Source organism: Lonchura striata, chromosome 14, assembly GCF_046129695.1.
Source record: "Lonchura striata isolate bLonStr1 chromosome 14, bLonStr1.mat, whole genome shotgun sequence".
Lineage (NCBI taxonomy): Eukaryota > Metazoa > Chordata > Aves > Passeriformes > Estrildidae > Lonchura > Lonchura striata.
This window is the reverse complement of record NC_134616.1, coordinates 3,623,723-3,695,811: the sequence shown is the minus strand read 5'-3', so window position 1 is coordinate 3,695,811 and position 72,089 is coordinate 3,623,723. Positions and strand designations below refer to the sequence as shown.

General features: G+C 39.5%; 1 protein-coding gene across 1 annotated transcript; it reads left to right on the top strand.

Moving 5' to 3' along the window:
* The first annotated feature begins 16,992 nt into the window (after positions 1–16,992).
* KLHL4 (kelch like family member 4) lies at positions 16,993–54,882 on the top strand. The gene is made up of 11 exons (XM_021531416.2): positions 16,993–18,163; positions 35,664–35,834; positions 36,711–36,847; positions 37,774–37,970; positions 40,728–40,940; positions 41,993–42,179; positions 45,720–45,944; positions 47,738–47,900; positions 50,488–50,700; positions 51,801–51,972; positions 53,263–54,882. The coding sequence occupies exons 1-11, from the start codon at positions 17,745–17,747 to the stop codon at positions 53,320–53,322; spliced, it is 2,157 nt and encodes a 718-aa protein (XP_021387091.2). The 5' UTR covers positions 16,993–17,744; the 3' UTR covers positions 53,323–54,882.
* Positions 54,883–72,089: the final 17,207 nt, after the last annotated feature.

Genomic DNA, 72,089 nt, shown 5'->3' with positions numbered 1-72,089 from the left:
TTTTCCATGGATTCTGGTATAGGATAATCCTGTCTAAGACAGAAAACCTCTCTCTTCAGAGAGGCTAAAGGAAGCCTTAGGAAGGCTACCTAAGAACAACTGAAGATTGTTAAGCATGAATGGTGTTTGCATCTGACCCATGGGCACACTGGTACATGATAAAGAAAAGAGTCATTGCTTGTAATAAATGATTGGAGAAAATACTAATTACACTGAAAATGACAGACCTTTCCAATTATCATACCTAATCCTACCTTACATATACCTTCATGCAAATGTGTGTGTATATGTAAATAAACAGATATATATACAAAATATGTATTTCTCACATACCTGCAAAATACATTAGTTCCAGTTATCAAAAATATGCAGAAGAAGTCAACTGATAAAAGGTCTTGAAGTGATCTGACCAAAGCCTTACCATGGATTGTTGCCCCCCCCCTTAGATCCCCAGCTGCCCAATGGAGCCAGGAGGATCCACAAACCCACCCAGCAAGCAAGCACAAACAAAAATCTCTTATGGAATAGCTTGTAGCTGGCAGGTGAGCCACTCCAGCAAATAGCATGAAAATGATCCTTAAAAAGGGGAAGAAGCAAACCAAGAAAGGCTGATGGGAGCAGTGTGATTTATAACGTGCCAGCCCTGGGCTCCTGCTTTGGCTGCTGGCCTTGGAGCCCTGCTGGGAGAGCAGGAGCTGCCCTGGCTGCTGGAGCAGCTCTGGCTCTGCTGCCCAGCCCTGGCTGGGGATCCAGGGGATGGAAGTGCTGTCCTGGAGCTCTGTGCTCTGCCTGCCCAAATCCAGACCCCTCCCAGCAGGCTCAAAACCCTGCAGCATCAGGGGAATTGGCTCCTCGCCTCAGCTCTGTGCCTTGGGGCTGTATCGAGTTCTATTTTCATGGTCTCTTCCAGAACACAATTGAAAAAACCTCCCCAGAACAAAATTTCCCCCCCCCCAGTTTTTATTTTTCTCGCCGAACAGCCTAAAACTAATTTAACTACATCGAACATATCTGCTCTTCAGTTACTCAGAGGAAATATTCCAATTTTTGCCAGGAGTGCTCACCACTAAGGTTTGTAGCCTTGATGCAGAATGAACTTTAGGTGGAATTCACATTTCATTTGTTTGAAAGTGTTTAAAAGTGTGAAATCCAACGACTTTTCCTCTCTCTTGCACTACTGCAATTCCTTCAAATCCAAAGTCAATGTTGTGTTTGAATTTCTGTTAAACAGCACCTGTAATCCAGCAGGAATTCTGCAGCAATTCCTGTTTGGGGTCTCCTCTGTCCCAGTCTCAGCTACAGAACACAGCACTCTCAGCCTGAAGCTGTAATCTTGTGCTAGGTTTGAAAGATAAATCCCCAATACTACTCCTCCACCTACAGCTCACCCACAAAGTTACTTTAAAATATGGAAATTTTTAGATATAAACTTATATAAAACTATGTATCTTATGCATAACATATTAATACACATTATATAATATACATATATATATTTCAGCTTGTTGGGGGTAGAATAGAAAATCTCATCAGAGGTGTATTTTGTTATACAACACCACATTTAGCTAGATAATGAGATAAATAACAAAGAATTTGTGTAAATACGAAGTTAACCTTGTTCATTTCACACCACCAAATGGTAAAAAGTAATTCAACTAAAAAAAAAAATATCTTTTTGCTTGTTGCCAGGAAGAAAATGTTATTGGAAGCTTTGATGCTTGTGGCAAATGGTATCAGTCATGATTAATTTGACTACAACTGTCAGTTTTGCATTATTTGACAGGCATTTCTAGATGGGGCTTATTTTCTGAGAACATTTTGACAAGTGTATCACAGCACAAGTATTTCTAACTAAAGGAAGAGTTTAGGAAGCAGTCAGAGTGATGCAGAGCAGAGAGGTGTTTGGGTGAATTTCTCAGGAGTCTGGAGAGCAAAATGCCAAAGCTGAGATGAAAATTTCCCAAGCAATGACAAACATACACACAGAAAGCTGTCCTCAAGTTTTGCATGTGAGGGTATGAGCACAAGTCATGTAATTCATTCTACATTTTTAGAGTTCTGGGTGTTTTTTTGGTTGACCAGCACTGTGCTTGTTTGTGAATAAAAAAGGAAGAATGAACAGATGATACTGAGGAGCGGAGATAACAAAAATTGGCTGGACTGAGGATGCTTCACTGCAACCAGCTGGCTGATTTTACAAACAGAACTGGGCAGAAGCAGCACTGTGGGACTCACAGAGCATCTCCCAGACCTTTGGGCACGCTGAGAGATGGGTCTGGGAAAAGGAGAGCCCTTCCAGCCCCACCAGAGCAGGCAGGAGAAGGGAAGGTGACAGCATCCTGAATGCCAAGGCTATTCCAGAACCAACTGCAATCACCATCCCTCAGACTGAAAATGTCTGTGAGCCGCCTCTGCTTCTCCAAAAAACACCCAATGGTTTAACCAGAGGGTGGAAATTCACCACCAAGGCTGACCACATTCATTCACCTCTAAAGAGAAAACTTTTCTCCCCACTTTTTCCCAGATAGCTGCTGGTGTTCTCAAGTCCCAGGCTATTTTTGGCAGGGCCTGCTGAACAGTTCCAGGACAGAACATTCAGTGGCCTCTAAGGTTGCCTTCAGCATCCAGCTGAGGGTGAACTGGCAGGAGGTTCAGGCACACAGCCTCAGATAATGGTTTGCCGTGGCAACATTCCTGCCTGCTGCCAAATTCTGGAGCTCAAGTTTAAAAGCTGATCTCAAACCAAGGTCCTTTTCCAAAAAATCTCTAAGCTCCTATTAAAAAAAAGCAAATATGCACCATATTCCTCTCAAGAAACCAACAACAACAACAAAAAAAACCAAATCCACCAAAAAAAAACCAACAACAACAACAACAACAGCAAAAAAAAAACCCAGAAAAAAAAAAAAAAGATAAAAAAATCCATCCCACATAGGAGGAAGCAGTCCTTGCTCTGCCATTTACTTGCAGAGCTGTTACCCCAGCTCTTCTGACCTCACTATTGGCTTCTCTTCTACTAAAATGCTACATTTCCTCTATGAATCTGCCTGGCTTAAAATCAAACATGCAATATTTATATACTTCTAGTCAAGCATGCAGAAGATAAGAGTGCCATTTCTGAGGCAAGCAGCAGAGTTTAAAAGGCACTTCTGTTACTGTGGGTTTTCAAAAGCACCTTTGGTCACCGCCCTGTGCCCCTGTGAACCTCAGCAGAACTCAAAGCAGAAGTTTCCCAATAATGAGATTTTTTTTCCCCCGGATGTTCTGAGCATGAGGAATAGTTGCCCTAATTTATGAAATTTAGAGCAGAGTGAAAAAACACCCTAGACCTATCAAACAGGTTTTATTAATATGGAAGGTACCTCAGAAATGAGTTAAATTTATAATGGAGCTTAAATGTCATTCACAAACTGCAGTGATGGCACAATTTTATCATTATATTCCAATTCTTAGAGCTTTTGAATTTGAGTTTCCAGTTCCCAGCTCTAAGTTCTCAATATATTTAAACTACATTACAATGAAAAAAAACCCAATAATCTATATCAACTCAAATATCCTATTACATAGGGAGAGAATGCCAGGAAATACAGAATATAAAGGGTTTTTTTCCAAAGGAATGTCAACCTCTTTCCACTCAGTCTTCAAAAAGCATCCACACCTAGAATCAGCTAAAAATGAGAGATGCAGCTGAACAATCAATGACAGTTCAGATAAGAAATATCATCAGCATCTTCAAAAGCCTCTCAGTGACGGACATTTCTGTGGATCTTTCACAGTGTTCACTGTCAAGCAAATGCAATAATCCCTATGTCAGCTGGCAGGGCACCAGCAGAGCAGAATTCTCTGCCTTGCACATCTCACTTTTCCATGAATGAACTGCCTGTGTCCCACCTTTGCACTGCTCAGCAAATCCTCCAGCACACACCAGCACCATGGCCTTGCTGGTATAAATTCAATTTAGTCACTACATGGATGGTAAAATCCCAAGAAATAGGAGGAAGTTGACTTTAGCAGTTTCATGTTGGGGTATACAAAGCTTTTCCCAAAAGTTTGAGATCACTGAGATCTGTTTGCTGTAACAGCAATACAATGGGGGGAAAATATAATGAAGTACATCAGGTCTGGCTGATTCATGCACAAGTTACAATTCAGATTGCTTGACAGAGTATTTTAAATAAGGATATTGGCAAAACACCTCATTCTAGATGGTTCATTATCCAAATAACATCAACAAAGAGCAGAATAATTGCTTTGCCTCCTCTTTTTCTGCACTCAGTGCGTGCATTATTATTGTATGCGCTTTCCTAAAGCAAACAGCCTCCTTCACTGGCTATTAAAAAGTCTTTTAAACTACCTGAATCATAAACCTCCCTGGTTCTGAGTGTGCTCTGCTTTACACAGGGGTCCTGTTTGTACTTCCTATAATTCTATGTCTGCACATCTGCAAATGTGCTTATTGCGAGCAGATTTCAGCACACACCGGGACCCTTGGGGGCAAGGTCAAGGATAAAGTTCCTCACGCACCAGCAACACAACAGAGGACTTCAAAGACACATTGTTTGCAGTGATTTAAAGAAATGGGCCTGTCTTTAAAACCTCTGTAAATGCTTTAGGCTCTCATAAATCCCAGTGACAGAGTGGTGCTCACAGGTTCCAATGGTTACAGGCAGATTTTGAGCACATGCTCAAAAAATAGGGAAAAATGTCTTTGGGATATTTGGCTTTGCCACCTGTGGCTTCCCTTCTCCATCTCTCCTCCTTTCCCCATCTGTGATGATTTTGCAGGACCTTGGGGGAAGAGTTTGTGTCTGGTTTTGCCCTGGGATGCTGAGAACCAGGGAAATATAAGATGAACAGGGCAAAGTTAGTTATTCCCACCTCTCCTTTCACAGCAAGGACACTGCTTAGAATAGTCAATATTTTCTGTCCCGGTGAATTTTCTTCTGGGTGACTCACAGAAGGACATGGATAAGGGTCAGGGCAAATTAATTATTGAGGTAATCAGCTATCTGCTCTCTGCTTTAAAGAGAGAAGGGTCACAGAGAGCATAAAGTTAATTTATATATGGCAAAGTAAAGATAGGGGAATATTGCTTTTCTAAGAAATCATTTAAAGATTTCTGAAGAGCTCCCAGAGCTTTGGATCAAAGATAATGAAAAAGTACCAAGTACATATTCTCATCATGACTTCTATACCAATACTCTGGCATTTTCTTCAGAAAAATAATCCAAATTTTTCAACAGATTGCTTTTGCTTACTGGGAATTGAATTATTTCTTATCTGTAGCTGCACACCCTCACAGACCTGATTTGGTTCAAGGAGACAAGTGAGACATCGAAATCCACCTCAAATACTTAAAAATATCAGCAAGTATCTCATTACCTTGACTTTTAAGGCTGATCAAACAGAGCAAATAGTCTGTAGTTGTTGAATACAAGCTTATTTCTCTCCACCCAAAAATCTTTTTCACAACTGTGAGTAATGAAAGCTGTGCCCAAAAGTAGCCAAGAAAGCCCTTCCAGTTCTGCAGCACAGCTTCAGTAGCACAAAAAAAAATCACCTGAACCTGGGTATTTCTGACAATTTAATTTACTACACAACATTTGCAAGCTGACAGCCTGTGCCATGTAATTAAGAAAGAGATGCCTGGCAAGATTTATGTGTCAGGGAGAACCCACTGGAACCTAATAGGTTTTTGACAGGACTGAAGAATTGAACAAACTTAATGACTCTGCTGGTGCATCATAGAATTTCCCGAATAAGGTTTTTTAAAAAAAAGTTTTAAAATTATGTTTATTTGCTTTAAAAACAAGGAATTTGGGGAATTCCAAATTTAAAATGCCATTATTTGTATTAGGTTATCAATGGAAGTTTATGGATTACATAATATAAAACAGGAATTTCCACCTGGCTCTATTCATATCCCACTGCTAAATTACAAAGGTAGAAAATGTGCCTTCAGCCTAGGGGAAAATAATATCAGAAAAATAGCAAAACTGGCTTTGAGGAAAATCAGGGAGAGAAAATAAAGAATCAAATATTAATAATAATATTAAAGCCTCGAGCTAAAGCAAAATAAAGTAAGGAAAGGCTTTAGTCATGCTATGGATTTCAGCACTGAATTCATTATAGGAATGACAGCACAACCAAGCACAGGAAAAAAAGAAGAGAGTTTAGTTTGGAGTTAAAGAAAGTGGGTCTGTTCATACAAAACTGTCTCTTTTGCAGGGAAATGGATGATCTATTTCAAGTACTTTAAAGCTTACTAAAGAGAACATCACGTAAGGACAATTTTGCACTGACCTGGACCATGTGCACAAGCTCTTCCCATTTGCAGATTATCTCATTAAATATTGAGATGGCAGCTCTGATCCATTTTACACTGCTGGCAGTAATTTAAATAGGCTCCAATAAAAACAAAAGAAGAAAAAAATTCTAACCTTCTTTTCCATTTTTCTTTTTCAAAGCGTGTTTCTTTAATCCTTGGGCTGAAAGGGTTCCAAACCTGTGCCTTGCACCTCCCTGGCAGGGCCCAGGCAGCATTTCAGGCATTTCATTCCCAGCAGGCAGAGCCTGTTTGCTTGGTGACATTTTCAGGTGCCACACAAACCACGCTCAGTGGTCTGAAAAGTCTTTATTGTGTCTTTCAAAGCCACATCCCTCCCCTGAGAGGCTCAGCTGGGATGTGCCCTGCACTGCAAAGCTCTCCATGGGTGTTGCAGGCTGATTCACAAAACCTGAGCTGGGCTGAGGACCAGCAGCTGTAGAGGAGCACCATTCATATTTGCAAAGACTAGTGAAAATCTTTTATTTTGCCTCATTCTGCCTTTACATTTCTGTACTGCTGACATAAATCAGCATCACAGGTGAATAATGTCCCCAAACAGAAGAAGGGGACACAAGGCAAAGCCTCCTTAAATCACAGCAGCACCGAGTAAAACTGTTAGTTCCTACATGCTGAGAATTCAAATGCTGTATTTGTTCTAAAACACACTTTTTTTCCCTCTTCAGACACAGCCAGGCAAGGGGGCTGCAATGCTGAGAATTCAAATGCTGTATTTGTTCTAAAACACACTTTTTTTCCTCTTCAGACACAGCCAGGCAAGGGGGCTGCACTTTGGCTTTCAGGACATCTCTGCCATTAAACCTTTGAACACGTGCAGCTTTTTGTGCCTTAGCCCTCAGTCCTGCAAAGCTGATTTGTGCAGCCAGATTAATGAGACACCTACGTGCTGGCAGTGCTACACAAAGTTTCATGCAGCATTAATCAAAATATTGACCAAAATAAGATATTTCAGGTAAAGGATTCTCTGCTTTTGAGCTAGGTGAAAAGGCGATTGGAATTTTGCAAGTTGTGTGAGAAAGAATATAGCTCCTGTAGTGGTATTAAAAAAGCCAGACAGAATAATCTTCTCTTGTTTATTAAAGCTTCTTGGACTTGACCAAGTTGATGAGAAGAAGGTTATTAAAAATTCTGATATATAAATGATGTGAAACACATGACAGATTTTTGGAATTTCAGTATTGTTTCCTTTTGGAGGTAAAAGATGTGTTATTTTCCAGAGGATTGGATGTCCTGCTAATCCAGCAATGCCTTTGCCGTGTGTAAGTGAGAGGTCTGCAAGGCAGAATGATTAGACTGTCAGCCAGAAGAACAATGAGCTGTGTTCCAGCACACAGAAAGCAATTTCAGAGGGAAAAGCCACCTCAATGGAACAGCAAGAAGCAGTTATTAAGTAAGGAGAGGCAAATAGCTTTTATTTTCCCACTGCTTTATCCCATAACATTTTCATTAGCATGACACATAAAATTATGAAATAAAGCACTAATATAATCAACTGCTGGCAGTGATTAAAAAGCAATCTCATGTCCAAGGCTTTTCTGCATGTTTCCATGGTTAGCTGAATTGAGTATTTTAGAGCAGTGGAATTTGGGAGTTATATTTTTCCTGTAATCACTAATTCCACATTAGCACCACCATATTTACAGGCATTTACATTCTTTAAAGACAACTGTATTTTACATGAAAATGGTGATGGCATCCAATACTCCTAAATGTTCAAGAAAGTGGTAAGCCATCAGGAACTCACTAACAAGTGCATTAGCAGTAACTTAATTTAGGAAATTAATGCCAGATACTCAATCCAACTGTGCCAAACAATGTAATATGTGTTCTAAAGTAAAGTTCTTTATAACCCCTGCTGTGCAAATTGAGACCTCAAAATGACTTGATGCAAACAGCTTTTTAAATTGACACTATCAGCCAAGAGCATCTCTCTCATTTGTGACATATGCTGAACTATATTAGCTAGATATTACCAATTTATTTCAGCAGAAGCTTAATTTCAGGAGGCTTGCTACCCTTAATTTCTCCTGAAACAGTTTCCTGATAGTGTACTTGCAATATGACTTAATTTATTACAGCAGAGCTGTCTTTGCTACAGAATTTCTATAGTTAATGTATGCAGCTGGAAGTATTTTCCCTAATCAAAGAGAAAAGGGCCACTTTGCCAGATCTCATCAGAGCTCAAGCACCCAGCAGTGATGGGGATTTCTGCCCTGCACTGATTTCTGCAGATCACCAGAGGACCATTCAGGAAATGGTGCCACTTGACATTAACACCCAACACCAGAAATTCCTGCTGCCAGCTCGGGGCTGGAGAGCTCCCACCTTCCAGCCACCTGCACCCCTCTGAAACACCCCAAACTGAGCTGGGAAACTGAGAATGGAGTGAGAGTTTTGTCTGCAGCTTTTACCACTGAAACTCTGTCACACCTACAGGAGCTCCTCTCACACAACTGGGGTTTGGGGCACTGCAAAGCTCAGGTACAAGGTGAAGAGATAAGGAGCTGTATCAAATAAGATTGTTGGTGAAGTTCTGAAAAAAATTCAACCAGCATAATATACTGTTGGAATCTGAGGTATTGATGATTCTGAAATTGTAAAAGTCTCTGTCTTTCTGCCCCGCTGCCAAAGCAGAAGCCAGAATTGGTCTGTGCTGGTTTCCAGGTTGTTTATTCTGTTGATCTCTCACATGTTCTGCTGCCCTGCCCAGCTCTGTCCTGCAGGGCAGCGTGTGGGGCTCTGCCCTCAGTGGGATGTGACAAACATTAAATACCAGAAACTCCCTGGGCTGCATTTACAAGAACGTGCCAATATCTGTCACCTACGTTGGACAGTGTGTCCCCAGCCTGAACCAACAGAAAAATGCCAACACCACAGTGAGACATGGAGGGCATGAAGAAGGAGAAAAAGGACAAGGCACACCCAATTTCCTGCATCTTGTCCCCTTGGGACCCCTAATCTAGAATCCTAAAATTTTACTTTTGCACCCGTGCCACACTTAATTATTAATTATATCAAAAACTCAGAGCTTGTAATTCATCCTGTAAGATTGAAAACTCTTTTCCATGGACAGAGATCACAGCCAGTGTCTCTGGGGGCTCTGTCCAGGGGGGTTCCTGACCCCTGCCAGGGTCCCAGGGCAGCCAGAGGGAAGATCTGGACTCCCACAATCTACACTAAAAAAGACGTGATATACTTGATCACACCCTTGTCCTAGGCCATAACTGGATTTTTCAGCCATTTCCTGCTAAATAGTCAGATTTAATGTTGGTTTCTGTTCTTCTGTTTGTCTTCAGCAGGCTGTGTATCTATGGCCCTTTGGGAATCTGTCATGAATAGGTTTTGTCTCAGGGCATTGTATGTTACATTCAGTGATCTGTGTTTCCTGGAGGTTTCATGCCATCCCTCTCTCCCTGAAATTTGCTATCACTTGAAAATATAATCACTATGTTGTTCAGTACCATTTTATTATTAATAAATAGATAGGAAGAGAAAACATATTCTATTTTCTTATTAATTCCCAGATTTCACCTTATGGTACAGTACTTACATGTACTTCTCTTTCTTCCCCCAGAAAACATGAAAACACTAAAAATTCCTTACACACCAAAATAGAAATGCTGAGTCTCTCTACTCTAAAAATTGCAAATGTGAAAGAACCAAAGATTTTTTTTTTTTTTTTTTTTGCACAGGAAGGATAGGACTCGAGTGTTTTAGTTTTGTATTTTTATATTCTGGGCCAGTATCACACAGTGAAAGTGCAGCCTCAAGGTGTTTTGGCAGCTGACAGCAGCTAGAGCCAGGCTTAACAACAATAATATTGTGATATGGATCTGTATGGCTTTTTGTCAAAGTAAAAATTGAGTTATTGTGTGCTTTTACAGGCCACATGAGCAAAGGAGTGGTGTCAGGATGCTGGAGACAGGTTGCTGACAAGGTTCACAGCACTTTTTCAGATGAGCTTTGACTATGATGCTTTTGAACATCTGATTTTAAAAATTATTCTGTCCCCTGCATTCTTATGGATTCACAAAGGAGAGATAAACCTCTGGGAAAATTGGTAGGAAAAGTGATGACAGCTGGGAGGGAAAGTGAAGGTTGATGGATTATTGTGTTACCAAACCCCAGCAGTAAAAGCTTCAGCTTGTAAGAAATGATACTGCTCCCTTGTTGCTGTAAAGGTAAGGCAGCTGCTGCTCCAGAATTCCTCTTTGCAGAGACAAAAACCCAGCTGGGGGAGCTGGGGTGTGTGCCTGAGCTCCAGCCAACCTGTGCACCTCCAGTCAGAGAAGCCCTTAAGGAGAAAGACACCAAACAATTGCCTCAGACCTCTCCAAAACCTGTCCCAGGCTGCTCATTTTCCCAGGAATAATCAAAGAGCTCTCCAACCCCTGAAACCAGGCATTCAGGAGAGATGCAGTGTGGCAAGCACATTTCTCTCCCTCTCAGGATTTTTTCATAGAGGTGCACAGAGAGAAATGAAAGAGAAAACAATTTCTATTTCTGCTCCTTGTTTTTCCCATGTGGAATGTGTTTGGAGAATTGTTTACCTGGGGTGATGCTTGGTTGGATTCTGGAGAGGATTGTTTGAGCCTGGTGGCCAATCCAACCCACCTGGGGCTGGGCTCAGAGAGGGGCATGAGTTGTGTTAGAGCCAGAGAAAGTAGTATGTAGTTTAGTATCCTCCTTTTATATAGCATATTAATGTATTTTAGCGCAGTTATAATAAAGAAATAATTCAGCCTTCTGAATTGAGTCAGACTTCGTCATTTCTTCCCATTGGGTTCACCTGCATTAACAATAATGCAGGACTACATATTTTAAGAGGCTTTATTGGCATACAGCACCTTTCATGAGCCTCAGAACACATTTGTGGGATTAAAACCTAAATACTCCTAAAAACCATTACATTCTACAGTGCACAGAACTACAGCTGCCTCCAGGATTCCCCTCTTCTGCAATTAAAGGTGCTATTTCTTACTTTTTAAGAGACAATGAGCAAGAGTCATATTAAAAAAAACTTCCCAGAGAAGACTGACCTTGGGCATAAGTCCTTGTTCTGCCAAGGCTTTCAGATGGCAAATGACACAGAGCTGCACTGACAAGTGTCAGCTCCACATTCTGGGCTTTGTTGAAGGTATGCCAGATCCTTTCCATACTCCTTCATACCCAACAGGAATCATTGGGGGTTAAATAGGGGTTGTTGTTATCACTGAGTGTGCAGAAAATTCAAGTATTTTCTGCATGTACCTGACTACCATGGTCCTTTTACATTTGTGGAATGTAAGCCATCATATGCTTGTTTGATACATCTGTTTCATGTAATAAATGCAAGTTGCAGCTACAATTCTGCTACTTACTGGTAGGTACTAGTAATTTGCTAGTGGTTACTAGGTAAGGAGAGTCACCTTTAATAAATACTGCCAGATTTCACAGCCCTGCCCCACCAGCACAATAAAGATGTTGGTAAACTGAAGAGACTTCACAGGAATAAAACTCAGTACAAATAATTTTTATACACCTTTGCATCCATCCACATTTTTTCCATTCTTTTATATCTTGTTCTTGACCTGTGACAGGTGTTTCAAGTCTGAGTTTGAGCTTTTTTTTGTGCTGCATTGGTGGCATCACTTTCAAGCCCTTGTCCATGGGAGACCCTTCTGGATATTTGCTGTTTCTTATTTCACTCCAATATTCTGGTTCCATTTTGAGGATGACAACACTGCCACTGTTTATCAAGATCTTAATCAGACTTACTCATACCAGGCTCATGTCTCACATGCTTTTTCCTTGGATCTTGCAGGAATGCTGTGATATTTTTTTTTCCAATTCTGGCTCAGGGCTTTGTAGGTGGGTTGCAATCTGTAGGACAGTTCCCAGTTATTTGAGGAAGCAATTGCGTTTAAATGTGTCAACACCTTCCTTAAAGTGGATCATCTCTCCTGCCTCCTTTAGTGGGGAGCATGGCAAGTCACTGATTTTCTTAAACTGATTTGTGGCTGTGATATTCAAAGTTTTCTTTGAAAAGAAAGCAGGAGCTTTCCTGCAGATTTTAAATAGAGCTATTTGTTTTGGGTTTCGTCCTGCTCCCTTCCCCTTAGCTCAGACTCCTGCAATGCTGCTGCTGTGCTATGCAGATGTTTCCTGGCCTATCTCTTGCACAAAGGATGGACTAATGGGAGTTCTTTTTAGCATTATTTTTCAAAACAGGGTAATAAAACATTCAGCTTCTTGTTCTCTGTGTCTGGCCTGCAGTGGAAGGGCACGGGCTGAGCACACAAAGTGTGCAGACCCTGTGGAACACAGCTTGGGCACAGAGGGAACAGTTTTTAAACAGGGCTTGGTTCAGGTAGCAACAATCTGTGCACATGTGAATCTTATTATCCTGTTCCCCCACAGTGCAAACTCTGTAGAGTAAACAATATTGATATGAGTAATTAACTTGACTTTCTAAATAATGCAATATCATGACAGACAAAAAATGTCTTCAAAAATATGAGAAAGAGTTCTTCACTTTTTGTGCTTTTTGTTTGTCTCATTCAGGCTGTGCAGATTTTTCCCTATTTGACTCAGTTACCTGGCACTGAAGAACTCTGCTCCAAAGTTTTCCTTTCCTTTGATAAAAAATTCAATTATTTTTATGGTCTGTCTCATAGCAAAGCAAAGAACTACTTTATCAGCTCTTGCTACCAGCCTAGTCCTTGCAATACTCCTGGCTTCAGACTCCACATGTGGTATTTTCTGGGATTATTTTACAAGAAAGGTGGATGATTCCTCTTTTTATTACTCTTGTCTAGGTTTGTTGGAACAGAGAGATATTTTTCTAACAGGCTCTCCATGCATGCACTGTACTACCAGGCTCAGGGCAAAAAGAAGAAGAAAAAAAAATAATTTTCTATTGAGAAGAGAATAAACATTACATAACTGCATGGATATATTCCACTTGCTTCAATTTTCAAAGAAATTACTGAGTTGTTAACTGAAAAATTCAGACATTTTGAAACACATTACAAAACTCCTTTCTGTTAGGTGCTTTGGTGGCAGACAAACTTGGGAGGCAGCTGTAGCTAAATGTCATTTTGGAAGCCTATTTAGAACATGATTTGTGACAAAATTATCAATTACTTCTTATAGGTCAATTATGACCAAAGTACTTTGATAATTTCCTAGATCAAGCAGTGCATCAGGTATTCACACATGTAATCTTAAAATGATTACCAAAACCTATTTAGGCTCTTAATATATATCATTGCAATTACCTGCAAGTTCAATGTGTTTATACAAAGCTTTTCAAGTCATTCCCATTTTCCTGCTGGGTGCCAGTCTACCATCAAATTTCATGTATTTTCCTGATGGCAGCAAAGATTTTTCTCCAAGCCTTGTATGGTTTGGATGGGATGGAAGGGTTTTTTTGGATAAAGACTTCTTTTTTCATTAAAGTCCTGGCAAGGGATGAGGCCACGCTCCACCCTGCAGGCAGTGATGCTTTGCTGCAGGACTGCAGGGGAGATTTTGGAGATGTGCTTGTTCCCCACAGCTGGCAAACACATGAATTTTACTTGGCTCCACCACAGCCATGAGATAAAGATATCAAAGAGTCCCACGGGCACAGAAGAGCTCAGGAGGGACCTCTGGAGCTCACCCAGCCTGATCTCCCATCAAAGCAAGGCCAGTGAGGGCAGTGACACAGATCCACCCGGGATCACAGAATCCCATGCTGCTTCGGCTTGGAGGGACCTCAAAGCCCATCCAGTGCCACCCCTGCCATGGCAGGGACACTTCCACTGTCCCAGGCTGCTCCCAGCCCTGTCCAGCCTGGCCTTGGGCACTGCCAGGGATCCAGGGGCAGCCACAGCTTTTTTCTGTGCCAGGACCTCCCCACCCTCAGTGGGTCTCACGTTCCTTAGGGAAGGAGATGCCACAGCCTCTCTTGGGAGCCTCCTCCCAACCTCCCTGATCACCCTCACAGGCAGAAAGTTTTTCTCACATCTCTTCAGCTTTTGGCATGGCCCAAGACATGCCTGCTGTCCATGGCTCCTCTGGAGCAGCCTGATTCTGTCTCTGCTCTCCCATCAGGTACCACGAAAATGCCTCCGAGCCTTTTCTTTGTAAGGTTGAACAAATCCTGCTGCAGCTGCCTCCCCTCATCCATCATATGCTCCACCTGCCTGACCCTCTTGGTGGCCCTGGCTGGACCTGCTGTGGTCCCAGGAAATCCTGTTCTTTGGACATTTCCAGCCATGAGGGGAAAAAAAAATAATGCTGTTACACTGTTATTCACCTAAATGAGACCAAAGACCTTAAATTAGGGCTAGTAATAACAGAAAAATCTTATATCTTGTCTCTTTTCTCATTTAAAAGGTTGAATCCAGTCAGAGATACACCTACAAGTATGTGAGAACTTCACCCAGAAGTAAACACTTATTGCATTCAGGTTGAAGAGATCTAATTTTCTGACTAGAAGCTAAATGTAAATGGTGAAAAGCAGGTACATGGCATAAAGTTCCTCCAGGGTTATACATATATATGCCACACTTGCAATAGTTTCAGGCCTGAAATTTCAGATTATCAAATCACTTATGTTGACCTGGTACAGCACACTGAAATTTTAGCCAGAACTCTAACAAGCTCTGTAAAAAATAATCTCCTTATGCCCCACCTGAAACATATCCTGTGCTGACTCAAGCTAACTTTCTCAGCAAGGTGGTCTCTTCAGCAAATGTCCAGTTTGACTATTTTAATTTTAGCTAAATTCACTACATCTGCTGAAACCTGTACTGAGTTGGCAGGAACAGGAGTGCTGCTTGTACAATCCCCAGTAAAATGCAAGGAATATGCTTTTGATGATATCTCAGAGCAAAGGATGACTTCAGCAAAAGAGATTTAAGAGAAGAAAACCGACAGAAGCTTTGTGACATGGTGGAAAAATATGGATTAAATGCATCAGAGCTGTTGCTAAGAGGAGCTGACAGAGCTGCTGAGATAGCTCAATGACCTGATTAAAGAGTAGTGAGAAACTGTGTACTCTGTCCACCTCTACAAGATTTCATCATAAATTATTTCATTAACTTGGTATATAGAGACTCCCTCCCTAAAATAGATGTCAAATTGCCATGTAGGCAATCCTCAGGACTATACAGAGATACCACTGAGTCTCATTACTTGTGTGAAATTGAAAAGAAAAACATCCTTAGGTGTGCAGGCTGAAACTGAGAAGTAAAGAAACATTATATTGAATATTATATACTTGTAATGCAAGAAAAAATTCCTGAAACACTTGGGTCTTCAGAAAGTTTTAGACTGCTGTAAAAGGTCATCATTAAAGTGTGAAAACATCTTATATTGACTTCTGGATATACAGTAATCTCTCTTGCTCAATGCCCAGCCTTTTTACTGATCCGCTCAGTGTTTATAAATCTTTTAATATCCCTGAAGTTTGGTAGCAGCTTCTTTACTAACTCATATCCTCAACAAGCTTGACTTGGACCCCCTTATTAAATGCACTTGAAGGCTTTTATACACCTTCTTCTTAACATGACTTACTGGAAGTTGAATAAGTTTTCTAGCTTCTCTCTACTCCTAGAACATCTGAAAGGAAATCTTTTTAATGTACATTTAATTGCAACAGCTCAGCCTCAATGTTCTCTATAGCAACAAATATGCATTGGCTACGTCTGTCAAATCTTCCCTCAGCTCCTTCCTTTCTGCCTTTTATGGCCAAGCCTTTCACACAGGTTTTCTTTTGTACAAAGTCTTTCCCTCTATGGATCTAGATGAGAAAAGATCTTCCAATTATTTTGATGAGTTCTTCACTCATCCTGTAATTTCTCTCACATTCATCCAGCCCATGATGCTGCATTTCCTTTGCTTGAATACCATGAATAGGACAGGGGCAGGAGAGCCCAGCATAAAAACTGGCAATTCCTCAGTCCTATACTATCATTTTTCTTTTTATTTAGTTTTTTTTTTTTTTTTTAACTTTACTTCACATTTTCTTGCTTGTATTATATGCATTCCAAAAGAATAAAAAGCAGATTTTATTTGAAGGGTCAGTGTCCCATCACAGAATTTAGGTTAAACAAAAAAGAAGAAAAACTCACAGAAAAGACAGAGAAAAAGGAAATTAATGTCAGAAGGTCTGAGAGGAGAGGTTTTTTAGTGATGGGTCCACTCTGAATCATGTCCTATTGACTTTGTGTTACAGCTTTTCTATTTCTGCACACTGCTTACAGTTGGATAGACCATCAGTAGCCAGACTGGAAGAATATAAGATAAAAAAAAAAAAAAAAATCGGTCTATTCATTTATTTTCAATTTGCACATGAAAACATTCTGTGTACATTATTTCAAACCACACAGGGAGCAGTTCTCACAGCCCTGCCTGGTAACCAAGGGATGGGAATGAAAACCTCTCCCCTATTAAATTTGCTGGAAACGCGATAGAGTGCCACCATCAAAAAAAAAAAAAAAAAAAAAAAAAAAAAAAAAGAAAGGTGTTTTCAAAAACAAAAAAACCCCAAAAAACCCACGAGTGTTTCACTGTCCGTGAGAAATCCAGAGCAGGATGGGAAAGGCTGTTTACACAGGCACTTAGCCAGGAAACTGTGCTTTGCACAGACCCAGTCATTCCGGGGGCACATCTCGGATTTTTCCTGAGCTCCCTCCCTCTCTTCTCCTACCTAGCCCTGCAGCTGTATGGAGAAATCCATCCCTAGGTGCGAAAACACCTCCAGAGCTGTGCATGCTCAAAGGCCGCCTCTCCTTTAGGTGAGTGCCCCCACACCGAGGCCATTTGTAGGAATTCGACACAGCAAGACAAACCAATGCACACCCTTGAGGACACGCGGGGGCTGCGGGAGAGTTTCGCAGCGAATCGCCACCAAAGAGCCCGAGAGCATCCTCTTCAATCTCCCCTGGAAAGCAGCATTGCTGATCAGCAGGCTTGCTGGAAGCGCCGGGAGATAGACAGAAAGTCTTGTCACTTTATTTGTGCATGCCTGCCTGCATCTTAAACCGCAGCTCCCGGAGGATCATGTGAGGCTGGGTTATATATTGGGAGCCGCGCCACGGAGCTGGGAGTGTGTCAGCCCGGCAGCTGGGGAGTGTTATGGTTGCTGCTTTCCTGTGCTAAGCTGATTTACTTGTTTAAGGTCTGACCTCATCATCCTGTCAGTATGGATTCCCACCTATACAGCTAACAGCAGCTCGGCATCGCTCGCCGTGCATTAATCAGGAGAGAGGAGGGAGAGAGCTGCCGGTGTTTGTTCTTCTGTTGCCTTTTCTTGAGAAGAGGAGTTGAAACAGAAGAGATAACAAAGAATCCATTTCCTTCCTGAAAGAATAGGCTTTTTTTTTTGTTGTTGTTGTTTTCTTTTTTTTTTTTTTCTGAATAAAACACCATGTCAGTCTCTGGAAAGAAGGAGTTTGATGTGAAGCAGATCCTGAGGCTCCGCTGGAGGTGGTTCAGCCACCCCTCGCAGGGCTCCGCCGGCTCCGGGGGCTGCCACCAGCAGGAAGGCTACGAGCACAGGGGCACTCCGGTGCAGAGCAGGCTGAAGAGCCACTCTCGGGACAGAAATGGGCTGAAGAAGAACAGCAGCCCTGTCCACCACAACATCCTGGCCCCGGTGCCGGGGCCGACCCCCGTGCACCACCGCTCCATCCACAGCTGGCACCAGCAGAGCCTCATCGAGCAGCTGCGCTCCAGCGAGGACAGCCCCAAAGGCACCGAGGAGAACTCTGGCAAAGAAGACTCAAGTAAAGCCACACAGGAGCTGCAGATGGTCACAGAGCAAAATGCAGAGGAATCTGCGGAGAGGTAGGAGTTTTAAAGTCTGCACTTGGAAAGCCAGACTTGCTTCCGAGTTATTCCCTAAAACTGTCTTTGTTTTTAGCCAGAGTTCCTTACTGCATTCATCTCACCTTGTATCTGTGCACACCCACACTCAGAGGAGAAGGAACACCAGAAAAATGAACAGAAACATTGTCATGAAATTTTGATCTTTGCTTAAGGTACATCATTCCATAACTCTTCCATATGCATACAATCTGCCAGTTTGTCAAATTTGCTCTATCAACATTCACAGCGTATCAATTTCTTCTCTTGATTTATTGTGTATGAGTGCAATGAAAAAAGGAGCCTCCTGACATCCTGTCCTCATTCTGACTTTATCAATGGGTGCAACTTTGACAAATGGGAGCTGCTGGAGGTGCATGGGCTCTGTGGTTGCCATTGATCTCTCACATTGTTCACTGATTTTCTTTTACTGTCTTCCTGGCAAGTAAAATTAACCTTGAACTAAGTGGAAAGGAATAATCATTCTTTGCTTTTTAAAAGGTTTGTTTGAAATCCTGGTACTTTCACAGCTTATTTTGTAGGCTAAGACAAATATTTTCTGCAAGGTCAGGTGAAAAATCATTACAGCTATGAGGTGTTAAAGGTGTAAGCACAAAGGAAGAGCTATTTTTAAGTTGTGAATAACAAAGAATGCAATGTTAATACCACTTATTTAATTAAGGTTTTTTTATGTTTTCTTTTTTAAAACTCATGTCAGTATTTTTAGCCTATCCAGCAACATTTTTACCCCACCTTTCCCCACCTTGGATTCAAATCAAAGATTTATGATATGATTATTTTCACCACTTGATGAGATTGGTATCAGTCTTTGTACATAATTTAAACATATTACATTGCATTTAAATACAAATTTATCTCACTTGAAGTTACAGTTCTCTCAGTAAAAACCAAGCTGACAGCTTGCATATTTTTAGCAGTTATTATTTTTCAAGTTGTGCATCTGCTGTGGGGAACATCTGCAGATGGAAGAGCAAAAACTGCATTCCAAAATGTCACTTGGAAACCAGTCCCAGTAGTCAATAGGTACCAGATAAAATCATGACAGAATAAAAGCACTGAGGAAGGACTGTGGGAGTTCTGTGTGTTTCCAAGGGCACTGCTTTGGAATGGGGAAGCAGCAGATCCTTAGCACAACATTTCAAATGATAGTAAAGATTTCCTGAAAAGAAAAGGGGTGATTTTAGACACACTTTAGTAGGAAAACTGATTTAATTTGAAGAAAAATAAGGAACACTTCTTCATCTCTATAAGATTCTACACCATGTGAAGAAGGAAGTAAAAAAAAGCCTAATCAGTTCAGTTTGAGAGGTAATAAACCACTGCCTTCTAAAATAAGATGTGACATTTTCTCCAGCTATATATAAAGTTTCTGCTAAGACCTCCTGAAGTTTTGTACCTTCACATCCATTCCAATTTAAGTTCTGCTTTTGAGCTGTTGGAAGTTGCAGCTTTTAGGATAGTTTCGGAAATGCATATATCAAACATTCTTACAGTCAAATAAGTGGGTTTCTCTGAGATATCAGTAAAAGCCATCATTGCATGTTGTAGATTAAAATCTATTTTAACATACATATTATAAAGCAGAATTGGTAATTGATTATTTATAAACTGATTCATGGCTATGAGTTTCTCTATAATTAAAATTTATGTCAAGAAAAAAAACTAACCATTAAGGACAACACAGCTCAAATTTCTTAAATATGTATCAACAGAAATCATTAAGTAAAACAATGTTCCCTTCCCCTACAGCATCCAGCACAGGCAACACATTAATTAATACATTAATTGGCTGGGTAGAAATGAGATACTGAGAAGAAATAAGGAGAAGTAGCCTTATAACCTAAGTCTAGGATGTAGATATCAATGTGTGGATATATTTTCACCTCTTCAAAACAATGTCTCATCTCTGAAATCGTGCCTTTACATCATTCCAGGTCTCCTTTCCCTTTAGAAGTTCCAGATAGTCCCAATCAATGTAATCAAGGGGCTCTGCTGGTGATTAAGCTGTAAAAATCAGATTTTTGTGCAGGATCCCCTGAGCCCACGTTCTCACACTGCCAAAGCCACCACAGCAGGAGCTGTGCAGGTATTGCAGGTAAATCTCACACCCACACCTGAGGACACCAAAGGCAAATTTGCTTTTTAGACCACAAAAGCTCCATACCTTCAAAGCAGCTCTCTCTCAACCAGTGGCTTTTCCTCTCCCCGGAGAAGTCCCATTTTTAGGTGGATCTAAAGCAGGACTCTGTTGAGTGTCACATGGACATCCTAAATAGTAGAAAAGGAAAGACAATCTGTCCAATACCTCAACTCTTAGCAGAATATGAAAGCAGTTTCTACTAAAAGTTTAATGCTTCCCATGGAAAACTTTGGAAATGTAAACACAATATTCTGGATTTCTTCAGAAAAATGTGAGCTGTCTTTCTGTCAAAGCTCGGGACTGAATGCTGTCAGTGATGGACAGAGAGCACCCTGGAGTTTGATGAAATAAGGGTTGGTTATTGAGGAGGAAAGTTAAATAATAAAGTTCCAAACAACAGTTCCATTTGGAATACACAATCATCAATATACTTATTTCTGCTTTCTTCAACCCATTTTGATATTCCTGTCCCCAAATTAATAGTGCAAGACTTAAAGAAACCCTTCTGGTCCACGGGTTTGCTCCTGAATCATATCCCATGACAAGTGACAAAGTAAAGGAGGCTCAAGTGATTAAAACTCGTTAGTTTTGTCCTAATTAACCAGTTAATATGTGAACAGCCAATACATTTGGAGCCATAAATAAATGGTTTATTGGCACAAGGGTAAGGAAAGCCTCTCAGCATCCTGGGAACTGTCTGGTCCAGTGCTGCTCAGGGAATCTGCTCAGACAGCTTCTAGGAGCATCTACAGCAATGGGCCTTGACCTGCTGCTCTAAGATCCTTATGGAAGTTACATCTGTAGTTTGGAAAAAAGAGAAACAGCAGACAACCTTTATTTACTGACCTCATCTCATTCTCACCAATCTGCCCTTGAATGGGGACTGGGACCTCTGCATGGGTGAAAAAGAGAGAAACCAGCTAAAATCTGCATAGCCAACAAGTTATTTCGTTTGTAAAGTGCATTTCCCAGTGTAGCATTTTCTGATATTACTGGGGTGATCAGCAAGATAAGCCATGCCAAGGAGGGACAAACACCTTCAGAGATTTCAGGTTTGGCTTAAAGAGGGAGCTGAAGTGAGCTCTGTCAGAGCCCGTGGGAAATAACCTGGGGCTGGCTCAGCTGGGAGCTGAGCACTCGAGCTCTCTGATCTGACATCTCTGATCTATCCTGCTGCCATCTGGTGAGGTTCAGGCTCCTCTGCCAGGGGGACCAGGAAGAATTTCCATTTCTTTCAAAGAAAGTGGTGTGGAAGCGATCCAGAGACAGCAGCACACACTGGGAGGATTTAATTGTTAGATTTTTGACAGTTGACAGAAACTTTTTGTGTATGAACACGTGTGTGCACACACAGGCTGACAAAGCACTGAAGCCTCCTAAAAAGAAGAATTTTGATATTGAATTACGTTAATTAGTTCCCTTAGTAATTTCTGGGCTCACAGATATTGACTTCTCCTTGAGCACACTGTGCCCAGCATTAACATTCTGCCACATCCATCCCTGCATGCCTGCCAGGTTTGTGATTCCACAAGTGTGCAATTGCAGACCATGTGTGCTGGTTAAGTATTTCCTAGCTGCCCAAGGGCATTTAGATTTCAAGAGTAAATGTAGCATCCATTCATCATTTTTCTCTTCTGCATTTTTTTTTTTTTTATAATTATGTGGCTGAAAAATTGCTGACAAACTCTAGCTTGGGACAAATTCTAGGACAAATGTTTTCTAATTTCCCACATGAGGCAAAATATATTTCTAATTAATTTTAATAGTATCTTTTGATGTCATAATGCAAATAGTCATTACTGATGCACATGGGAAGAGATACTTGGGAGGTACATCCTCCCAAAGGCAATCCTTTTCCATGGTGGCTATTTTTGATGTACATCTATTTTGATAGTTCATGCTAAAACTTGAAAATTCACTTTTTTTGGTTTTGGCAGAGATATGGAAATAACCATCAGGCTATTTTCATTACTGTCTCTGACATACATGCAAACACACGTGTACATGACTATTTCAGATGTTGTCTCCTATCTGAGGGTTTTCTCTCGAGTTCTGCTTTTAGCTCCAGTAGCAGGCAACAGCATTGGCTCCTACTCCAGTGTGAAATAAAGAAAATCTAAACAAGTGACAATTTTCCTGGTGAAAATGGGAGACATGAATTATTGTGTGAAACCACTGGTCAGACCAGATTGGGAGGGCTTTTGGCACTCTGAATGAAGTTCTGGGCAGCCAAATAAAGAGTGGAGCACAGGGATGACTGCTCATGCATCCCAAGGCAGCAGTGGAAGGGAGCACTGAGATGTGCCCTGTGCAGAAAGGTGCTAAAGGGGGGAACATCACCACACTGCTTCCCTGCTGTGCTAAGAACTCAGTTCCACCACCAATCTCTGATGCCCAAGGCAAAGTTTGGAAACGACAATTCCTAATCTCACATCATAGCAGTCATTATTTTTTCAACCAACCTACTCCAATTTTATTTTCATGGAACCGCCAGCATTTTGAAAAAAGTTTCAAAAAATCTTAAATTTAACAAATAAGTATTTCAGAAGCATGATAAAGAATGCTGGACATGTGGTCAGACAGCATTGCAATCCTTCTGGGACAAAGCTGGACCAACTAGGTTTAGGTGCTTCCTTGCTTGTCTACAGTACAATTTAAGCTCACTAATGCCTTGGTCTTTCCCTATCAGTAAATAAATAAATAAATAAATAAATAAATATGGTATATAGTATATAGTATATAGTATATACTATATACTATATAGTATATAGTATATAGTATATCGTATATCATATATCATATATCGTATATATACATACATATATATACACACATATCATATATATATTATATGTATATATAATATATAATTAATCATATATATATTATATGTATATATAATATATAATTATATGTATAATATAATATGTGTGGCAAATAATAAGGAGAAAAAATATATATTATTATATATTATACATATAATAATATATATTTTTTCTCCTTATTATTTGCCACACTTTCCTTCTTGACACCCTTTGCTTATGTTTGAAAATTGCAAGTCTAAAGAGCTGCAGTTCCTGCAGTCTGGCCCCAGAATTGCTGTCCTGCCAGCTCTGCTATTTCACTGCTGTCCTGCAGCTCTGCTGCACTTGCAGCTCCGTGGGCAGCCCTGGATGTGTTCCTGTTGGAGTCTGGCAGCTCTGGGGGAGAGCTGGATTCCTTCTGTGCCATCCTGGCTCAAATCTGTTTGAATGTCCTCAGAAGTTGTTTTTCTTTTACCAACAATGTGGTAAAAGCTGTTGCTCATGCCTGCCTCGTGATTCATGTGAAACTCCTGCCTCTGTACCACAGACCTGTTCCCAAGCCATCTGTACATTTTTGTAGTTATTTGTTCCTAAAACTTTGCACAGATAAATTCCATCTTGTGTTTATCAGATCATGTCCCCAGTTGGCCGAGCTAGTATTCAGTTCTGATTTTATAACCCTGATTTAGTGATTTAATATTCAGTTCTGATTTAATACCCCGCCATACATGCAGCTCTTCTCAGCTTGATCTCCAATTGTAATATATAATACCAAAGATTTATCTTTATTTTTTCAATTAATTTAGAAAATTTATGAGAAGTTATAAAGGAACTTCAGTGCTAAATTCCTTAGGAACCCAGTTTGATTTACCTTTCTATTCGTCAGTGAACCATGGATAATTTAATAACCTGATTTCAAACCAGTTTCACACTTGCTCCAAAATGGGTTTCTCCAGACAGTCCTTGAGGCCTGAACTTTGCAGTGTCTGATATAAAACACTGAAAAACAATATTTTTATGTTCAAGGTATACATGACAAGTCCTTTCTGTTCTCCATAATTTCCAGTAAAAGCTGTTAATGAGGCATTTCAGTTTACTTTGGCATGTTATTCTTGGCAAATTCTTGCTGACTTAAGTTTTATTTCTAAGTGCTTAGAAATAATAATTATATGAATTTTACACTGTATAATTTGGCAAGAAGTAGAGACAAGGAAAAGAAATTATGTTTGTATCTTGTGGAGAATTTCTCAGTTTCTATAGAATTTATAACAATTTAATATCAATTCCAGCAGTAAGTTTTAAAAAAATGATTTTCTGCAAGTCTGCAATGGATAACCAAAATGCTCCCTTGTTACCTCAGGGACAAGCAAAACCTAATTTTCTTCTAACAATGATCTTTAGCTAAAGGTCGAAATATGAGTTTGGAATTGGATTGTTTAAGATGTTTGTAGCTGATTTGAGAGGGGTCAGAAGTGACAGCATTTTATGGAAATTCACTCACAACTGGTTGAAATAGGGTAGCTGGGGGTATCCAAGAAAATTTCATATCTAATGTTTGCTAAGTGTGGAAAATCTAAAAAGTTATAGTAAGTGGTGTCTGACGCAAGATTAAAATCTAAGAGGAAAATCAACTTTTTTTTTTCCCAGCAGCTGATAATTCACAAAGAGGAAAAGGCCTTTTGAGGCCAAGTGAAAATGCACTGAACAGTGACCAATGAATTAATTCTGACTAAACGAATGCTGTGAGCTCATACAGGAGCTCTTGGTACAGAAATTAGAATCACAATGTCTCAAATGCATCCTTGGGATGTATTCCTACTCTCACTTCTATTATGACATCTTCTGAAGAGCTTGAAGAGCAAAAAAATGGGTATTGGAGTGGGTTGAAACAGTTATTAAAGATGAAAGGAATGAGTAGAATTGTATTTTGAATTTAATTTTGTATTCACCCTGTGGAAAGACTGGATATTTATTAAATTTTTTTCGTAGCTAGATAAATAGACTCATAGGAAAATTTAAGCTGAAAAGGGGCTCTGGATGTCATCAAGTCTAACCCTGTCTACCCACCAAGAAGTCTATAATGAGAAATAATCTGACTTACTAGAAAACACACAATATTTTACAGGCCTACATTTAGCAAGCTTAGCTTTCAAAGATGAATTATTACAGGCAAGGGAAAAAATACCATTTAATAGTAATTTAACAATCTAGGACAATTCCAGTCATTTCAAAACAATTTTTTTATGATTCAATTATCTTCTCATTTTCACTCCACAGAGCTCGCTCTCAGCAATGACAGCTGTTAAATGGCTTTTTAAAGAGTTGTTACTGTTCTTAAAATCACTTCTTAATGTCTTCAGAAAAAGTTAGGGAGATGATTAAACACATGTGCCCAATGCAGAGCAGTTTTTACAGACCCACTGAGATTAGGCAAGTGAAAGATCAACAAGAAATGAGATGGTTGGTGAAATATTCTGGGAAAAGGGGGAAGGTTTTGCTTGGTTTCAAAGTTAGAGCCAGACAGGATCCTTACAGAAAGAAACTATTTCTTTTCACCCTTGGTTTGTGGCTGAATTGTTTACTTTGGAATATTGTACTGAGGGAAACTACTAAAATCCTACACATTTGAAAAACAAAGGGATTTTTTTTGTTATAATCAAGCAGCTAAATTTGCCCAACTAAACGACTGTGGCTTACTTGTGCACCTGTTGATGTGCAGGGTAAAAGAATTACAAAATGAAGTTGAAGTACTGTTGGGATTCCCAGAAAGACCTGAAGATAAATATAAGCCATAAACATAAAGAAAATAAACTTTAAAACAAAGTTATAACCAAATTTGACCTCTGTGACATCAGATTCCCCCTCAGTGACAGAAACACCAGCACTGGAAATTCCCACCCTGCTGTGACAGCAAATCTGCTCCCAGAACACCTCCTTCCCTCCTTTTCCAAGTAAATGTTCAACAGTCAAAACTCAATTCAGAGCAAATTAAAATAGCTGGAACAAGGAGCCTGGCTCTTTACAGAACTTCTGCCCATCCAAGAATTCTTAGCTTAAAACATCTTTGATTTCATTGTAGGAACTGCTTCCATCCTATGGGACAAGTCAGGATATTTCACTAAAACCTGGCTGCTGCTCCCAGGGAACACGAGTACAACTAAAAGTATTTAAAGGAACGTCCTGCCTTCATTTCAGGTTTAAATATATGCTAGAGCATCTAAAATAATACAGTTTCAAAGTGTTTTGTTAGGAAATAGGCACTGTATTCTCATGCTGGATAAAAAACTTGCCTCATCACATTCTCCACTAAAGCCCATTTATGCCCAAGAACCATTTTTAGTGGAAAGGAAAGCAATGGCTGATACCTGGTCCTTCCTTCTGTTTTGTTGCACATATTTTGAAAACCTTGGAACAAGAATCTAGATTTCTTACCTGCATATTGCCATTTGATTTAATCAAATTCAAGTGCTCTTAGCCTACATTTTTATCTTCATGACCAGGATCTGAAAATCAATATATGGGTTATGTCTCAGATTTGTTGCCTGCTTGTTTTTATTACCTCAGACCCATCACCCATCCTCTTGCTATCACAGTTCACTCATGTAAAACATAATTCTCCTGGGGACACAACAGGAACTAAGCAGGGTTTTCAAACATCCAGATTTGCCTGCACACAGCTTTGCAAAGCAAAGTGGAATCCCTGTACACTGTGATTGATTCATTATATTTCACAGTTGCACTGTTTATCTTCTCCTTATACTGACATCACAGAAATCAAAGTCTGCTGGGACTTCCCATTACAATAAGTAGAGACCAATATTCTTCCAGTAAAATGTTTTGAACAGCAAACAAGGGCAACACATTTGAGGAGGTGGACAGCCACTGTCACCCTTTGCCATGCTTCAGTTTACCTTATAAGTTACAAGTCAAGAGGAAGGGAGGCATTCTGGCAAGAAATGAGCATTTTCAAACCCTATTCATTTTAATAGAACTTGAGAAGATGAAGAACCTTTTTGAATGGGGCCAATATACCTTTATTTAAATGGAAATTGTGAACAAACCACTAAGAAATCCTTAGAGCTGGAGAGAAGCTATTTTAAGCTATTACATATGGTTTGAGTTGCTAGGGAAACCTCTTTTCCAGTGTTCATTTAGCACAGATGCTCAGGAAAGCTCTGTCTCCATGTCAGACCTTTGCAGAACATTGCAGAATGTGAGGAAATAGAGATGCACACACGCACACATGCAGGCAAAAATACCTCAGCAATTTCACCTTAGTCATGTTCCACGTCTTTGGGAGCAGCTCCTCCTTTTCCTCTCTGCCAGGACCACCAGACCAAAAGCTCTGATTCCAGAGTGAGAATATTTGTTCAAACATTGCTTTCAGTTTTGATCCATTGGGGTTCATGTTTTAGACATTCACCTTTGTAGAGCAGGAGCTTTGCCTTTATCTTTTACTCAGTGAAAAGGCAAAGGAGAGGCTGGCTCTGATGCCACCATTACTGGCCACCCTTTTGAGCAGGGAGATAAAAATATATACTATATATATATAAATAATATTTTGAGCAGAGAATAAATATGTACTCTGAACAAAGACTGGGGTGCTCTATCATGTTTATAATGATCATTAAAAGATGAAAATGCTGTTTCTGGGTCATGACTAATCTCTGTCTCACAAAGTCTCTCACAAAATATTCTCTCCAGCTCATCATTCAGTTTATGGAAAACTACACCTAAAGGCAGAAATCCCCTCCTGTGCCCTTCCTTACCCCCAGCCTGCTCTGTGTGCTGGTGCAGTGCCTTAGGATGGGCTTTTGACCTTTCTGGCTGAGATGCCTGACCCAGTGAAATCCCCCAGCAGTGCAGCCAGCACAGCCCCTGGTGCTGTCACAGGGGATTTAGGAGCAGAGCAAACAGAAGTTCCAGCCTGGTGATCCTGCAGGAGCCAGCTCTCCAACCAGAGCACAATTTGCTGCTGAGATCAGCACATAAAAGACAAGGCTGTAAGTCAGGAGCAATATCTTTTGCCTTAATTTGTTTCATTCACTTAAAGGATCCCAATTTCTGCTGAAAAAGGGATGTAGAGTGGCTTGGTGGTACAAAATGCCAGTAAAGCTGGTTGGGAGGAAGATCCCATGGGGTGCCCCAAAGCAGGAGAGCTCTAATGTTCCTCTCCCTCCCTCTTTCAAGCAGACCCAAATTACTCCTCAGCTGTTTAAAGTTTCCTTATACTTTTTCACTTAAAGTGAATCCAAACCTGACTTTAACACAATTAATAAAGCAACAAAGTCAGGACTGGGAGGACAATATTTTATGAATAAATGCAGTAAAATTGCTGTGTTATTTTTTGTATAACCCATTACAATGTACATTTTTTTGTATAACCCATTACAATGTACATTTGTACATTCTATTGACACTCCAGGAGAAAAACTTATCATAATAATAATGATATAAGCAATATTTTTCACAGTTCATATCAGTTACACACTTTTAGCCTTTCTTTGTTTTTCTTTCAATTTAATGTGCTACATTTATTTAGATTTTGTGTTTTTATTCCTATTCAATTACAGTGAGTGAGGCTGACACAAACCCTGGCTTGTTGGAGCATGTTATCACTATTATCTGTCCAGATAAATGCCAAGTCACTAATGGCATCGAGAGAACAGGTTTTATTAAGCCAGGTTGTCAGAACCACTGGTAAATACACTTGATACTGTCAAATTAAAGCAGCCCTAATGTTCTGTCTGTAAAGGTTGTAAAGACAATTCTCTCTCTGTCTTCCAGAGGTGCTGTGGGCTCAGGAGTAGAGGTTTCCTCACTAAGGAATTCCTGTAAGGAATTAAAACAACACTCTTCTTTTCTGAGCTAGCACAGGAGATGGTCAGTGACTATTATTTCTGACATTAGCAATGATGTACATAATAATAAATAGTTCTCAGGTGTTAAAAAGTGCAAGTCAGTGACCCAAGGTAAAAACAGGAGCTAAAGTACAACAGTCTACCTAATTTATAATCAAAATTGTCTCCAGTGAATATGGAAGGGCATCCACAATGTGCTGGTTTGGTTGTTCTGACTTGAAAGAAAATGCCCCCAGTTGAGCCAGAAATGAATACTGCAGGTTAAGTTATTTGAATTCCTTTCCAGACCTAGGCTTGAGTTATATTTTCTGACACAGAATCTCAGAAGATAACAACTGGCTGGAGAGTACTTTGGTAGCAGCATATCTGTACCTAGGGACACACAGAAATATTTGGCTTTAACACAGGGAAACTCTCTCAGGGTGTAATTGCACAATTAAGAGAAGGAGAGAATTGATCACAGATAAATTTATGTGGCTTACAAAACCTTCAAGCAGCATAGAAAACTTCAGGCTACTTCTCATCTGTGATTTCTGCCTGTGAGGCTGCCCAGACCTTTACACACATCCTCTCTCCCTCATTTCTAATAAATCTGTAATTATGACAGGGAACTTTTCTAACTTTTAAATAGGTTAAAAATCACACTTTTTCTCCCCAGTGCAGCAGTGTTTAGCTTTCAATGAGGTATCCAGCAGATCAGCTGAATCAGGTCAGGAGATATTTTGGAACAAGCCTGGAGATTTTTATATGACTGGGGGTGTCTCATATAGCAAAATGAAATTTGAAGTGGTGCTTTCATCTAGGGGATCATGTTTCACTTGAATGGGAAAACGTGATAAGCCTTGTTATTGGTTAGTTAGAAACCAGATAAATGCAGGAAAAGAAAAATGTGAAAAATGAAATGGCCATGAGAAGCGCAAGGAGAGTGTTCCTTTGCCTTTGATGAAAAACAAAAAAGAGGTGAGAAGCATGTATGAAGGTATTACAGTAGTGGTTTGAGGTTTAATAAATCGAGATCTCTGAAAAAATCTCCCAGCAGGATCCATGTCTGATGAGCTGCAAGGCTCAGATTGGCAGGGGCAGGATAATTGCTATTGAGACTGTTACTCTGCCTTTCCAAAGCTCTGCTCACTGGAGGCACAACCACTTCACATCTCATTTTTTCTTAGACTTGGATCTCCCTTTGCTCCTCTCTGCTCCACTTTTCCCAATAAAAGGGACAGCATAAAGCAGGGCCTTCTTCCCCTCATGCTCTCCCATCAGGAGCCTTTCTGAAAAGTCCTTAATGAAGGAACAAACATGGAGTTAATTAGTTTCATCTGGCAGTAGCTTTGCTTGGAGTGAAAACCAGTTCTTCGTGCCATTGGCCTGTATTTTGTTTTCTATGTCCTCTGAAGAAAAATGCCACAGGCTCAGATCCAGCGTTAAGCCATTATTTTTCATTTTCTCCATTCTGACAGCTCAAAATCTTGCTATATCATGCCTTCTGGTCACATAATTTTCTGTTTTTTAGAAAGATTATCATTTGCTCCCAGGAAGTTGAGCAGGAAGCACTCAGCCTCCTCATGTTTCTCCTTCATTTTTAATTTCCCTCCAACACAATCATGTAATACAAATGTGAGTTTGGAATTCATGCATTGCAGTGACTTGGCATTATCAGAACAAAAGATAATTTTAAGCTGATAATATATAAAATGCTCCTATTCTTTTACCTGCAAGGTTTCACTCAGTTATTCTTTATTATATAATGTAAATGAACACAGTGTTAATTCTTCTGGAGGATAATGTTCTTGAATGGTGATTTAAACTGGCATTAATTGAAATTATTTGTCTGACACTCACTTCATCCCTGAATATAGACACATTTCTGTTAAATAAAACACTCAGGCTGTGCAGGCAGTGTTTCTCCTGGCTGGTTGGATATTGCTACAGCTCCAATTTCTATGCCACAGAAATCAATGATTTTAAGTCATACATTAGAATGTTTATAGTAAAGTTTGGTGTTCAGATTAGTTCTGTACCAGGAAGAGAACCATTAGAAACTCCTTTCTTTGTATCAATTTCATAATCATCTGCATAAAACAAACAGTGAGCATAAAACCCTTCTGTAGACACAAGACCTTTCAACAGTAAGAAAAGCAGAAAAAGGTCAACAATTAAGAGAGTTCACACACTCATCTGCAGAGACTGGAAAATAATTTTGCAATTCCTCTGTTAAAAATAATAAATGTACAATTTCCAAAGGGAAAGAGCTTCCTGAGTGTTTGGATTGACTCATCTTTGTACCTCAAGAGCACGGTGTGGAAGCTGAGAGAAGGCACAAAGGGCTCAGGGCTCTGCAGTTTATCATATATAATGTTTCTATTTTCCAGTGGAATTACCCCAACAAATCCCTGATTTCTATTTCTAGGAGCATTCAAAATATCCTAACCCAAATTCATCCTGCTATGAATCACGATGACATCTGTCTGTACCTTGTCGTGTCTGGGGGAAGAACAAAACTCAAAGCTGAAGTGGTTTGCAGTTAATGATATGCACATTTACACTTGTAATCCCAAATGGGAAAAGTTATTTTAACTAACACCAGCTGAGGGAAGTGGCAGGTTTATTGCTAGCCTTGGCAATAAAAAATTGCTAAAACCAGGCAGTTTCAAGAGCTCCAAGCTCCAAAGGAAATGTCAGAGCTTTCAATTTAGTTGGGAAGTCAGGAATTTCCCCGTTAACTGAAAAAAATTATAAATTTTAATAACTTTTCTTCATTTGCTACATCATTTTAGATCATTATTACAACCCTATGTTAATGTTACAACCTCAGCAGTCATCAACAATTTCCCATACTCTTTTAGGACAAATCTTTTCACCCATAACTTAAAAGCACCACAATAAAGAATAAAAATGAAGAAGATGACTGCAGCAGAAATTTCAAGGCAGAGGCTGGGACAGTTACCAATGTGCTACAATTTTATCAGCATCAATTAATACAATTAATAAAATTTTATCATTATTTTTAAATTAGTTTTCATGCAATATTATGTTTCTAAGCTTCCTTATCATCAGATTTGCCTTCTAATTTTGGCCACAGACACACTGCATGAGGTTTAACAAAACACTGAATTTTAAAAAGGACGTGGCAAATAAATGGCAGTTATGTGTTATTGCATTCTAATTAAATAATGAGGAAATCTGGATTTATCCTTCATACACTGATTAAGGGAGAGTGCTCTGTTGATTAGTGTGAAGAGTTCTCCATTATGACAGAAAATAAATTTAACATAACTCGGAAATTTAAACAATTGTAGGCCTGGAATGAATCACAAAACTTATGCCATCAATTCTGATTACAGAAAAGATTAAATTCTACCTCCACACACCATTTTTATGTCCTGACTTACTTAGGACCTAGAAAAATCTTGCTGTTGCTTGTCATTTCCTCCCTGTGTTTCATTCAGGTATTTATTTGAACAGAGGTGTAAGCAGCTCTTTGAAAAGTAAAATTTCCCCAAAGTTTAATGAGAAAAGGGCAAAGATGCCTCTCTGAAATTAAGCTTGGTTCCCAAAAAACTTTGCGTCTTGCTATGATATACCCATTATAATAATAATTAAATATTAATAGCAATTAAACCTTCTCCCTGCATGATTTTCTGTAATAAATTCATGGAGCAGCAGCAGGAGCAGGATTTGCCTGGAATTCTCTCAGCACCTCGTCTACCTTTGGATTGAATCCCTGACAGATTTCAAGCATGGCTAAACAAGTTATTCATATCTCTTGTATTAATTTCACTTAAAACCTGCCATCCCAGCTCGATTTTGAAAATGTCATGTGAAATAGTGTCAGAAGTCATCCAGAGGCGAGATGACTTCTGACAATTCATGTTTTTCTCCCAGTGAGCTTTGGTGCCTTGGAAAGAAAAGAATAAAATACAATTTTCTGACATGATTCATTCTGACCAGCCATGCTGGCTGGTATTTATGTCCTTCTTATCATCCAGACACTTAATGCTTTTTGATTATTTCTTCAAGTTTTCAGTTTATATGGTCTGTTTCAAAATTCCATGTTTCTTTTAAAATATGGGACCATATTTTGACTATCCACAAATCCTTTCAGGAAAACTCTGGAAAGATTTCACTTGGTTCTCCACCTAAATGCAATTCATGCAACTCAGTGACTTTAGAATAATTGAAATATAGATTTATCTCTCCAGGCTAATACACATTTTAAGCCATTATGAAGAATGCTAATTACAGCTCCCCATCCCAGTGAACACCAGCACAAAAATAACATGAAACTATTTGGGTTCCTGATTTTTCAGACCAAATCATTGGTATTTTTCCTCCCTGACTGATGCACTTTTGGAAACTTTCATCCCTGAATACTCAGCTTTTGTTTGTCCAACCTTGTGCACATTTTATACAATACAATACATACAATGCAATAAATCTTTATCTGTGCCACACCCTCAGCATCCTCTGCCAGAATTCCACATCAGACTCCAGGGGGCTTTTCCTGACTTCTTCCTTTTGGATATTTTAATCCCTAACTTTAGTTCATCACTACCCAGCACTGAAGGTCAATATTTGAGTCTGACAGTCATGCACTTAGGAAAATATAGAAATATTTGTCTTTGAATTCGATTTTCCCCCTCCATAATATATCTACCATTTCGAATCAGCTGCTGAAGATAAAACAGAAATTATATTATTAATTTTAATGAAGAAATTGCTTTTGCTTCCAGTATTTTTCAGTCTCTGAAGACATTTGCCTTTGAAATAATTAATTATATTAGTGGTATTTATGGTGTAGTTAAATGTGACTCCACTAAACTTCTGAAAAAAGTAACCAGGACTAAATGAAATAATTAGAATTTCACTCTCTTGGAAATTATTCTCTAACCACGAGTAAATATATGCTATGGGGAATTATTTATTTCCCAAAACAGTACTGTCTATTTACAATTGGGATGGCTGAGTATTATTTGAGGTTTTTTCTGCAAACATCAAGGCTAAGTGCAATCTGCTGAGGTACAACATTTAGAGTGTTGTGTCTTAGATATACTGAATCTGAAAAAAATAATTTTTTCAGTAAAGAATTTTCTGAAAAACATTAAAGGACGCTTAAGTGGTAAATAACAAAACATTCCAGAGTATGAATTTGGCATCCAGGCGCTGATACAAAACTAATGAGCAGATAATCCAATTTTGCAGCTTTGTCATTGTCTGTGAAACATTGAAAGAAAACAAATAAGAAAATGGAGTCATTAAACACACTGAGACAAATTCATTTTTGTAAGTCAAAAATGACAAAGAAAACACATTAGAGGTGAACTTGGTTTTCCCCTTTTTCTTTAAAACTTAACTAAACCAAGATAAAATGGATTTGAAATTGTAATAAAGACAGAAAGGTTTTGCAGAGGGGATGGAAAACTGCTATGTCTCGATTCAATATTACATTATAATTTGATTTTTAATTATTTCCCTTGACTTCTATGAGCTATATAATGAGGTATGATCTTTGAAAATGAATAGTCTAACATCTCTATTTTCTGAAACTACCAATTCAACCCAACTTGCCCTTTTTTATTTCTCTGTTTTCTGAACTAGATGTTAAATTGTGGATGTAATTCAATATTCTGCTAAATTTAATACGCTAATTTTGTGAAGAGACCTTATCTCTCCTAATCACTTATGCATTTGCATTAATAATATCAAAGACAACCAGGAAATTTAGTCAACAAGCTGTCATTATTTCCCAGTTGGGCTTGGAAATTTAAAAAACCAGGTGCTATATATTCTAAAAAAGTATTATATTAATCTGAGAAAATGTTTTTCTAAATAATCTTTAGCTAAAGTATTGTTAAATATTGCAGCATTTTCGAGCTCTATGATATATATTTATATCAACAAATGCATTATTATTATTAAAATGGATGAAGAAACAAAGAAAGATTTTTCTAATGGTCAGGAAGGTGTTCCAATCTACATCAAGATCCATATTTGAAGGCTGTAAGAAATGTTTTGAAAAAACAATTTGGGTTTTCTATAAGTGGAAAAGCTTACAGAATTCTGCAGTGGGAGGAATATATTTATATTGTACATTTCCAGGAAAGGCAGAGAAATTAATTTGTCTCCATTATTTGCATTCAGATTCTAAAGGCCACGTACAGGTTCAATGAGCTCTTAAATTGGAAATTTCTCTAGAATTATATGGTGCTCATTAAATTGTCTTCAGAATCATTACTATTGAGTTAAGTAATTTAATTGACAAAGTAAGAAGAAATCAGAAATAAGACCTAAAGATGTAACATCCAACATTTCATACCAAGAGGTATTTTAGCTATCAGTATCACAGGAAAATAGGGTTTTTTAAGGATTTGCATTTATCTCGTCAGTGCTCTGCAATCCACTCAAAACATGGAAGCAGACAAATCAGTAACACCCCCTACTACACATACTTGCAGTAAACTACAGTTTATGTGCTGGTTTATGAATTAAAACTTCCAGATACCAAAGAGAAAAAGCTGGGAGAAGGCACGGTAAGACCAGGATTATGGGACGATTATAATTTAAAAATTTCTGTGCTGCCTTTTAAATAAAAATCCAGCATCATCAGCGTTTATAACACATTTCTCACGCTGTGCTCATCACTCTGTCCCTGGCAGGCTGTCCACCACCAGCAGCTCTCTGGGGATGAGCACCAATGGCTCTGACGAGTATTTCCAGTCCACGAACCACGCGGAGCAGACCTTCCGCAAGATGGAGAATTACCTGCAGCAGAAGCAGCTCTGCGACGTGCTCCTGATCGCTGGCGACCAAAAGATCCCAGCCCACAGGTACAGCTCCCAAAATGGAATTTCTGCCTGAAGTTCCCAAAAAGCTGCCTCGATTTAGGAATAGCCTGGTTAGTTATGAATGGAGTTACTCTAATTAGGACTCTAGCTAATCATGTGATCAACCTTTCTGATATATCTATTATTTTAAACACAATGAAATTCCAATGCAAACCGCTGGCGCTGTCCACCCTCTCTTCTTGCTGCTGTCAAACTACAGCAAGATCAGCAGAGAAAAGCTGCCCAGATAAGCACTCTGGGAGATAATTAGATTACTAATTACTCTTTTAACTTCACTGCTCACTGCTGCAGGACTTGACTCCTGTGCTAATTACTAATCGTTTCCGTTGTACATGCAATTCATGACATAATAATGCCTGGATTTTCTGGGGATGATGAGGTAATTTGTTGTCCTGCTGATGCCTTGTGAAGGCTGCCCTAGAACAGAGGCTGGATGGAGCTAAAGTAGGGATTTATTAGGAGGCCTCAATGGATGCACCTTGGGCAGCACAAGAGCCCAGCCAGGGCTGCACCCAAGATGAACCAAAATGGCCCAAAATGTATGACCGCTCACGGGGTCTCTCACTTTTAGAAGTTTTGGTCCATTTGCATATTGGAGTGAATTGTCCAATTCCAGCTTTAGCCCAGGCAGTCCCATCCTGCTTGTTTTTCTCTCTTCAGTTGTTTATAATCTTGGGCTGAGATTTGGATTATGTGTCCTTGGTGCCCAGCTGGAGAAAGAATTGTTTTGTCTCCCTGCTCTGTGCAGAGAGCTCACCATCCCCTCATATGAAGCTTGGACACTAAGGCAACACAAAATCTGAAAAACATAAAAGCAAAAACCTCGAGGCATCTCTGCTAACACTGCCTCCCCTGCAGGCTGGTTCTGAGTGCAGTCTCTGATTACTTTGCTGCCATGTTCACCAACGACGTGCGGGAGGCGAAGCAGGAGGAGATCAAGATGGAGGGAGTAGATCCCGAGGCGCTGAAGGCGCTGGTGCGCTACGCCTACACAGGTGACCTGCTTCTGGAAATTTATATCTAGTTTTGTACATTGATATATGAATTTTCACACTAAAGTTCTGTTTATAGAAATTTACATCTATTTTTTATTCATTAATATATGAATTTTCATACTAAAGTTACGTTTATAGAAATTTATATCTATTTTTGTTCTTTAATATATGAATTTTCACACTAAAATTCTGTTTATAGAAATTTATATCTTTTTTTTCATTAATATATGGATTGTGATGCTAAAGTTATCTTTATAGAAATTTATATGTTTTTTGTTCATTATTATATGAATTTTCATACTAAAGTTCTGTTCATAGAAATTTATATCTATTTTTGTTCATAAATATATGAGTTTTCATACTAAAGTTCTGTTTATAGAAATTGATATATATATTCATTCATCAATATATGAATTTTCACACTAAAGTTATGGTTATAGAAATTTATATATTTTTTGTTCATTAATATATGAATTTTTATACTAAAATTCAGTTCACAGAAATTTATCTGGTTTTTTGTTCACTAATATATTAATTTTCATACTCTGGTTTGGAAGGGAGTTTAAAAAATCTACCCCTGACACCTTCCACAAGACCAGGTTACTCAGAGCTCCGTTTTGGGGCATGTTTTTCCTTAAACAGAATTTTCTTTTTTTTTCTTTTTTTTACCAATCCAGATCAGATCTAAAGCTGTTAAAGTTCCAATGAAAATGTCACAATAATTGTATTCAAAATCCACCAAATCCTGTAAGTTAAAATATCAGTTTAAAGAATCCTTCAGTGAGAAAGGAAAATGAATTTGTGGTGAACCACAGGACATCTCAGAGAAAAGCCAAAGAGCAACAAGGATTAAAATAATGAAAATACAAAGGAAATTACTTTAAATTTTCTTTTTTTTTTTTTTGGCCTAAATGACAACTCCTCAGGTATCCTGGAGTTAAAGGAAGACACCATAGAGAGTTTGCTGGCTGCTGCCTGTCTCCTGCAGCTCTCCCAGGTCATTGAGGTGTGCTGCAACTTCCTGATGAAGCAGCTCCACCCTTCCAACTGCCTGGGGATCCGCTCCTTCGGGGATGCCCAGGGCTGCACCGAGCTCCTGAAGGTGGCCCACACCTACACCATGGTAAGGGGAACAGCTGGCAGCTTTGCAGTCACAATTACATACAGAAATATCACTTCTGCTGTTCCCCACTTCAGAGTTTTGCCCTGTAGAAAGGCAGCCTCAGTGAACTTAAATTTGCGGTACGAGCGGTACCTGCTCCTGCCAAAAATTGTAACAGAGCCTTAGCACGGCTCACGTCCAGAGACAAACAGTAATGGGCCACCCTCATGCCTTTGATTCCACACACAGAAAACCCTAAAGCTGATTTTAAGGTGAGACACGCATAAAAAGAGTCAAAATAAAGAATGTATTGGAAAGATTCCGAATGCTAAAAAGAAGCACGTCCCTGACTGGAACATAATCCTCCTCTGGCTCAAAGCAAGAAATGAATATTCAGAGCATGGGAAACAGAGAAGTGAGATAACTTGCTATGAAACCAAATGGAGGGATAAATATTCAGGGCAACAAGATGTGCTATCACAGCTTAAAACACACAAAAAGAATGGCAACTGCTACAGCTAAATAGATATAAAAAGAGCTACTTGCTAGGAGACCCATGGCAGCTTTCTGCTTGAAATGTGAGGGAGAAGTCAGAGGTGGTTTAGAGGCTCCACGATGCTGAGAGCCCTGCAGCAGGGGATGCTGCACCTGCTGGAGGAGGCCCTGTCACAGCAATGAAAGCTTTGTTTAGCAGCAGTCACACCCCCTTTGCATTCCCAAATTTGAAATGGGGCATTTAAGATAGAGGTTTGCCCAGCCTGTGTAAAATAGTGTTGTCCTTGCTGCTCCAAACCTTTTTACACTCATCCAAAATCAGGAAATCCCCCTCTGCTGTTGCTTCTTTCCTCCCACCAGTGTGAGAATGTGGGGGGCAGCTTCAGGAATTTAAAATTATGGTTCAGATTTCTGCAAAACTGAAATAAAATCATAGGGTTGGATTGATGATTTTATGACAGTAAGAGATGTTGAGACAATAAACAACAAAGAGATTATGACAATAATTTTTGTCTATAGTTTTTAAAACATTTGAATCCTCCAATCTTTCCCACAAGTTAAACCTCTATTTTTTTTTTGAAACCCTGTGTCACAGATTTGAGAGTTAAGTCATTAAGAACCTCCTAAAATGAAAGATCATGATGACTCTGTGACACTCAGCAGCACTGGACATAAGTTTGATATTATTTTCCTTGAAAACAATTTCTACCACCTCCTGTCCTTGCATGGAACAGACTGAAAATGCTGAACCACATTTGCTACTGACAGCTTAGAAAGAGAGGAGGAAACTGCACCTCTGAAATAAAAATCTATTTCAAACCCTTGCAGTGATATTACAAAAATACTTTGGAGAACAGGAGATCCTAACAGTGCACAAACACATGAACATTGTGAAGGGGGATAAATAAAACTTTCAGGTTTGTTTCATGTTGGTGAAAACATGGAATTAGGGGAAAGGCTAGAAAGTTGTCCTGTAAATATAGAGCCCATTGCCTTTTCTCCTGTAAACACCAGATCCATTCAATAAAACCAGACACAATGGGGACCTTCCCCTGCAATATTTTGGCCACTGAGGCAGAGTATTAACAATTTCCTGCCTGGTATCTTTTCGTGCAGATAGAGCTCGTTCTGATAAACAACTTGGGCTATATTTGTAACTAGAAGTGGACTGGCCTTCCTGTCCCTGTTCCCTGAATGTCACAAATATTAAAGCAGGATATGCATAACAGACCAAAGTTGACATCTCCTTTAATCACTGATACTTCTGTGTTTGCATCCTGGCTACACTTGAAAAGAGTTACAGAAAGTGAAGAAACTGCTGGAAACAAAAAATAAAGTATCAGTTACTAAAATTTCTTCAACTGCCCTATTTCAACCTGGTTCCTAAAGAAGATATATTAATTATAGGAAATACAGAAATAGAAATTCTATTTCAAATTCAGTCATGAATTTCTACATGGAAGTAACATAACCCCCTCTCTCTCTTCATCAAATTTCTTTTTTCCTTTGGAATTTGATAAGGAAAGAGATAGTATATATATTTATATCCTATATATTGATATCAACACTGATATTGTTGTAACTCAATTGTACAATATATTTTTAAAATGAAAAATAATTCTATGAAAGACCCTAGGTATTTAACACATGTGGTCACTTCTGGAGTTGGGGAGTTTTATCACAGCAGTAGCTAAAAGGCTGAGAACCCTTCCTTGGGATTTATCCAACTTTGTATTGCCCAAACAGTGCTGTTGGAAAAGTGAGCTGAGTTTCCTTTGCTGGATTTTCTTGCCCTAAGAGCACAGTCACACAGCCAACAGCTGGCACAGCTCATTGCAAAAGGATTGGAAGGTTTTGGTTTATTTGGCTGAAAACCTTTGAATCTGCAACAGAAGGGACACATTTTATTTGAGTGCCCACTTGGCATTTCTAAAATGCACATTTTATCTTCAAATAGTATTTCTTTCAAGCCACAGAGCTAAGATCACACTGATGAACGAAAGTGCCAGTGGCAAATCCCTAAGCCAGGACAAAGACATCTGCAGCAGGATGGTGTGAGAATGAGCATTATTCCTCAGTTCTGCAAGAATAGGGCAGCAAAAAGCAACAAAAATTTCCTTTAAATGGTAGAAGGACATTCAGTGGTCTTTAGAGCATCCACAGCATTTCTCCATCTTGTGGAAGGAACAGGACTGAAATATTCACAAAGCCTACATTATCTAAGAAAAACTTATTTCTACCTGTGAAAATCACCAGTGCATTCGAATCTTCTTTTATTTTTAGGAACACTTCATAGAAGTAATAAAAAACCAGGAATTTCTTTTGCTCCCAGCTAATGAAATTGCCAAGCTCTTGTCTAGCGACGACATCAACGTGCCGGACGAGGAGGCGATTTTCCAGGCCCTGATGATGTGGGTGAGGCACGACCTGCAGAACCGCCAGCGGGACCTGGGGATGCTCCTGTCCTACATCAGACTGCCCCTGCTGCCACCCCAGGTAGGAATATGAAGGGTTAACTCTGCCAGCTGAAATGCCTCTCTTGGGCATCCTGTAGGCAGAGAGGAGAGCTTTGTGGAAAGGGTCTGGCTGGGACTGGAGATAATTGGTATTTTTTCACCCTTTTAAATTTTATTGATGATATAGGATATATATCTTCATTGTTTTTAAGCACAGATGAAAATAAATCCTCCAGTGCCAGTGTGATTATCAGGCTCAGAATTACCTCTAAAAAATGCCAGTCTATTCCAAAAGCCAAGTGTTCCTTCCTTGGGTTGTAATAATTCTCCTCTAACAGAACAGCAATTTAGATAACATGCAAAGATAATTCTTCAGATTTATCAAACTGCAGGACAGATAAGCCACAATGCTTCTTTCTTTATTACCATAAAAAGCAGACAAATATAAAAGGGCCTAAATTATTGCTGACAGTTCTGAGCACTGACATTACTTGTCCCTTAATTCTGAAAAAGACAATTCATCCATCAAGTTCCAGAGCTGGACAGTCTGTTTTACAGAAAGGTGACACTGCTGTGTCTGTGCCATAGAGGAATCTTTATATTTCCTCAAAACTGCATATAGAATATTGAGACTGTCAGTCAGGACACTTTATGAATCTGCATGACTGATGCTGCAAATATTCTACCTTGAATAACATATAAAAGTACCATACACACTTAATTTTAAATACATTTAGTATCTTCTAATATTCACAGAGATGTCCAGTACTCTGTGGTAGATTTATTTACTCATGTGAGTTTTGTATAGAGGAGTATACAGTATATGCAATACTACAAATTTCTGATTTGAGCCTTTTCTAAGAGTTAAAAGAAAGAGGTAGGAAAAAATTAATCAAAGCCATCACACTCACAGACTTTTCCCCTGCACCTTTATATAGTTTTGCTTGCATCAAAGCAGAATTCCCAGCAAAGCACAAGAGAGTGGTGAACTTAAAATGAGTATTTGTAGCTACAAATACTTTAATTATTCAAGTACATGCAATTTTAATGATTTAGCTGTATATCAAGATGCTTTTCTCTCCTATTTCTTAGCTACTGGCTGATCTAGAAAACAGCCCAATGTTTGCAGATGACCTTGAGTGTCAGAAACTTCTGATGGAGGCCATGAAGTACCACCTGCTGCCAGAGAGACGCTCCATGATGCAGAGCCCTCGAACCAAGCCCAGAAAATCCACAGTGGGTGCCCTTTATGCTGTGGGAGGCATGGATGCCACCAAAGGTAAGCCCACAAGTTAATTTGATTGGATTAATTAATTGTATTACAGACACCTAGGGAATATATGACATTTAGTTAAATATTTCCCATAGGAAAACATCAATTTAGGGGTAAAAAAGAAGAAAATAATCACATAACAGAGTCCTACCTGTCAGGAATGCTTTCATCTTGCAAGAATCACATTTGTAAACAATTAACTCATATTTAGGTGCAGACTAAAGAAGTTGGAATCATATGGTGATTTTTAAGATTAAACTTGGTATGAATTTTTGCAAAAAATAGTTGAAATTACAAATCAGAAGGAAAATTAAATATTTAAAATGTTTCAAGATTTGTTTAATATTGAACCTTGTGGTCTATATTCTGACAAATTAAGAAACTTTGATTTCAAAGAAGCAGAAAAATAAAACCAAAAGCTTCACTGAACTACAGAGAACTCTTACCTAATGCTTATAAATCCTTATTAGAACATTTCAGGTGGAAAGATTTATATTTTTCATGAATGCAGCTTTTTCAGGATTTCAAACACAGTTGTTTTTTTTTTTTTTCCAGGTTTGTAGTCGAAAGTTAATTATTATAAATATATTCCAGTTTCTATTATTTGATTTTCACAGCTGCAATCGGGTTACAGCTTTAAACATTGCACTATTCTATTTAGGAGGCAGAATATCAATTTTCTCCAGGAACCTGAACTTCAAACCCACAGCTTGGAGCCAGAGAACTCTAATTAGTTTAAAGTCTAGCAACTTGCAGCACAGAATTACTTTTAGCTGTGTGAGTTCACTTTTAATAGCATCACAAAGAGGATAATCCATTTCATGGTTTACAAAAAGCTGCTGACGACTGATTTTTCCTCACATGAGAGACCTTGCAGAGCTACCTCCCTATCTCTGCAATCAAATCAAGTGCAGAATACACATTCATCCAGCACAACACGAAAACATTCATTCCTAGGACAATTTAGCAAATTGGAGTTAATCTGCTGCAATTAAGCAGATTCATTAGTGATACTGAGTATTTATGAATTATATCAGACAATCAGGTAGTCTTTAAAGTATCTTCTCCTAAAATAAAACCACAATTTTCCAATAATTTTTTTCCTAGCAAAGAAGGGGCTATTTCAGTCAACATCTGCACTTCCTCTTGGTGCTTACTCTTACTTCTTGCCTTGGAGTGAAGCCAATTGTTTGCACTTTTGCCTTTTGATGGGTCAGAAGAGCAGCACTTCCTCTCCTCCTGCTGTCCTGCACAGCTCTGGCTCAGATTTGGGGTCTGGGAGATAAAGGAACAGCAGAGAGAGACCAGGATGCCCTGGAGGAGCAGCTCTGAGCAGGGAGCATCTCCCACCCCTGGCAAGAACACACTGCCTGTGATAAAGGCAGACACCAGGCAGTGCCAGCTTTGCCTTTGTGCTTATCTCAGGTGCAATACCAAGACAAATCTCAAATTCCAACGATCAAAAGAAGATCAAAGAGGTACTTTTGGACCGGAATTTTGAAGAATGGGGAAGTGCCTAAACCGCGTTAGATTTTGTGACTTTCAAATCATGGAGCCTCTGTAAAAATTACAGCCCACAGGGTATGGCTGAACACACTTAAACCTGACTGCATTTTCCCCGTGCTGTAGTTAGTGTGAGAGATTTCCTTTGAAGTGGAGAACTTTGGGGCACTCACATATTAACATAGAATAAATGAGGAAGAATCAAAGCAAAGAGCAGCAAACAGAATGACAAGATGGAAAGAACAGGCAAAGAAACCCAGCTGCGCTGAATAAAGGGGGGAAAACAGAATTTCTGTCTTTTATTGCAGATGGGGCTGGTAGTTTCTTTCTCAACCTATGCCTGTGGAAAAACTTATAGATAAGAGAAAAGACAGCATGAGATAAACTCTTATTTCACTGAATTTTTGGAGTGCATCAGGTGATCTATACCAGCACTCTAAACCAAATCCTACATTTCTTTTTTGCTTTATTGCATGGTTGTTTTCCTGTTGTAAAAATAATTTCTTAGCCACAAACTGCCTGTTGTTATCTCCAAAACACCACTTGTCTGGTCTCAAATCCCAGTCAAGGAACAAGAAATCAGCTGTATTTTCCTCATCTGGATGCCTTTGATTGAGCTGAATTTGAGCTCCAGGGTGCAGTGGCAATTCTGCCTCAGATCTTACTGAGCCGTGGCCTCGCTGTGCTCAGCAGCTCTCAGAGGAGCAATTATGGCTCCTGAGTGATGGTGGGAGCCAGCGTGTGGAGAAGTGTCAGTCTGAATGGCAGAGAGCTCCTGCCTTAGGAAGGGATTCAGGAAAATCTTACTGCAGGACCAGTGACCTGAAAGAAATGGAAAATTTGGCAGGCAGCTGCTGCAGGGCTGCTGCACAGGTGAGCCTCAGGGGAGATACCTGTGGGAAGCAGGTGTGCACTCACACACAGCCCTGCCTCCTGCCTGACTCCATCCTCAAAGGGAAAAGAGCCACGGGACTGCTGAAGGTGCTTCTCCAGTTCCTCAGACAGATACAGGGTGGTTTTAATATCTCTGACACTTCAGGCCCAAACGTGGTTAAAGAGTAGATTGTTGTGAGGCACTGTATTCATACAGAATATAAAGAAACCCCAAAGCAAACCCACAAACCCCCTACTCTCATGGTATTTAAGCAACAGATTTAACTCGCCTCCAAAATCTGCAGTGCTACAAAAAGTGACACAATTTAATTCTCCATTTCTTGCCACCAGTATATTCTCATAGACTTGCCAACCATGTATGCAATTAATGCAGTTTTCTCATTAGCTCTCACATGAGAACAGAAGTGTGGGAGTCCACTTGGTTCAAAAAACGGAGGGGGAGATGTGGGAGTCCAGGGCATCCCTCTGGCTGCCCTGGCAGGTCTGGGACCCTGGCAGGGGTCAGGAACCCCCTGGACAGAGACCCCAGAGACACTGGCTGTGATCTCTGGCCATGGAAAAGAGTTTGCAATCTTACAGGATGAATTACCAGCTCTGAGTGTTTGATATAGGTAATAATTAAGTGTGGCATGGGTGCAAAAGTAAAATTTTAGGATTCTATATAAGGGGTCAAAAGGGGTCAAGATGGAGGAAATTGGGTGTGCCTTGTCCTTTTTCTCCTTCTTCATGCCCTCCATGTCTCACTGTGGTGTTGGCATTTTTCTGTTGGTTCAGGCTGGGGACACACTGGCCAACATAGGTGACAGATATTGGCACGTTATTGTAAATCCAGCCCAGGGAGTTTCTGGTATTTAATGTTTGCAACATCCCACTGAGGGCAGACCTGCTGCAGGTCAGACAGAACATGTTATAGATAAGCAAGAATAAACAACCTTGAAAACCATCACAGATGATTTACAACTTCTTTGGCAGTGGGGCTGAAAGAGACTTTCTATAATCTCGGAATCATCAATACCACAGATTCTGACACAGAAGTTCCCAGCAACACCTCATGCACAAAATTTCAATATTTTATAATTGACTCGTGTTTTGAGCTGGCTGCTGCCTGCTGGGCACTGCTCCCTGCATGTCTGTATCTGTTTTTCACAGGCACCACCACAATTGAGAAATACGACCTCAGGACCAACAGCTGGATCCAGATTGGGACCATGAATGGCCGGCGGCTGCAGTTTGGGGTTGCAGTGATTGACAACAAGCTCTACATCGTGGGGGGCAGGGATGGGCTCAAAACCTCCAACATCGTTGAGTGCTTCAACCCTGTCACCAAGGCCTGGACCGTGATGCCCCCGATGTCAACGCACAGGCACGGCCTGGGTAAGAGGGGCTGTGCCTCTGCAAATGCCTCCCTGCACACACAGCGGGGTTTGGTTGACCCCAACACTGCTGAGAAAACTTCTAACAGCATTCAGTGACACGCAGCAATGTTTGCAGGGGATGTTTCTCAAAGAGAGATTTGCCCATTGCCATAATTTTATGGTTTTATTCAGTATTCACCTAACTAGCACTGGTCTTCCAGGGTTAATTTTGCTGATAGGAAATTCCAAAATATAAGCTATAGTGAAAATAACTTCACATGATTTAATGGTCAAAGGATACGTTTATAATACAATAACAACCTGATTTTATTTTATTTTTTTTTAATTATGAATTAAGCCCAGAGGTATCAACCACCTCTGTAACTCAGAGCAGGGCATTACCCACACTGAAGAAAACAGTGTATGGAAATAAATACAACTTCACCAGTTCTAATGTTGTAATTACAAGATGTTTTACAAAGTTCTGCCATGGCTTAATATCTATGGGTTTTTTACTGCATATGAAATCTAGAATTTATTTCTAGAACTATAAAAAATAAGGCTAAGTTTACAGATTGTAACAGAAGGAATATGATGATTTCTGAACAATTTATATATCCCAGGCCTTATGAAAAAACTGGCTTCTCTGAAGTTACAGAAACAGGTATTGCTTAAAATCATCAGTAATTTCAAATGCCATCGAATATTTTTATTTTTATGGAAAATAGAGGAAGATTGATCCAGAATTTTTTGGCAAACCATTGTGGCCCATGTCACCTTCTCCACTGCTTGACAGAGAAAGGGTTGTGTAGGGTTCTTACTAGCTGGAGCAGAAAATTTATGAAACCAAATACTAGTAGGTGGCAAAGGGGAAGAAGACCAAACAGATGAAATAATTTGCATTGAAATCTGTATAATTCCTGACTGCAGGGGCATAATTCTCCCCAGCAAGTAGGTCACAGCCATAAATTGGAGTGCCCAAAGTTTGGCTTCAATCTGTGCCTGGCTTACAAAGCTGCCTCACACTTACAGTCCCCATTACCTTCAGGGAGATTCTGTGGAGCTTTTGAAGAAATCAGGCCATGTATATTTAGGCCTGAAAGACAGATTTAGAGAACTTTTAAGCTGCTGGATTGAAATATTTGCCTCACCTAACAAAGGGAGCAAAGAGCAGCAGCTCCCAAAGGGAAGGCACCAAAGCCCTTCTCTGGAGAAGCACAATGGCCCAGGATTTGTCCACACAGAGGTTTGCAGTGGCAGCCAAGCTGGCTCTCCTGTGCCTCAAGGACAGCAGATAGGAGCCAGCTGTTATCCAAAAGGCATTAAAATGTTGTGGTGCTTTAGCTGGTGAGGACAGCCAGCTACCCACCCATCCAGGCTTCGTGCTGGCAGCACTACAGAGCTTCAGCTGGCTCAGAATTGGGAGAGGCTGTTGGTTTGGGCATATTTTTCATTGCCTGACTCGAGTTTTGCCTTTTTGTAGGAGAATAACATCATTTCCCAGTTAGGGACTCAAATGTGTTTCAGAGCAAGGTCACCAGAAGTGAAAGAGATAAAAGTCCAAGACGAGAACATCAGAACTAAAGCAGCTTTCCTATAATCTTTTGGCAAAAGATAATGGTTATTTAGAAGAGCACTGTATATGAAGTGCTTGTTTATCTCTGTTTATTCTTCCAAATGAAAAGGCAGCTTTCAGATCGCTTAATACCAGCCGAAATTGCTTATCTGCACAAAGGGAATTAACGTGCGGAATGAGCTCACCGCTGGTCACTGAAACCAAGAGATAATTTGTCCCTAATTCTGTCTCCCAAGGAGTAGCAATGCTTGAAGGACCAATGTATGCAGTTGGTGGCCACGATGGCTGGAGCTACCTGAACACGGTGGAGCGCTGGGACCCGCAGGCGCGGCAGTGGAATTACGTGGCCAGCATGTCCACCCCACGGAGCACCGTCGGGGTGGCGGCGCTCAACAGCAAGTAAGGCAACAGGAAAACCTCTCTCTGGGCTTTCCTTTGCTTCCTTCCCTGCAAACGCAGCTCCTCACATTTTATTCTCAGGCTCATGGTTATTAATGGCCTCAAGGAAACAAGGAGAAAAATGTAATGCGTAGAAATAAGAAAGGAAAGCCTTTCCTCTGCTGTGTGGTAAATTGATTGCGGGCTTGCAGTCAGGTTGTAAATCATTTCAGCCCTTTTAAATCGTAGCAATGTGAAAACGTTATCACATGCACATCAGAATTTTACCTAGAATATAACATATGGGGATATAAAATCAGCTACTTAAATAAATAGTCTAATTTTATGTTAATATTTTAAAATCATTGTGTCTAAATAGACAATGTTTATGGAAACAAAGTTTTTCCTTTGTCATACAAATTCACAGCCAATTTTTAAAACCTTGAAGTTGCATGGTGTGTTTAGTAGAAAGAAGATGAGTTTATGAATTATGTTTGACTTTATTAGATGAGTTTATTAATTAGGCATTAGCCTCTTATAAATCTTATCCTATCCAGATTTGCTGCACCCTCCATCTCTTGCTTAAACACACAAAATCAAGTGTTAATGTATTTAAACATTCTGTTAAGATGCTAAAGCCACTCAAGCCCTTTTACATGGGAGCAGACAACTCTGTGCATCTTAAAAAAAACCTTGTAAAAAGCCTCAGGTTATGGAAGATATGGTTTGAGCCAACATTTCTTATTTAACCCTGTGGGAAGCTCTTAGCAGTCTGTAGGGGCTGGGAACGCTCAGTTACAGACAGACAACTGCATTTACCTGGAACCTTTTGCCACTGGCTTCCCTGAGCACTTTGGAAATTCCCAGAAAGAGAAGGATAAAAAGCAGAAACAATGATGTCAGCAAAGGGGTATTTGCAAATGGAAGCTGGGGGTTTGCATTCATACAAGGCAGGATTCAAATCACAGCTCAGAAGTCCAAGAGAGGCAGAAGTGCCTCTCCAGGTCCCTGCTGTACCTCAGAGGAAAGGTTCTCAGCAGAAACTCCACCAGAAACTCCTCCTGGTGCCTTCCACAGCAACAACATGCAGGAAACCACTTGGTCAAAGAGGAAATCAGCCTGATCCCGACTCTGTTCTCAATCATTGCTGATACAAACTGTCTCCAGCAGGGCTTAAATCACGTCTGTTAGTCTGCTGATGTAATTTCTGGCACACCAGGAGATCAAATGTCCATCACTCAGTGCTACTGCTGCGCTCCAACCAAGAGAATGCTTCTCCTTTTCCTGTTTCCCTGAACCAAAGCATATTTTTTCCTGTTTAACCACACCAGAAAAGCCTTTACATATCTGTGGAGCAACGCTTTTGGACCAATAAATTGTCCATTGAAAGTATCAGTCAATAATGCTGTATTTGGTCTTTTCCTTGGAGAATGGGAAACACCACTGTGTTTGTAGACATGTTGTGGAAAACAAAGGATCCCAACCAATCACTCTGTATATACAGAGATTTCCTTGCCCTGTGAAAGCTGTGTAAACAAGCAGGCTGTATCAATGGCATGATGTGAAAAGAAAAGAAATCAAAGCCTCAAGTTTTGTATGAATCAGACAATAGACTGCACAACCAAACTCAATTTTATCAAGAGAACAAATATTAGGAGAGAGAGAGCTGGGGATTTTTTATTATTCTAATGGTGAATAAAAGAATCTTCTAGTTAAAATATGCATCAGAGAAGTCTGAAAGCTTTTTAAGTCTCTGGAATAAAACAGGCACTTCTAAAGGAAAATTCAGCTGATCTAGTTTATGTGATTTACTCTGGGCAAGACATTTCCCTAGGTCTCTAATAAGCTGCACTAAATAAATTCAATTTCATGGCAGAAAACAATGACAAGGGTCTGAAAGGGAGCAGAAAAGCCAGCACATTTAAGACCTGAACACACCTTCTATTACATTCCATCTTATTCCAGCAGCATCCCAGTTAGCTTGAGACTGGAAAGAAGTTCAGGCTTTGGAAAATTCATTGACAAAAAGCCAAAACCCCTGATGTTTTTTAGCAGGGATTACCACAATTTATTCCTAAAAATTGCCCCGACATCAGTTGTTTAAATCTCTGTTTGCTAAGTGCCTTTGGGATGAGCAGATATGATGACACAAAATGTTACCTTCTGTCCAGCAGATTTTCTTGAATACAGACTCAGAGGAAAATATATTTACAATATGTTTTATATATGTTTTTGATATATATTCAAGTTACTAAAATTAACTACACAGGAAAAAACTTTTAGTGTAATGTCAAATGTTCTGTAACCCTGTCCCAGAGAATGCTTCCATATGTTTCAAACATATGCAGCATCTTTCAATTCAACTCTTACTATTGGCTCACATTTAGAGAACCTGACATGAATTTTTAAGCTTCATTTTCATACGTGGCTGCTTGAAGTGAAGAATGTAACTTCATCTAACATGTTTGCCTTTGAGCAAAGGAAGTTCCAGGGCGCAGCAAACAATGACAATTTTGAAGTGGTCTGAGTGAAGTCAGCCAGACAAAGTTCTTATTAGTGGGAGAATAAAGACTGAAATAGTTTCTGTGTTTGTGGGTTGCTCTCCCAGGCTGTACGCAGTTGGTGGGCGAGACGGGAGCTCCTGCCTGAAATCCATGGAGTGTTTTGATCCTCACACAAACAAGTGGAGTTTATGTGCCTCCATGTCCAAGAGGAGAGGTGGTGTTGGTGTGGCCACCTACAATGGGTTTTTGTACGCCGTGGGAGGCCACGATGCTCCTGCTTCCAACCACTGCTCCCGCCTCTCCGACTGCGTAGAGAGGTAAGAAATTATTTTGCTTTTTTCCTTTTCTGCTTACTTCCTGGGAAGGGATTCTAGAATAAATTCTCTTCACAATTGGAATGTTGTGTTTGTAAAATATATTATGCCTTTTTTAAATAATATTTTGAGCAAGAATAACTGATTTCCAATACTTTTGTGATAACAGAAGTATTAAACCTCAGCAGCAAATTCCTCCCTTCTACCTGAGCTTCCTAAGAGCCAGGTAAAAACAACTGAAGTAGTGAGACAAATTCAACATGTGTCCTTTCTATTTCTCAAATGCCAGAACTCAGGTTTAGGCTGCTTTTGCCATGTGCTGTAGGAATGAAACACTTTTCGGTTGTTCTTCCAGTAATTTGACTGATACTGATAAAAGTTGTAAAAATATAAGAAATATCACAGAGTCTTGTCATTTGGGGTAAAGAAAGGAAAACTTATCAGGTGTTAAACCCTGCTGTGAACAGCAATGGCCAAATTTTGTTCTCAGTTAGATGGGGTACAGCAGGAATTACCTGGAATTCACTGCAATTTATATTGGAATAGATCAGAAGTAAAATCAATATTAATGTAAGATGTTGCCACAAATTTCACACATTTCTCATTTCATGTGAGAAACTTAGAGCTACTACACAAGATATTTGACTTCTTTTATAGTAAATATCTCTGAAAACGTTAATTCTGACAATAAACAAAAAACCAAAAGCTTTATGGAGGAAGAAAATGATAAACTATTGAAATTAACTTTGCTGAGTCAACTGGTGGCCATACTATCATTTCCTCAGGTCCCATTTGTGCTTAAAATATATTCATGGCTTAATGTAATTGAAATGGAGAGATTGTAGTCAAAAAGTGAAAACAGGGGTATTTTCTGTGTGCTTGAAGGCCCCTCTAGTGGCTAAATCAAAAACTGAATCACATCTCAGTTGTACTCATACAACAACGAGTACAACTGAGATGTGATTCAGTTTTTGATTTAGTCACTAGAGAAAACAAATGAAATCAGCAGGATATTCGTGAGAAAACAAGCGAATATCAGCAGTTTAAACCTGAATCGTGTCTCTACCATGCATTATTCTGATTTTGATCCCCACACTTCCTAGGTACGACCCCAAAACAGATGCTTGGACCACCGTGGCCCCTCTGAGCGTGCCCCGGGACGCGGTTGGGATCTGTCCCCTGGGGGACAGGCTCTACGCAGTGGGGGGCTACGATGGCCACTCCTACCTGGACACCGTGGAGTCCTACGATGCTCAGAACAACGAGTGGACAGAGGTAATGGGAACACAGGGGATGTGATCCTCAGAAAGGACAGGGGCTCTTCCCGTGCCAGAGTCCAGCACATCCCTCTGGCTGCCCTGACTGGCTCCAGACCCTGGCGGGGGGCTCAGAGACCTTAGCAAGAAGTCAACAACACCTGTGGCTTTGATTTTAGCCCATGGAAAAAACTGTCAACTTGGTATGAGGAATTACAAACCACAAGGGTTTGACTAATATAATAGTTGAGTTAACACAGGGTGTAAAAGTAGAATTTTGGAGCTTTTAGACTACAATTCAGGGAGGTCAAGATGGAGAGATTTTGACGTGTCCTGGCCTTCTTCTCCTTCCTGTCCTCCATGTCTTGCTCTCATGGTGACACTTTTCTATTGGTTTAAGGTAGAGACGCACTGTCCAACATAAGTGATAGATATTGGCACAATATTGTAAACATAGTACACGTAATTTTTTATATAAGATGTAAATGCCACCTGAGGCAGCATGGAGAATGCCATGACCTTCTTGCTAGATGGAGCTCAGCAGGTCAGAGAAAGAATGTTCTAGATAAGGGAAAATAAACAACCTTGAGAAGCCCACCCTACGCATTTCAGACTCCTTCTTTGGCTGCAGGGTAGGAAACGAGGACTTTTAGACTCTTGGGGTCATCCTGACACCACAGACCCTGAGATTCCTGCAGCTAGGAATAATTCCACCTAAATAACCGCGAAATTATCGCCAGTTTGGTGAAAAGCGACACATCGGGATGCAGCAGTACTGTAGGTGGGCTTAAATAAAATATCAGTTCCCTCTCCTGAAAGATAACCACGTAAAACCTTTCAGACTGAGGGGTGGAGGGAATGCATGAGCAAGCAAACCAGCTTGCACAAATCACTGGGTTTTAAGTGCTTAAATTCAGTGTTGGTAGATCTTGTGTGTTTGTCAGCCATACCCTCCTCTGGAGGCACCTCCAGACTTTGATATTTATGGCCCCCCACACTGAGGCCAAGAGGAAATCCCTGCACTGCTAAGATCCTTTTGCAGCCACACAGTCCCTGGTTTTGGAATACTGGATGAGAAGATCTTTTGAACATGTGAAGGGGACAACTCCACACTGCACCTTGAATTTTGCCAAAAAGCTCAGATTGTGTTTTCACAGCTTAGTTAAACTTAATTTTTTTAGCATTACATCAGTTTGAATAAACAAATTGCTCTCCTGTTAATCTGAAAGTAATTTCTTCTCATCCTATCCATGGATGCTACTAAAAATGTTTCCTCCTTTTCCTTTTTCCTTTTTCTTTTCCTTTCTAGGAAGTTCCTGTCAACATTGGCAGGGCTGGAGCATGTGTTGTTGTTGTGAAGTTGCCCTGAGGACTGTAAATTTTTATGAAACTGAACTGAGTGGAGTCTCAGAAGTCAAGAAACATTTCCAGGACAGTACAGACTGCACACACCTGAGCAGCCCTCCCTTACAGACAATATTTATCCCTGAGCCATCACACCATTACAGCACAGAAGTGTCTTCCTGCATCACAAAAATGAGAAAACTTTGCAGAAGTGAATTACTTTGTTATGCCGTTATGCCTAATATGTAAAATCCAGTAAAATGGTTTAAATGTTTGAATGGTTCAGGTTTGTTACAAAAGTGTATCTATTATTTATAATTTGCAGCAGTGAGAGATGTGCATAAGATTTCAAAAACTTTTTTCCTTTCTATGTTATCAAGAATGCTACAGTTTATAAAAACAGCTTTTATATTTTAAGTACATGAAAATTACTATGAAACACCTTTACCAGGGAGCTGCACAAAAAGAAATATTTGCTCCTAAATATTACTGTCAACAGAATATTCTCTGCAGAAGTAACTTAATTTCTATAATCAGAAATTAATCAAAATCAAATTAGAGAGTCAGATAATTTGTTTGTTCTTTACCATCCAGCACTGCTAGAACTGTGGCAGAATATCCATTTTAAGCAGTGCATTGAATAGAGTAGTAGGGTTAAGGTACCTTTATCCTATTGTGTGCCAACAGAAAGAAATCTCTCTTGTCAAAACATAATGCAAATATAATTTGCAATAATTTTCAGTGCATAGATTTGTGATATTTTAATGCTGCTCTGTGTGTCAGGTTACTCATGGATTTCTCTTTGCCCACGAACCATCTGTCAGTATGTGTTAAACTCATCTGACTATTCTTGGGATAATAACCATGCATCAAATTTTAAAACAATCACACAATTACATTCCTTGGATATAACTTACAAAATGAAATTTTTATATCATATTGATATGACAATCTTTGACCTCAGCTGAAGATTACCAGCTTTCTCTCATGTACAGTAGAAAAATGGTAAGGAAAAAACCACTCCCACTGTGTAACACTGGATACCATCTCTGTAAACATGCTTATGTTCTACCTGGAATTTGTGGAATGATAAAAATCAAGAACAAACAGGGAAAGGATCACCTGAAAACAGCACATAGTATTCCACATGCATGATATCTTCTTTTTGCGTGCCAATTTCTACTGTTTTGCTTTAATTAAATTTTTTATAATTTCAAATGCTGAAAGTGTATTCTAGAAAAAAAGAATGTATGTAAGATATTCTATGCTGTAAAGCACAATATTTGGTCAATATCCACCTCAGTGTTTGTTATGTTGTTGTTTTGTCAGTATCAGAAAATTCAGGACAGAGACAAGGATCTCTGAATGTGTAGGCCAACTTTCTTGATAGAATACTGTGGTTTCAGATTTTAGCAATATGCTATTTTAAAACAAATTTATAGTATTAAACCTATTGAATGCCTCTAAAGAAAAAAATATCATAAGCATATTTATAAAAAGAAGAACATTTTTAACTTTAAAAATCAATTATGTTTATATATAGCATGCTACATTCAAATAAACTTTACTTTCTCTGCTAAGAAAATTTGGATTATATTTTAACAACTCTGCGGTTTTAATTTGCATCCTTTCAAAACCAGAAGATGCAGAAGCAGCAATCTCATTTTTGTACTCTAAAATAACAAAATATTCACAAAGACCTCCCTGACAAGTAAATGGGGAATGAACCCTAAATGGGCTCATGGGTTCCAGAAGTAACATCAGAAGAAGGAAATATTTTAATTTCCCAGCAGATCAAGACTGAAGCAAACACAGGGGGCCAAGCACGGACAGAGATTCTGCCCAGTGGCGCTGGGGAGGGGAGGTGGGTGCTGTTCCTCTCCCTGTCCACAGGGAATCTGTCTGTCCACCTACCCAGAACATCTTCTTGCAGCAAACACTAACTTTTAAACATGAATAATAACAATTCCAACATTTCCCCCCATTCTTTGCCATCCTCCTTTGGTCCTGCAGCAGCCATGTACAATCTTTTATATGAATAAGGATTTGTGTGGATGCAGGGTGAGGGTCACTGATGCTTTTCACTCAGGCTCTAAATCATGGTTTTCTTCTAAACCAGCACATCTCTGCTGCCAGCAGCCACCACAGCCCCATGTGTTTGGAGAACACTGGTACTGAATGCTCATTTTAAAAATTCTAATATAAAAATTATACAAACAATGTGCAATTGATGCCAACATCAGGACAGACTGACAATGCCAATGGGCCTGACCCACTGAGCCTTGGCAGCGAATTTGAAGTTTTCTTGGGAAAAAGAAGTCAGAAGCCTCAAGTGAGAGAAAGCAGCCATGGCTCCTGAGCCAATTGAGATATCTATAAATAAAAATCCATCTCCAAAAACCTGTTAAAGTCTATAGTACCTTAATCCAAACACAGAATATTTGAGAGAAGACACAGAACTCCCCTACAGAACACCCCTGCCTTTGTCCCCTCCTCAGCTTGCAAGTTTTATTAAATGCTCTATCAGTAAACAAGACATGAAACACTTAGGGAAAACACTTAGATATAAACAATCCCCTTAAATATCTCTCGAAACACACCCTGCCATTTCTGTAATTTAATAAAGGCTCAGAAGGAGTATTAGAACACTTCTTGCATTTCTTTACAGCTCTCTAAAGAAATCGTGTCATGAGGTTTGCTTATGTAAAAAATAACACAAGGCAGAAAAAATATGTCACACTTCTAGCTTGCAGAAAGCAGCTCCATTTATCAGTTTAATAAATTCAGTAGCTCTTCCTAGCATGAGCCACAATCTCTGAGGCAGAGCATGTGAATATTTGCATGTTTGTGTCTCATTTCTGTGGCTAGGCTGCAGCAACAAGTGTACTTCAATTTTAACTTTAAGGCTGCATCTTGTTATAGAAACAACACCAAGATAAATACAGGTAGGGGGAAAAGGGAAAGGATGGAAAGGATATGGTGGGTTTAGTACTGAACTTTAAGGGTTTTGTTTTGTTTTTTTCCATATTATTTGTACAGCAGTGAAAAACCATGTGAAAGGAAACCAGCACTCCACAAAAGGAAATTTGTCTCGTAACAGGAAGGTGGAAGGAAGGAAAGCAAGAGAATTTGAATGTTTGGGTGATAACTCTACATGTTAACCCTGTTTCTGTCTAGTGGGAGATCTTCACGCCAAGAACATAAGCCCAGAAAAGTCCTTCCCACAACTTACCAGTGATACTTGGAGAAAAGCAGTATTAGAGTTATTTACAGCTGTTACAATAAAAATAGATTATTTTCCTGATAGAATATAACTTTTAATTTCTTGCATAACACAGCTACACTAAGCCACAACCTCAATTGATCATTTCTGGGTGTCTTCAAATTGTACAAACCAAGGAGTGAAGAGCCTACATTCAGAGTTTATAGGAATTTAATAAGGATTTACTCAATCCAGGCAGCAACATGAGATTTTTTTCCCTGACAGGGTCACACATACTACATTTTCCACATGGGATATTCCAGTGTGGATTTCCTTAGAGCTGACTGATGTTTGCCCATTAATTTTTCCCTAAGGGCACACATGAAACTCTTAGATCCATCTCTTAATAATGAGTCCTCTTCCTCAGCACATTGAATAAGACTTTTCTCATGCCCCAGCCCTGAGCACTGGGGGTTTGAGCGAGACTCCGGCTCAGCTCAGGCTCGGTTTGCCATTCAGGCTCTGCTCAGAAGATGGTGCTATGTGACAATTTTTGGAGAATCCTGGCTCTTTGTAAGAGAACACGAGGTTACCTTGTAGTAATATTTATCCTCGATATATAAATCCACTCTTTAACACTCTCAAGAGCCTCCTCCATTTGTTAGTGGAGCTGCCTTATGGATCTGCTGCACACACAGACACTGCTGAGCTCCTCAGGAAAGTTTGGAATCAAAGTTACCGAGGCACACAAAGCCCCTGCTGTAAATATTCCCACAGCCCTGCTGCCTGTCCTGCCTTTTGGCACATGGAAATCTGTCACTACAGGACACGTGAAAGCACGACGTGAGCCACCTGCTATTTGCAAGGTAAAGAAGGAGGTTTATTTTCTGACTCCAACTTTTATACTTTTCCAAAGGTGACAGTGGATTGGAGAGTGAACGTGCCACCTCTCCAATGACATTGGACAAACCACCAGTACATCAACTTCCTCCACCCCCATGAAGGAATGCAAAACAATATGTTGTTTATAGAAATTGTGTGGGAAAGTTTTCTAAGAGAATGTAAACTCAGAAAGCTTTAGAAAATCTTAAGGATCAGGGCAACAGAAATCAAAAGCTGTTCGTGTTTGATTTTGCCGAGCTCAAATCATGGAACCCATTTCTCTGGCCGCAAAGGTCGGGATGCAGAGCCAGCGATGTGGGCAGGTGGATGAAGAGAAGGGTTTGTTTTGGTCCATTAGCCCATCGAGCAGTCAGGCAGCCCCCAGCACCCACCCCTGACTTCATCCAGACGTTTTCAAGCTGCAGTTCCTGATGTGGGGTAAAACTGCACAGCTCTGCCATTTACAAATGCACCCGACACGTCCATAGGTCTTAAAAACATCAATAAAATAGATTAGAAATAGAATAGAAAAAGGTTTTTGCCCTGTTTGCCCTTTTTCCATACTAGGATAGTCATGAAACAGAGCCAGAGGTGAATACAAGTGTGTTTTACATGAAAGATAGGGAAACTTCATACAGTCCTGACAATTCTTTTTTTAGGGGATAAAGCTTCATCCTTCCACAGGAGCAGGGAACAGGGAATATTCCCAGATACTGAACACAACTTTTCCAGGATTCAGCAGTCTCACATAACCTCTCTGTAAACACAGAGCTACAGCTTGCTTTTATATGTATTTCACCCTGTCACCTCCAATTTATAAATGGTTCAATGATACTACTTCCAGAATTCAGAAAGACGTTCTGAAGGAAAACATTAAAAAGTCCAGTTTATGAATTATTCCTTACAGAAAAGAAAGACTAATTTACAACCAGCTTTATACCATTTATAAGACAGCTCTAAATAAAAACAATAAATGAAAAAATGTCGGGGAAAGTGAAGTGTTAGAGCACTTGAAACTGACCTTTTCCTCTGCTATACTTTAATTAAAGGTGCAACTATTCCTCACTGACTTCTGTCATCTCAAGGTAAATCCGAGCTCAGAGACATTTGACTATGCTCTGTAGAGAAGTTAAGACACCACAAATATATTAATGATCTGCTGGGAACCACCACCATTACATGGCAAAGTTTGCTTTTGCTTTTTCAGGACACCTACCCCCCACCAAAGATATTTCCTCAGTAATTACAACTGTGGGGCAAAATAAACTCCATAAGAAAACATCTTTATTTCTGTGACACAAGCAGCACAGATGGAAAAAAAAAGACAAAAATTCAAATTTGTTGCTTCAGCTTCCCAAACTCCTCAGTGTCCAACTGGTCCCTTTTAAAAGCCAGAGCTAATATTTGGATGCAGCTGTTTACATAACAAATCTCAGTGGCTCTTTCCCTGCCTCCCCCTCCTCACTAAACAGGAGCTTTCTTCCAAAAACCTTGGAAATACCATTTCCTTAGAGGCTCCTCTAAGCATTACCTCCCTCCTATTCTCACAAAAACCATCTCCTATTCTCTTAAAAACAAACATCCTGCCCCCAAATCCTCCAAACCTCTTTGTGCCAGAGGTTTCCTGCCTGTGAGAAACTCCTCCCAAAGCTCAGCGTTTATCTGACAGTGCTCACACGTAAATTCAGGCAGGAGGAAATAATGCCAATTGTCACCAAACCAGTCCAAGTGGGAACAGTTTTAATTTCAAGCATTCAAATGTAGGCTAATCTTTCTTAAAATAAAGATAAAATCAGCACTTCTAGATGAAAAAAAAAAATAAAAGCCCATGTACAGCTACTGAACAACTGATGATAATTGAAAAACCCCATTCTGCCCAAGGCATCTCTGATAAGAATTGATTATCAAAGACCTCATTAGTTTCTTTCACTCTACACTGTTTGTGCTGAACAATAGTAAATAAAAAGTCTTGTGATGATTGTGCCTTTACAACCTTAAGTATTTCAGAAAAAACATGTGCTTGTCTGATTCACTTGGGAAAAACAGTGTGCCATATAAAGAAAAATTCATTTTAATCACACTCAGTAATCAGATTCTTTTGTGGGAAAAGGGGCCCGCAGCTGCTAGATGGAATCAAACATGCTGCAAGAATAAAGAAAAATCACTATGGCATGTTCTTCCCCAGCAACATTGTACACACTTCATTAACAATGTCCTGTCAAACTGGGAGGGATTGGAGAGAAGAGGTCAGGAGTGAAAAGAGCCACTACGGAGTAGGAAAAAAAAAACAAACCCAAAAAGTAATTCCTCTGAGGAACCTGTCAAACTTAATTTGATCCTTAAAACACAATAAAATACATTATGAAAATCTCATTTGATGCTTTACTACAAGAAGTAAAAAGGGCCATGAAACAAAGCAGGAGCAACGAGGCTCTGAGTGAATACAGGAACATTTTTTACAGACTTCTTTCCTGCTTTCTTCCCTCCAACAACAGAACTGTCACATCCAAAAGCAACATTTTATTTGGAATCTGTTTCACTCTATGCTTAGTTACTTAGAGATGAAAATGGTATATAAATTCACATTTCAATTATCTAACATGCAGACATAGCAATGGAGTTAAAATTCATGGTGATTAAATGCCAAGAGGTTTTTATTTCCTTTAGCATTAAAGAGCTGAAGAGAGTTTAAAAAAGGTTAAAAGCCAACAAGATCTAAAATGTAATGTAATTTTCTTAAGTTTTAACAATCAACCTCTGTGAACTTCACTTTACTTTTTTTTTTTTTTTGGTATCTCCTTGTATTTCTTCTCTTTTTTCCTGGTCAAACCTTTTTTACTTAATTTTATTTTTGTATTTTCTCCACTAGGTTGCCGTCATAAAACCCTTATAATTCTCTTATAACTTTTGAGTTTATTCAGCCCTTCAGAGACAGATATAATGCAAGGTCCTCAATGTTGGCATCTTCTCATAAAAGTATTGTAGCTGCTGATGAAGGTAAACTTTTGCTAAAGTTATTTCAAGAATATTGTTTGGAAATCAATTTGATAATTCTCATTATCCTGAATGGTTTATAGTCCCCTAATTTATTTACATAGGTCATTGTTGTTATTATTTAAAATGCAGAGCTACATGTTTTACTCTCAAATTCTCATGTTTAAACAGAATTTTGTAGAATTGTGTTTGGATATTAATTGATAATTGCAAGCAACAAGCTCTTGAGCATGCAAATTGCTCCTTTTTCAGCTAAAACCATTTTTTATACTTTCATATTGACAGAGTCAGGACTTTGAGGGACACTACAAGAATCTAAAAGTGATCTGCAAATTAAAATATAATTTCTGTGCAGTGCATTTAAAGTTTCTTTTCTCCACTGTTAAAAGCTCATTTGCTCTTCTGTCAAATAAACTGTCAAATAAACTGAGTTCAAGCTGTTCTATCAAATACATCAGGGCATTCCTCACCCTTATGGTAAACAGACTTTGTTTTCTATGTTTCATGACCTCTGAAAAGCAGAGATGCACTTCACAAAAAAATAATTCATTTTAAAATGAAGCAGACACCTATTCTAACGTGGTCCCATTCCTGGAGTGTTAAATAAGGAATGCTGAGATTATTTATTTCTCAGTTTTTCAGAGCACAACCCACGAAGGAGAGGGAGCCAAAGGAGCTTTGTGGGCAGGTGAGGGTCAATGTCTTCTCTCAAATAAGAACTGAGAGGATAAGAGGAAGAGAAAACTGAAACTCAGGCTCCCACTGTGAAGGAGCAAACAAGAACCAACCAGCAAACAAATGATTTGAGGAGGATCCAAAACCAAAGGGTGACATTCACATTATATCTGTAAAACCCTGAACCTCCTGCGTGTCTCAAATTTCAGTACAGACAGATTTTATTTTCAGTCTGCCCCAGGGGATAGCTCAGAAAGTCACCCAGTCTAGCCAGGACAGCTGTAATGGCACTCCAAGCTATTTTTACAAAGCAAATCAATTTTTATATATGGTATTGAGTTACAATATCACTAATTTAATTTTGACTTGAAAAAAAAAAAAATACCCCAAAGAGCAGACTGCTTGGCTGATAGCTCAAAGGAAGGGAAAGCAAGAAACTGCATTTCAACCCCAGAGAAATTAATGTTTACGTTGGATAGAAAATGCAAAATAGAACTGAAGAAAAGGAAAGAAAAGGAAAGGAAAGGAAAGGAAAGGAAAGAAAAGGAAAGAAAAGGAAAGAAAAGGAAAGAAAAGGAAAGAAAAGGAAAGAAAAGGAAAGAAAAGGAAAGAAAAGGAAAGAAAAGGAAAGAAAAGGAAAGAAAAGGAAAGAAAAGGAAAGAAAAATATGTGGTGTATCTCTGACTAGATATCCATTACTTTTATGGTATTTTTAAGGTTTAAAAGCTTGGTATGTATCTCAGGAGTGACAGATGTAACAGAAAATTTTATTAATGGAAAAAAAATTATGCATACAGCTCTTACAAAAGGAAAGTGCTGTCTTTGGGGGATGGAAGGTGTGACCATTTACTCCAAAACTAACACTAACATTAAATCTGAACATACTAATTAGGATACTGTAATGCATAACATTTTTAAGAAAAAGTGGATCTTTCTATATTCAATTTTTTGGACTGACAGCAACTTGACATAACTGTTTCAATTCAAACTGTCATCCCCTCTGCCAGGTTTACTAAATAAAATTAATATTTTCAGTCGCCTGCTAATAGAGAAGTATTGCTATGACACAGGCATTATATTTATTTATTTTAATACATGTTCAGGGCTGGAATGGCCATTAGACCTCAGTAGCCTTTCATTTTGGAAAGAGAAGAGAATAAATATTAATGCCACAAGGCAGTAGGAACTGCAGGGCTTCTAAACCCTCAAATTTTGGGGAAATTCTTTAGTTGGCTTCATCACCACCATGCTTGCGCATTGTGCAGTGCAAGCATGGACTTTTTGTGTTCTTAAAGGAAAAGAAGGGGCAAAAGGAGAAATTTCCATGACTTCTACATGAGGAGGGGAAGCAAAACAATGAATCAAATGGGGAATGAGCCATGGTTGTTCTGCACTATTTATCAACAACTGAGGTGAAGGTTTTGCACCATTTAATAAACGTGAAATTTTTAAAACTCAAACCAATAAATTGTTTCCAGCATGACCACGAGTTTTAGACATCCTTAGAATAAATCCTTCCATCAAATGACTTTATCAATCAACATACCAGTCATCTGAGAAAAACTGATGAATCCATGGTCTTGTTCTAAAATTCTTCTGCAAGGTGAGATTTGGAAAGGTCAGATGCTGCTGGGGATTATTTTTACAGCCACCAGTGGGGGTTTGCTCTGCACTGCTGATTGCCCAGGCTGAGTGTGGCTCCCAACACTGCAGACCTGGTGCAAATGGCTCTTACCAAGGGTGAGCAAAGCACTGAGCTCTCACACTATTTCAGAGGATTTTAATTCACACCAAAAATTTATAAATAATTAAAAGAAAATTATCTTTTAAATAATTTTCACACTCCACCCAACGTTTCTTTGGTCTTGGCCAGCACTAAAAATGTTACAGCTTGGGAGGAAAGGAAATCTCCCAGCTCAGTGATGTCACATCTTGATCACAATCACCAGAAAGTGCCAATAAACTGCACCATTATTTACAGTAAAATCAGTAGGATCTGAGTGTGTAAGTGCCCATACACAACTGGACACAAAGACTGGAGCAAAAGCAGTAGTTAACTCTTAGTTAACTACTAAGTTATCAACTCCTTTCATTTTGGAAAGAGAAAATAATAAATATCAGTCCACAAGGCAGTAGGAACTGCAGGGCTTCTAAATCCTCTAATTATAGGGAGATTCTTTAGTTGGTTTCATCACCACCATGCTTGTGCAGTGCAACTCCTCATTCTCTGTGCTAGGATTACTCTTTTGTACACAATAATAACAACAAAACATCTTTAAATAAACCTATAATTTATTCTTTAGTACATTAAATTCTTGTAGATTCTCAAGTTTGTCTTCATAAGGAAGGAAAAGCCATTTTTTTGCAGTCCCATAAAGGTTGTAGCACGTGTAGCCTTGCAGGGAGGTTGCTGAAGCATTACACATGTGATTTGTATCAGTTCTTTCTCTCTGTGCCCATTGCACAGAAAAATAATTGTAGCTTAATAGACTTCTTCTGAATAGTATAATTTATATAGAGTATAACTTTTAATGTAGACTGAGGTTACTTTAAGAGGAAAGGTAAATTAAACATTTTAAAGAGTAAAGATTGTAAGCAAATGGACACATAATTCAAAGCTGGAGAAGAATTATGCTACTTGTTGGAAACTGAAAAGTACTAATTTGCATTTCTGTAATCATTAATAGGGGTTATGAGGTGTCAATTATGTTCCACGTGTGACCTTTCTAGTTTCTAGGTAATGTACCTCAATTAATTGTCTGTGGCATCATAAAGCACCTTTTTCACTGCACCATGACTGTGAAAAGCAATAAAATTCTGCCTCTGCAGCTGAGTATGAAATGCACAGCTGACCTTAGCACCCAGCAGTAGCTCACTGCTGCTAATGCAGCTCTGCCTTTGGCATAAATTCCAGTTCTCACTGAGCTCAGAGCCCAGCTGATGCTTTCCCAGCTCAGGGGGGATTTTTGTGAAGTCACAGGAATGGCCACGCTTTGAAATTCCAGTTTCAGTTCTCAGCTGAGCTGCATGCTGAGAATTCTGCTGGAACAAAACTCAATCAACTGCTCTAAATTTCAGTGCAGAAATTGCTATGAAGGGCAAAACTATGATCCAGCCACACTGTTCCTCTCTCAGGAATATAAATTAACCAAAAATCTTGATATTGACAGGCATTCTGAACAACACTGATGAACAAAATCAGAACAAAACCATACAATATTTTCTACCCAAGAGCCCTACACTGTAAATACAAAGTGTAAATATAATCTGTGAATTAAAAGATGTCATTAACTCATTAAGTACTTTAGAAATATTCAGATGAATATTCAGTCATAAGATAATTAATTTTTTTTTTAAACCTCAATGACCATAAATTAAAATTTTGAAGCAAGGAAATCAATATGATTCTCAGCTTTCAAAGTAATTCACTTGCAAAATCATACAGAAGGAAGAAGAGAAAAAAAATGAGCTCTGGTCATTAAACAGTAAGGTAATTCAGTAGAAAAATATAACCCAAAATGGCAGTTGAATCACTATTTTAAGAAGGAGAACATGGTGAGAAAATTAATGTTAAAAAAACCCCTTTAACCTTCTTCTCTCTGCTCCCCAACAATGTACTACAGAACTGAAAATCTAATCAACAAACAGAAAGCAAATGAAATCCAACAGGATAGTTCATCTTTCTCAGCTTTCTAAATCTTCAAATAAATGTCATATGTAAATATATTTTCCAACCTGCCAATACCAAGGTGTAAAAATCCTCTTGGGTTCATGCAAATGTTTTTTACTGCTCACAAAGACTTTATGAATCAACTGTGAGATATCTATTGAAGTTTATATTTATCCTGTAGTTTAAGTTTATATTTATATTTATTGCCAAGATTGCTTCTCAAAAGCCACCTGTCAGTAGCAGTTTTGTTTTCATTAATTATTGCTCACATGTCCCTACACAGAGACAGACTAGCAGAGGATTTTTCTCAAGTTCATAATAACAAGGCTGCTCAGTAATCTCATGAAGTATGCACTGATACAAAGTTGGCATTACTGAAACTTTTAAAAGAATAAAAATATTTGAAGTTGAAGTGCAAATATAATTTCAGAAAAGCTTCAAGGAGTTCTATGAAAACTAGGACATAATAAATGGGATCAGTATGCAACCAGATCAAAACAGACCTTCCCCAAAACACCTTCCTTCTATTATATCCTGACATTTTTACCTTAAGAAATTAAACTTAAAAGTTTTAAAAAATTTAAACTTAGAAAGTTGAAAGTGGAGATGATTTCAGTTTTAAAATACTCTGAATGTCTGGTATTAGGAGCAAGGAAATGTATTCAGGTTCTTTGTCAAACTCTGAGCCCTCAGCCCATGCAGTCTGTGTGAAACCAGAATATCCTCATTAGATGGGAGAATATTCTCATGTAAAACCATTTTATAGCTCTGAGGAAATGCAGACATCTGAAAGTCAGAATTTTGGCTTTCCTTCCCACATAACGCTATTCTATCAGCTACACTAAAAATAGGGAATTCTAGTTAGGAGCACACCTCAAGCACACTCAGAACTGCTTGGTGCCTACCACACTACAGCTGCAACAGGAGTGACAGTGCCTTAAGACTTTTCCTATTAAAAGAAGATTTAACAGACACAAAAATCTACTTCATGTACTCAAAAACTTCCTGGCAGATCCATGAACTCATTTTGCCTCACTGGTTCTCTGTGAGCTCTTCCTCACCGGTACATTTTTCTTTGTGTAAAAAAATTATTTTATTGAGTTCATGAAACAGAAGGTTTCCATGATCGTCCTATAATAAATAAGAGTGAAACTAAATTATATCAATTCTCATGAAGAAAAGTGTGCAGCTGTGTTTGAGAAGGGAGCTTGTGGATTTAGTGTACCCAGTATTGCCCAAGCTGCTCCCTTTGAGCAGCCCAAACAACTCCCAAACTGTTCCTCCAAACCACTGCATGTGACATTGGAAAATGTCCATTTTAAAAAGAAGAGTGGTACAGGAACAGTAAATGATGTGTAAAATTGAGTAAAAGATCATCAGTTTTTCTCCATATTTATTGTTGCCAACTATTCCCAGAATTGTATAGGGTTGACAGAGGATTCAGGAGAAGTTCCATCCATCTGTATCTTATTTCTATTAAACACTGTAATTTTTTGTCAAAGGAATTTATGTTCTGTTCTGACATGCATTATACAATATGTCCTAGACATAATAAAGTAGTTTCTGATCACTAGAGTTTGAGAGAGATTAATTCATTCTACTTACATTACCCAGAATATGCTCTGTGATTCCTCTATAACAATTTCTGAAGCTTTTCTTTTGCAGGATGGCGATTCTGCTTGTGGGATATCTCTTTTTCATAAAAATGCTTAAGATTTTATGAAGTAAATATGAAAAAGACTCTTATGGTCATTGGAAAGCTGAGGGGAGATTTAAGTTTTACCTGCAGTGAGTACAATAAAACTGAGTTGTGAAAGAGCTTTTAAACCAAGTCTGTTGAAGCATTTTATTTGCTCTCTTGTTGCTTCATTAGTGGAAGCTCCCATTTGAAATAAATCTATGCCTTCATTTTGAAACTTTTCAGGTGATGGAGATAATAATGAATTATTCTAGCACTCGGTTCTTACAGAAAGAGCATCCTTAAAGCCTGGCTCTAGGATTGCCTAACAACTTCCTGGCTCTTCTCACGTACATAAAGCCCATGCTCAGGGTTAATTCAGACATCCTTGATTTGCAAAGACAAAGGTGAACCAAAGGGCTCCAGAGAGGGATGGAACCTCCATCCATCCCTGCAGGTGACAGTGGAGCTGGGGCACACCTGAGCCTCGGGTGGCCCAGGACAGGGACCCGACACATCCCAGCCCTGCTCTGAGCCATCTCCTCCTGCTGGGAGCCCCTCTGAGGGCTCTGAGTGTTTTGTGCTTTTCTTCTGTCTAGAGTTTCCCCAGGAGCCAAAATGCTGTTTGAAAGACTGAACTGTACCTCCATGGAATTTTCTTTATGCTTACAGCACACTGCTGATCACACTCAGTGTGTTTAGAAATTCCCCAGCAGTGTTCATGGTTGCATCCCTAACTTGGTAAATCACTTCATGTCAGAGGCAGCCAATGAAAGAAAACAAAAGAAGGGAAAAAACAGCTGTAGAAAAATCCCCAGGGAATATTCGTTACTTTTATCCTCAAGAATCATTCTGAATATTAATCACTGTCATTTAAAGATATGGATCCACAAGTAAGACCATCTTTTGAGCTGTAACATTTTAAATTCACAGCCTATATGGGGACCTGAGAAGGGAAAAGGAAATAGAAATGAGTTTCTGGTGAGCAGTAGAACCCTGCCTGTGCTGATGCCCAGCCTGTGAGAAGTGGCAGGGCAGTGAATTTCTGCTTCGCTGACTGTGCCAGGAATAAGCAGGATCAGCTGATGCTGGTGTAGATTGTGAGGGATGGCTCTTTGTGGGACCATATTTAACTGCAGGGTGCCCTGACTGTCTTCCTTGAGGGCTGGAGATCAATTCCTGAAGCTTTAGGAGAACCAGGTATTTACCCAAGGATTCCTTGGACTGGGGCCATGGTGACACAGGCACGGCAAGGCTGAGAGCATCCATCAGCTTTCAAACCTCTCAGGCTTTTCAGAGCTTTCAACTGCAAATTCCATCCACCTCTGCTGCCATTCCAAATGATCCAGCTAATGAATTGATGGAAGACTTCATTCTTCAAACCTGATCGCTTTAAATGGGAGGGCTTTGCAAACTGATCCTCCTTAATCAACTGCACACTTAAAGCTTTAATTGTGTGAATACTGCTCGTTTCATTCCAAAATTGCTAGTGAACAATTATCTTACTGTCACTTATATGCAAATCACTCAGAGGTCCTGATCAACTTTGCAGCAGTTTCCTGCTAAGGGTCATTAATGCCATTCCCATGTACTCTGTGATCTCCCTGCTATTATTGTAGCCATAATGAATGCTTAAATTCATAGTAATAAACCAAAGTTCTTTTTTTTTTTTTTTCAATATACCCTGATGACATTTTTCAGAAAAAAAATTCTTGGACTTAGCCTAGTGATTCCCACAGCCAATCAGTATTGAATTTTCTTAGAAAGGAAGTTTAAAAACAAGACATTATTTTCAAGTCTTGAATCGGGGTTTTTCTTTCCCAAAAACCAATGGAAGTGGGGCTGGCAGCTTTGTGCCTGTAAAAGTGTTGTATCATAATCCACACCAGCACATCAATGAACTCTTGGACAGAACCACTCAAAATCACCTCCCTTCCTATTATCCTGCTTTTTGGCCTTCCAAGCACAAATGAGCATCAGCCTGGCTGCCCCAGCTGCAGAAGGCTGCTGGAAGGAGCTCCTGTCACAGTGATGCAGTGACAAAGAGGAGGCAGGAGCACTTTTCACAAGGAATAAGAATTTAGCCACAGATCTGGCTCAGCATCGGGCTGCCTCGATTTCCTGCTGTACAATCCCAGAGCTGCTACTGGACAGGACATTATCCTGCCAAACCTTCCTGATTCCCCACAGGAAAAATTGCCAGCAAGGTGTGTGACTGCAGGGATGTCCTCCAGCTTTTTAAAGAACTGACACCTGATTATTTTCTCCCTCAGGAAAAGACAGCATGGAGGAAATACACCCCACTCTCCTATCAGATCAATTTTTAGAGTGGAATTCACAGCCTGACAACCCTAAGGGTGCTCACCACTGCAGCCCTGACTATGTTCTGCCTGTAAAAAATAAAGCTTAATTAAAAGCATATATGCTTCTAAATTGCAATTAGTCATATGTGAAACCTCCAGAGGCGCAATGTTTGGCTTAGATTTTATCCTTATCTACTGTTTCTAAGCTAGAGGGACAAAACAGATTTTCCTACTTGACATTTAGTTTTGGCATTAGTAAAGCTAAGCAAGGAAAAAAGGACAGACAGGAAATTAATTGGCTGTGTCCATTACCACGGAGCCCTGAAGTTATCACTATAGAAACTGTGATGGGGAGTGTGCCAGGGTGAGAAGAGGCTCGGGTGCTGCTGTCACCTCAACCACTGCCAGGGCACAGGCCAGGGGATGGGAGCTGGGTGAACCACTCAGGCGTAGTCAGGGATGGACTCTCACACACTCATTTGTGGTTATAGCTGCATGGAAATTAAAGTCTCTAATAAAGGCTTCCATTTCCATTAATGAATTACTGGCTTAAGTTCACAGGGGTCTTCTGAAGTGAAAGTGGTTTTGTCAGTGGTGGGGATTTAACCCACTCTTGAGCTCAGTGAGGGCTGGGAAGTGTTTCATGTCCTCCCAGGGGAAAGGAGCTCAAACTCAAGCTGAGTGCTGAAACTCGGAGCCTTCAGGACAAATGTCCCAGGCTGAGCACAGGAACAGCAGCCAGGACTAGAACATCCTCTGATCGTGCTGAAGCCACCCAAAGGTAGGGCAGGAGGGAGATTCCTGCCATAATTCCTGCCTCACTCTGGCTAACATTCAAAAATACCAAAGTGCTTTGCTGGTGGAGATTTTCCAGAAGGCTGATTGATTACCTGCTTCCTGCTGGAAGGGAAGGTTTGTCTCTGGGACAGGGAGGAAAAGGACAGCCAGTAGCAATCAGAGCTGAGGAAGGGTCTCTAGGCCACCAGTCAAAAGGATGAAGTGCCATCACACCAGAGGATCTTACATTTGTTTGGTGTGCATGTGAACTTCATGGCTTACACAAAATACATCCATGTATCACCAGAATTACCTAATTCCCTCCCCAGCCATGCAGAACTCGGTGCTGTTATCATCCAAATTCTCACATGTAGTGAGTGAAAATTCTTGCCAAGACCCCAAATTCACAGTAACAGATTGTAAATTGTGCAGAAATTTATCTCAAGACCTGACATTTTAAGATCTATGTTTTGGCATTTCTCTGTTTCGGCTTATTGAAAATGCAGAAGGTGAGGGTAAAATAGATTGTTAACACCAGAACCCTGTTCTTTAGATGTGGCACATGCAATACATTAAATCATGCCAAAGGATAAAAATCCTATGAATTATAAACGCAGCAAGTGCCTTGGGAACCTTCAATGCACAAGATGTTAATTAAAATTTAACATTTTCAGCAAAGTTTCTAGCAACAGGTGACTCTCACCAGCTCCCACACTGCACACAGAAATACAAGTTGCTGAAGTTTTCAAAAGCATGTGTCTAATCAAGAAGCAATTTTTACCACTCTATCCAATTTTCAGTTTTAAGTCAATGCAAAAAGGCATTTTAAAAATCTATTCCTAAAGCTCAGGTCAAAAACAGACATCTGTGTGAAAACCTTAGGGAATGCACTGGAGAGTCAGCTGAACACTTTGAGCTGGTGACCAGTAGATGGTGGCATAAGCTAAAATACCAAAATACTTGATAAAAAGATGGCAACTGTGATAAAATGACAGCTTTTGTTTTTCCTGAGACTTCAGATATTTTATCTGATACCAGGATCCTTTCTGCTTTATTCTTCTTATTGCAATTGCTGTCTTTGTTCAATTCATTTAAAGTTGGAGGGAAAGGTGTATTTTATTGTCTTCCATCAAATATTAATTTTCATGTTCTTTGGTCTAGTATTTACACTGCAACTCTATTGAATCAAAAAGCCTTCACTTTCAAGACTCCTGATTAATCAGTTTGTTATTTATTTATAGCATTTAATGCAGGAATAGTAATTTTAAAATGGCAATGCCACTGTTTGGTTCAGGCAGAGTTCAGCATTAGCAGGATGGGGCAGCACCAGCTTTGCCTTGGCACAGGCCAGAGGAACAACAGCAGCAGCACCAAAAGGACTTTTCTGCAGGTATTTGTACTCCACAGTGCTCCACCCCGCAGTTCATACATCATTCCTGTTTCAATAGCAAGGAACAGGGAGAGAAACAAAAGCAATTTGCTGTTCTTCATTTTGGATTTGCAGCAGTTGGGAAGGAGCTGATGGATTTGGTGGGACTGCAGCAAAAGGGATGCTCCGTCACCATCTGTCCAGAATCAGCTAAAGAGCACACAGGTTTTCCCAACATCAAGGAAAAATTGGCTCTTGAATTAAATAAGTGCTGCCTAGGTGGATCGGGGAGAGATGTAAGTGGAGATAAAATGAGCTTTCAGAGGTGCTCAGCGTTTGTCAGGGCATCCATCAGAAAGCTGCAGAGGGATCCAATGACTGCAGGCACCTCTGGGCTCCCTCCTGTGTGCTGGGGGCCAGTGGGAATGGGAGCAGAGCCCATCCACTGCCTCTGTCACCCAGAGCAAAAACTGCTAATGCTGCCCTGCAAAGGACACTGCAGCAAAAACCTGCTCTGAACAGGCACTGAGATACCTGGCGGGCTCAGCAAGGCACTGTGCACCCACACAAGCAGTGCTCTCGCAGAGAGTATTTAGTTCAGGAGTTCTTAAAAAGCTCAAACAGCCCCAGATCTCACTCACACAGAATTACTTGCAAATATTCATTGCAATCATGAATGCAAGAAGTTTTCCTGTCAGACTCACAGTTCATAATTTACTTCCACGGGAAGTGATGACTGCAGAACTGCTCAAATTTAAAAGAAAAGTCTTTGCTGAATTATGCCTCTATACACAAATTAAGGTATGATACACATGCTCATAAACATAAACAAAAATCCCTAAAGGCAAATCACCTTTACAGTGGCACAAAATAATCTTGAAAGAGCATTATGATGTCTTTCAGGATATAAAATCTAAACCTGAGCCATCATTGTTACTGCTCTTGGATGGCTCATGAAACAAAGCTGATGCACACACAGAAATTTCAGGTTTGCCCTTGTGCTGCAGTTCCATTTCCATTGTCTGCAAACAAATTCTTGCACAGTTAAGAGAAACAGTCTTTAAATGCCATGGCTGAAGAAATTCAGTTTCACTAAGACTTTCCTCAAAGTTCTTCTATTATCAGGGCTGAGGTCTAAGCATTGTTTGTTACTATGTAATAAAAAAGTAAAAGGAAATTTGGTCCCTTCTAAAGGGACCAAATAAGTGACATCTCATTCATTCTTCAAATTTCTTCCAAGCA

What these genes read in the sequence shown, in the direction of transcription:
- KLHL4 (XM_021531416.2), top strand. Translation starts at nt 17,745, where the DNA reads ATGTCAGTCTCTGGAAAGAAGGAGTTTGATGTGAAGCAGATCCTGAGG. An exon ending in CAAAAGATCCCAGCCCACAG is followed by an intron (nt 35,835 to 36,710) that starts GTACAGCTCCCA and finishes CCTCCCCTGCAG; the next exon opens with GCTGGTTCTGAGTGCAGTCT. An exon ending in TGCCCCTGCTGCCACCCCAG is followed by an intron (nt 40,941 to 41,992) that starts GTAGGAATATGA and finishes CCTATTTCTTAG; the next exon opens with CTACTGGCTGATCTAGAAAA.